At 38.6% G+C, this 72,089-nt stretch overlaps 1 protein-coding gene across 1 annotated transcript; it reads right to left on the reverse strand.

Moving 5' to 3' along the window:
* Positions 1-22,372: 22,372 nt before the first annotated feature.
* LOC127800118 (uncharacterized) lies at positions 22,373-24,201 on the reverse strand. The gene is made up of 2 exons (XM_052334555.1): positions 23,352-24,201; positions 22,373-23,091 (listed from the first exon to the last, which is right to left on the reverse strand). The coding sequence occupies exons 1-2, from the start codon at positions 24,176-24,178 to the stop codon at positions 23,034-23,036; spliced, it is 885 nt and encodes a 294-aa protein (XP_052190515.1). The 5' UTR covers positions 24,179-24,201; the 3' UTR covers positions 22,373-23,033.
* Positions 24,202-72,089: the final 47,888 nt, after the last annotated feature.

Consider the following 72,089-nt stretch of genomic DNA (forward strand, 5'->3'; position numbering starts at 1 on the left):
AAACAATAACCGAAAATTGTTTTACACAAGGTTCTACTAATTATAACAAATTAAAACTTAACAAATGACAAGATATTAACAGGAGAATCTTTACAAAGGGGAAAAGAGGATCATAATAAAGTAAAACTTGTGTGCTTCAATATTATTATATGTTTTGTATAGTAGGATGCTCCTTCATGATCAAAAGAGGACGATTAGAGATGGGATAGCAACGGCAGGGCGTAGGCTCCAACGATGAGTTTGTCCGGGGGGCGGCTGGCACCTGGATGCTCAAGTGAGTAAGAGAGTAACGAAAGGGCACTGTGTCAGTAGGTCAGAGGTTAGAACATACCTTGACTCTGAAAAGAGCTGGCTGATATAGGAGGAAGAAACGTCCTCCTACATACATGCGTCGTGCATTTGCAGATGATGGGATCGATTATCCAACGTTAATAGAGGTTCCCAGGTGGTAGCATGGTGGCGACGGGACCCTCATTAATGTGGATGGGATCAGCCATTAATAAGGATGGGATCTGAGGTGACCGCGCGGATACCCAACGGGGGTTACAATGATGTCGTAGCAGGTTGGCGCTGAGCCGAGATTGGGCTCAAGGAGAGGGCTAAGATTGGGCCTAGAGGGAGGGCCGAGATTGGGCCCAAGGAGAGAGTCGAGATTGGGCCTAGACGGTTCATAGCCCCCCAGGTCAGATGCTTGAGTAGCGAGCGTTCAAGCTAGAAAAATGAGGCCTGGGCGATTTTTGCTGCATGTGTGTAGCACCCTAGGTGTGAGTATGAATTTAATTAAATAAATTATGAAATAGAGGCATGTGGCGTTCCAAAATTGTTCTAAGTTGGCTAATGGAAGTTTATAAATATGAAATGCCTCAAGAAGGGCAATGTGGTAATTTGGATATTATCCCATTAAAAGAGAATTATTATGGGTGAAAAATATGTAATAAATCCTATGTGAAGGATTTAATTTTGATTAATTTATTGAGAAATATTGGATGGCCAAGATTGTGGGTTGGGGCCAAATAGGTGTCAAATAGTGACACTTGGCAATTTCTCAATGAAGAAGATAAGGTATTAAAGAAATAAGAAATGGCTAAATTAAGTGTATGAGTGACACTTGACAATATCTCATTAAAAGAGAAAAAAGATTTAATTAAAAGAAAAATAAAAAGAAAATGGGTCATTTTTGCCTTTATTGAGAGCCATCATTATGTTGTATAAAGAAAATGCAAAAGAAAATAGGATGTGGCCATGCAATTATGGTTGAAAATGGAAGAATTAAAATGAATGGGAGAAAAATTAAAAGTTTAAGATGGATCCAATGGATGAGATATGGCCTTGGAATGGGAGTTGATCCAAGGGCCACAAATGAGTCTTAAAAATTGACATGGATTGCCAATATAATTAAAATTAATTTTTAAGGGATTAGAATGGATGGTTGGGATAACTCTTGGGTAGGAATCAAGGGCTAAGATGAAGTTCTCTTTAAGCACATGGATTGTGCTTCTTTGAAGGGTGGAGATTCAATCTCCATTTTAAATTCATGGTTAGGATTAAAACTTTTTTTACCAAGGATTGTGTTTCTTCTCAAGGGTAGAGATTGAGTCTTATGTGATCAAAGGATGAGATTAAAAGTTTATTAAGCACATGGATTGTGCTTGTAGTGAAGGGTGGAGATTAATTCTCTCAAACCAATAAAATCCAAGGGTTTAGATTAAATCTTGGAATGTAAATAATTAAAAGAAATTGGAAAAGTGAGGTAATATAAAGAGGAAGAAGGTATAGAAGGCCAAATTTCTTGGCCAAGAGTACAATTGGAAGAAGAAGAAGAAGAAGAAGAAGAAGAAGAAGAAGAATATGAGAAGAGAAAGGAAGGTAAGATTCTTGTATTTGGTTTTCTTAGAAAAGAAAAGAAGAAGTTTTCTTAATCCTTCTCATCTCTTAATTTTAGAAATCTTCTAATGTTTGAAAAAATTCTCTTTAGGTTGTTGGAACCAAAAGAGGTACTTGGAAGCAATCATTTGAAAAACATCTAAGAGTTAAGGTAAGGGATGACCCCATGGGCGGCGATCTTGCATGTATGCAAATGTTTGTTATGAGTTTCATGTATTTGCAAGAATATATGCATTTGTGTACTCTAGTGGGCCTTTGCCTATAATGAGGGCTAGGAGTTGGGGAAAATGGGGGTTGGTTGAAGTCTTCGCCTTGAAAGGTTGGGAAGGCTAGGAAGACTACCCATATTTGTATTACATCTCGCATTATATGTTTATTTATGCTCTCATTTGCTTAGCATTTCATCCTTACTGAGCAATAGCTCATAAGGTCATTTTGGATCTCTTTGTAGGTGGTGAAAGCTCAAAGGGAAATGGCATATTGGAAGGGGTAAGGGCTATAAGTATGGAAGACTAGATGTGTAGCTTTTATATTTTGTAAGTGTGTTTGAGAGTTTGATGGAGATTGAACTTGATTTTATGGGGTAAAAAAAAAAAAAAAAAGTTGGATGGTGGTCGGGCTAGGTGTAGTTGGCACACGGCTATGGCGCGACAGGCATGGCCGCGCGCAGCAGATGCGCCAGGTGGCCAGCGCCCGCACGTGCGAGGCCCCAGCGCGTGGCAGGCATGGCCTACGGTTGCTGGCTACCCTTTGTTGCTGTTTAAATATTTTTTTTTTGAAAATCTTTTTTTTATTTTATTTAAGATAAGTCTAAAATTTCTTTAACAAAAGCAAGTTTATTTAAATAAATAAATGTGAGTTTGAGCCTCCAAAATATTTATTAAATTAATATAAAATTTGAGGCATTTTTGGAAAAGTTTCCTATATGTTGGAAAATAAAATAAAGAGTATTTTCCTTGAATTTTGGGAAAATAGATGAGAAAAATTTGATGTTTGAATTTCAAAACTTACTCCTTAAATGACAGAATTTGGGGTATATTTTTGAAATAGTTAAAGGTAAAATAAATGGAGACTTAGCTAAGGGAAAAAATCCATTAAATTTTTCAATAGAAGTTTAACTCAAGTATTTTTCTAAGGCTGTTGAGAATGAGAAAATGGGTTAATAAGTAGGCCAAAATTCATTTTTTAATAATTAAGGCCTTGAAACATAGTTAAATTAAACAAATGTGGTTTGCTTATTTTGTCGAATCATGGGAAAGGTCATCCTTGACTCTTCATTAAGAGCTAGAGAAGGGTGACGCTTCACCAAGGTTCTAGGTTTATTTTTGCGAGATTTTTTCGATATGTCCCCGAACCTTTGAGTGAAGCGAAGGGAGGGCGAAGCTTAGTTTCCACCTAGGACTTTTCTTATTGAAACATAGCCTGTCTCTTCATTATTACCTTAGCGAGTGAATGGTTAATTGATTATTCACGAGTAACACCCGTAAGTGGGAGTGGGGCATTACAATGTGCTAGTTTTGGAGAATTGGATTAAAACGTTACTGAGGCGGTCGGTTGAGCTGACTTCGGCTTTGCTTAAATGGTGGCCCTGGAGTCGTTCGAGGTCGTCCTAACCTCGAAAGCAAAGTGGTTTTCTCCATGTGCTGACCCGTAATGAGTGTGGCTTCGGGATTTGAGGCGTTCCACCTAGGAGATAGGGGTGCATTTGGGTGTCGTTCGAGTGCGGAGTTCGGCTAGCTACCGTGAGTGTGCGTCGGTGGGGTCTTGTGCTATTGTTGGGACTTGTTCGGGGTATGACCAAGTTCTTGTCCGCATACGCTATCTAAACTTTGAAAGGAAAATATCACACTCTTCTCGATGAGGTTTCGAGTATGCTTATGGAGGGCAGGCACTCTGGCTATAGCCGACCTCTCAGTCCTTGCAAGGTGGGGATTGGTTCCGGTGGGGTTTTCCATCGTTTCTTCTTCATTGTGTCAAAGGTGCATTATTTTTTGAGTCTTTCTTCTTGCTCGTTCCTTACAAGTAGAGGTAGTTTCTTGTTTTAGTAGGAAAATGTCGAAGGCCATTTTTGAGGGATAGAGAGAGAACTTTAGCGGCGACGACGAAGGAGGTTCCACCTTTCCGACCGTCTACCCGATATCTTCTACCGTTGCACTAGTTCTTTCGACTGCTTCTGATGCTTGTTCGATGGTGCATTCAGAGGGACTTGCTGTCGAAAAAGGGCGATCGTTGGTTGGGAAGCGCCTGAGGGATGTTAGAGGGGTTGAGTTGTAATACCTAGTGTTAATATCAAAGGTATTTTTGAAAAATTATGGGGTTAAAATGGAATTTATCAAAGTTTTGGGCCAATGTGTAATATCCAAAACATGAACGAAAGGTGAGAGTCCATGTCAAAGCAGGTTAAGGAAGGTAAATTTCCCAAATAAGTAGGATTTGACAAAATCAAGGGATTCATGAAGGTTTGAGGTCGAAATTATGCGATTAGGGGCATTTGGGCCAAAGTGCAGAATCTAAAAATTGATGGAGGGTGGTCAAAATGAGGGTTTTTCTAGACTTTCAAGGGTTTGACACATCCTAAACTTGTGGGGTCTAATGGAATAAGTGGAAAGTCTAGGGTTTGAGAGATAGGGCAGAAACATGAAATATCAAAAGTTGAGGGGTGAAAGTGCAATTAATGAAAATCAGGTGTGAAACCTTCAAATCACCGGCCAACTTTGCGACGGCCGTCGTCGGGACTACCAAGGGGTACCAGAATGCTCTCCAGGCCATGATGGATTGATTGAACCTAGCAATTAGCTGAGATCTACAGTGTGTCGACGGGAATTAATTTTTAAAGAAAATCAAAATTTGGCCAGAAATTTCAAGGGCATTTGATTGCTATTTAGCTCGATTTGAGGCTTGATATGATGAGGATTTGAATCTTGGAGACTAGGAAAGCCTCTGTATGGTCGAAAATTTGGTGGAAATTGGGTATAAATAGGGTTCAAAGGGCCGAGGGTATCAAATCAAAATCGAAGGAAATCAGCCACGTTTTAGTAAGAGTCGAGCCTCAAGGATAGAAGGCTTTTGTTCCTTGAGTGCTAGGGAAGATTTTAGGAGAATTTAGAGGCATTTGGTATAGGTTTAGTGGGGTTTCAGTGCCTTGGCCGGAAAATTGGGCCTCGCCGGAGCCGGAACCTGCAACCGAGCTTTAAGAGCTTTTCGGCCATCTAAGGGCACCCCTAAGGTCGCCTCATTGAGTACTTCAAGTCCTTGAAATCGGTTTGGCGATTGGAGGTCGTCGCCGGTGGCCGTTATCGGAGAAGATGACCGGGGAAGACAAGGCGTGTGAGTGCACGCGCAGACTTTAGATGCAGCCCACTCGCTTGGTGCTTGAGGTACATTTTGGCTCCGAAATTAATTTTATTATTTTTGTAAAATTATTTTAAGGGTATTTATGCAAAAATATTTGGAGAAACTAGGTGTTTGGTATCTATTATGGATTTCCGTAAGAAAGAAAGGTTTGGAAAAATAGAGAAAAATAAGAAAAATTGAAGAAATTATAGAAAAAATAGGAATATTGATTTCTATAGATATAATGGTAAATAAGAGACGACTTGACTGTTAGAAGGAAGGATTGCACGATTTTCGAGGTGACATGTTTTTTGTGTTTTTTGAGGTAAAAATTAGCTTTTTTCTAGTTAAGATGATTGGTTCTATTCCAGTCTTTCCTATGTCTTGAAAGTATTTTGGTGTGTGTGTAGTGGGTTCAAGTGAGGGGTTCTACCCTCCCGAGCTTAGGATTGCATGTGTTGGGATATATCGTATAGGCGTTTTAGTTACGTATTTGTGGCATTGTATGCATATTGATCATGTGCAATATTTCATCAATTGTTTTACTTTTGAAAGAGTCGGTGCATGGTATGTGTTTTCTCATATCATCGAGGTGTTGATTTTGTGTCGTTGTTATCGGGATGGGGTTTTCTTGAGAATGGGGCAAGGTTAATCCTAGTGATCGGGTGACATGGATGGGGACCTGGGGACTAAGTATTGTTAGTGTAGGTGCTCTAGACCCAATCAGATTGGGCATGTTGTACACTGACAATTGTAATCATGTTATTATTTGAATAAAGAGTTATTCAAATTCACAAGAAGTCATTCTATTAGTTTCTTGTTATTATTGTAATAACCGAATGAAACTAGATAGAAGTCCATATGATGTATACTGTGAATAATCTATAAAGATGTGAGATGATGCATCACAGTTTATAGACATCATTAAACGTCCCAAGTCGTAGCAATGTCAAGAATGGACATTGACAATTGCGGTAAGACTTGTATGTGCTATGTTTTTTCTATGTGATAGCAATGGGGGTCTCACACCCATAGGCATGGGGATGCCTAGACAAGTACATAGGTGACCAATATTGGAGAACGTGTCACTGGACATGACTCGCCATGAGAATCCATTTTGGTTATATGTTGATGAAATTCTCATACGAGATGGGTGTAACTAATCCTTGGACTTGAGGTTGTCACGGTCATCTCATAAGAAGACTGGTATGCTTTGACATCGTTTCGATGGGCCTAGACAAAGGCTGCACGTGGGCGATCGTTGGGTATATCATGAGGCTTATGGAGATGGGTGCATAGCCAAGATGGGACTCGTCTATCCCTTGATAGAGGATGATGTATCTAAGGCGCCTTCGGTGGATATTCACTTTAAATCCATGGCCATGGTGAAAGAGATCAATAAGGAGTTATTGATTCACTTTCTATTAAGTGAAGATATTCGAAAGACCGAAGAAAACTCATGTGATCATTATCAAGCAACACATCGCCATACTTGAGATCACATAAGATGCATTGATGAGAGGATCGTATTACACGGTAACCATGCTCCTGAAAGGTTATTTGCGGATTATGAATCCTTCTGAATAATTGGGTAGGCATGACGCCTTGCTAGAGGCCAATCTTGTCTTATGTGTTCGTACCGACACATTGCCAACATATTCGGAAGCCTAATGAGTCATACGCAATAGGCACGGTCCCTGGCTTAAACCAGGAGAGTGGACGTATGGTTAAGTGGGACACTTCGGCAAGAAGTTGTGCCGTCGTAGGTTCTCACGGGAAAAGAACAAATAGACGTAATGACGTCGATATGACAAGGAGTCGTCATAATGGAAAGAGTTTCCTAAAAATGGCATTTGATTAAATTAGGAAGGAGTTTCTAATTTAATGATTTTCTATTTGTTGGAGTGGCAAATAGGAAATAAAATATTTTTGGGCTTAAGTTAATATTTGGACTAAATTAGATTTGGGCCAAATATTAAATTAAATATTATATTTGGACTAAATTGGATTTGGGCCAAATATTAAAATAAATATTATATTTAGACTAAATTAGATTTGGGCCAAATATTAAATATTATATTTGGACCAAATTAGATTTGGGCCAAATATTAAATAAAATATATTTGGGCTTGAATTAGATTTGGGCCATAATATTTTATTTAACCTATAAAAGGATTGAGCCATTTAATTATATTTCTAGTTGGACTAGAATAAGCCCACTTATGATTCTAATTAAATTAGAATTAATGGGCTAGCCCAATCCATTAGGGTTTTAGAAACCCTAGGATATTTCATTATAAATATCCTTTTATAGGTTGCCCATTATAGTGGTGATTTTTGGTGTCGTTTTTCAAGAGTTGAAAAACGCATTGCCGTTCACTCTTCCCCGTTTCTTTTGGTATCGATTTGAAACGTGGGTGTTCTTTTACCGTCCATATACAAGCCGCGCAAAGGAGAAGGAGCTAGCACTCCTATTCCGCTCTCCTTGCCAACGGACGCGTGTCGCGTATCACGAGTTAGAGGCCGGACGCTTGGACGGCTCGAATCCGCGAACGACTCGATAATCTAAAGGTTAGATTTATTTATTTGTTTGTGAATGATTTGATTTCGACGTTGATTCAATCGCCGAGATCGGGGTAAGGTTCAAAATTTTTGAACTACGCTGCTTGCCCCGTAGCGATCTTGCTTTACTTTCAAGTATGTCATGGCAAGGTCAACCCTAATGGTGTGTGGAATTGATTTTCACTGGAGATTGAGTATACCAGGGAGATTTCTCAAGTTAGACGTGTTGCCTGTTGTCGTTGTCTGTATATGCCATGTTCGTGTGTCATTCATACATTTAGTAAGTTGTATCATGCCATCACTTAAATGTTTTATCATTTAATCTGGGTTATGCCCTTGGAACATTCAACGTTCCAGCCAGAGACTGCTGCAAGGGTAAGGACGTGGCCAATTGAGGGCTAATGGCATTTAGTGTGATAGCTACTATATCATTTTGAGGCGGTAGTATTTATTGTTATATGTATGAATGGTCGCATGATAGTGTTGTTATTTTGTAATGTTGTAATACTTATTTTGTTGTGGAAACACTATGTATGAACCTCGTGGTAGACCACGACATGTTAAAGTTATTATATCCACTGCGTAATTTTGGTGACTTGTTTGGTTTGGGACTATTGATCTTGTTAATTAAACGAGCGAGACTGGGATTTCTGAGATTTCATCTGCATGTGAAGATTGTTCTTGATGCACCGTGCATGATGATCATGGGAAAAAAAAAAAGATTCTCAAAAATACCCTTATAATAACACACCTAGGTGAGGCGGGGTGTTACAATTGGTATCAGACCTCGATTAAGTTAGATTGTCAAACTTAGCCTGGTTAGAACTATTGGACGAAAACTTAGAGTAGGATTATGGATCCTAAGAAACACCTGAAACTTAGAAGAAACGATAAGGAAATTCTAGGACACATACGTTCGAGGTTTCTAAGTATAATTTATTTGTTATTAGCAACAATAGTGGATCAAGTGCTGTTGACACACTGGGCGTATAGGATTGAAGCTCAAGGAAACCCGCAAGAGGAAGAAGTTCTTGTGTTTCTGAATGTAATGGAGGAAATCATAGATGATGTACCCCTGAGCTACTAACAATTGGAAGATCTGGCAGAGTACCAGTTCGACTATCTCATCAACTTGTTGGTGGGGGAATGGAAGACTTATGCCCAGTGGATATGACAGGATTGGGAATTCGAAACCTTAAATGAATTCTGCACAAGGATCCGGGATTAGTACGCAGATCTGTACGGACAAGCTATGAAGGAGAAAGCTCAGAAAGATGCCGCTGCTGCGGAACTTGAAGAAGAAGAGGACGTCATCGACTTCAGTACTGACGAGGAGTCCCATGAGGATAAAGAAGGACCCCCAGTCGAGTTTGACGATGACATTGATATTAAGGAGCCATGGATCTTGAGGCCGAAGGATAAGCTGAAGTAAGGAAAAAAAATATAACACGATGCTATGTTTATTTTTTTGTCATGCCATGTTAGGATGTTATGTTTCGTGGTTTACTTTTAAGAAATAAGACTGTCCCTCTTTACAGAAACTATCTTGTCTTGAGTATAACTTATATCCGTTGTTCACTCCAAATGGTGAATACACGATGACCTCGAGATGTGGTCAACAATGATTGTGGGAGAAGAGAGGAAGATAACCTCGAGAGTCAGGGTGACCGTAGAAGTCACCTGGGAGGAAATAGGAGATACATCGGGGAATCAAGCTTTGGTGGAGATCAGTTCAAGTGGATGGAAAGATTTTTTGGATAATATGCTAACTTACATGAGTAAAAAGGAACCTACTCGGCATGTGACCACAGCGCTGGAACGATACCGACATCTAAGGCCCCTTGTGTTCAAGGGTAGAACTTGAGACGATCCTAGCTCAGCCGAGTACTAGCTTGAGCAAACGGAGAAGTTACTTCAACATCTCCAATACAGGGAGGAGGAAAAAGTAAGATGCACTATTTACACACTAAGAAGAAGCAGGATGATTGTGGCAGTCTATCGAACATTTAATACTAAGATCTCGTTGAGAGCTCGAGGACGAAGATGAGAATGCACCAATCTACACTTGGGTAGGAATGTGAGCCAATACTGCATTCTTTTTTTATAGTAGTGTAGGTTTTCAAGCGTTTTGTTGATAGCCTAGTTTCGTCAGGGCTTGTGATCTTGCGACCTGCTACTTTGTTGCCTTTCGTCTTGCCATTCGTGATGAAATGTCCAATTGATTTTCTTTTTCGTAAGATGCCATTTTTGTTTTCTTTCTAGTATGTCATGCATTCTCCCAGCCAAGCTAGGGCCCTTGAGTGCTGACGTAGTGGTTCCTGAGTTAAGTGTTATGGTTGGTGCCGATCTTAGAATTTGGGGGAAAATGTTTTTTTGAATGTAAACCCTAGAGTTTGGCAGAGGTTTGGGGGGAATGTGTGTGTAGCACGAGATTTGAGGTTATAGATGAGGTGATGTTTTGGCGGCGCCGAGCGTTACTTTGGCAAAACTCTTCTTCTTTTGGGTGTCTCTATCAGCACGTGGAAGGCGTTGATTGGTCATGGTGGGAGTGACCTTTCGTTTTTCGCGACCGGGGTATGACCGTATTGATGGAGTGATTTTTCAGAACTTGACCGTATTTAATTTTTAGAGGACGGTGAATATGTTCTAACTGTCGGGCGACTGCGGTTTATAAAAAGGGGAAGCAAAGCCCTTGGTTTCTTTCCATGATATTTTTGCTCATTTGTGTCTTGGTTCTAGGAGACTTAGGGAAATGGGTTCAGTGTTTCGTGGTGGGGTTTTTTTTATCTTGCTGGGCATTTCTGCTGGCGACCTCGGGGGTGGTGACTTCTCAGGTAGCGCGACAGGGGTCGAGAGGTTTGAGGCTAAGCGTGTTAGGATGAGAGTCGTACTAGGATGGGTGAGACATGTTATGTCTAGAATGGGTGATGTGGCTTTCTCGAAGTTTGTCTCTGGTAGAAGTATCGTGTTCCAGCGTCCAAGTGCTTGGGTCTTTAATGTCGACATCATTAGGGTGGAGGTGGGAGGTCGTTTGACAGCTCTAAGGTTGAAAGTGAAAAATGTTGGAGTCACCCAGGCGCCAGGTCGTCTTAGATTTGCTTCAGGAATAGTTGCCCCACTGGTGGAATCCGACCCCTTTGGGGATAGGATGTTAGGTGATACAAAAGAGTTTCAGCCCTTACCAATCGACTTATGGGGAAAATGGTTGCTGATGATTATAAGGGGAGCATATCTTGCAGTTGCTGCTGCTTGGCCTTGCTTTCACTTTGAGCGTGCTTTTAGGCGTTTGTGCCTTGTAGCATGATAGGCAAGTGTGACATAAAATTACTATAGATATGAAGCTTGTAATTAGATGTAAATTCCGTAATGAAATGTAAACGTCTTCTAGGTACCTTGTTTTCTGCTGTGTCTTGTACGCTATCTTTGGTTATAGCGTCTTTTAGCTTTTCTGGTTGTGTCTTGATATAAAGTACTTTAGGATAGGACGGGTGTAGTTTCGAAGTCTGGCTTGCCTATTTGTTACAAGGCACGACTTTGGGATCGGACCGAGGTAGGCTCGAGGTTCGGTGTGCCTGTTTGTTACAAGGCACGACTTTAGGATTGGTCTGAGGTAGCCATGAACATGGCTTAAAGGAGGACCGAGTTTGAGTCTGGCTCGAGGTCTTGTGTGCCTGTTTGATACAAAGTGTGGCTCGATAGGGCCGAGGCGGGCTTGAGGCGCCTAAAGTAATGACGAGGCTGTGCCTGAGGTCTGCGAGAGGCAGACTGACCATGTCGGTCTGGATCCCGATCACAGTTTAAAGGAGGATCGAGTCTGGCTCGAGGTCTTGTGCATCTGTCTGATACAAGGTGTGGCTAGATAGGGCCGAGGCGGGCTCGAGGCGACGACCGAGATTACCATGGGATCATCGAGGTTTTTGTCGATACCTTTGAAGTCCTCCTCAGTGTAGGATATTGCGGGGTGTCAAGCTATCCTCTTTGGCTCCCTCTTGGTGTTATCTATTGACATTACTGCCTGGAGGTGTCATTTCCTTGCTGAGCTTGATTCTCCTCCTCTTGCAAAGCCTTCAGAGATGGTGTCAATGACTCCGGCTATTGGATTTTCTGGGGCGGTCTGGTGTTTTACCTATTGCCTGCTTGGTGCTGTCTCTGAGGGCTGAGGCTCCTTTGCCTGTTCGGGTTACCTTATGGGGATCGCCTTCGATTCAGTCTATAAACATATTGGCGGAGATAGCCTTCCCTGACAAGTCGCTCTATTTGGTCCTTTAAGGCGGCGCATTCTTTAGTTATATGCCCAGACATACAGTGGTAATCACACCGCTTGCTAGTGTCAATGTTGCCATGAGGGGGTCGTTGCTCGCTGATATTCGGGAGAGGGATGACCCTGGATTTGTAGACCTCTCAGAAAATCCGATCCCGTCTTGTTATGAGGGGGTGTATGTGTTGTAGTGCAACTGAGGTGGCTCGAGGGCTCGAGGTGGTTCTCTCCGCCTTTTGCTGTGATCTCGACTTTTTTGGTTTCTGTAGGAGTCCCTCATATGGTTGTGTTGATGCCTGGTAGGAGGTCCCGATTCGGGGGCTGGTTGCGGTCGTGCTTGTAGCTCAACTTCGTTGCGCCGGGTAGCCGAAGCTTCTTCCATGTTGATGTATTCTACTGCGCAGTTTCTAAGATCAGCCAGTATGGCAGGGGGTTTTCAGGCCAGTGAATCAGCGAAGGGGCTTGCTCTTAGCCCAGCCATGATGGCTTGCAAGGATACTGTAGGGTTGAGATCTTTAATCCGGAGGGTGTCCTGAAAGAACCTTTTCATGAATGCCCGTAGTGGCTCGTGTTCGCCTTGTTTCAGGTTGATAAGACTGGCCGACGTCTTATGATGAGTTCTGCTAGTGGAGAAATGAGTGAGGAAGTGAGTGGCTAACTCGGAGAATTCGTGGATGGAGTTCGGCTCCAAGGACTAGAACCACAGCATGGTCGATTTCTTCAGGGTGCTAGGAAAGGATCGACACATGATCAGGTCCGAGCTTCCACTTATCAGCATGGCAGAGCTGAATGTAGTGAGATGGTCCTTAGGGTCGGTGGTGTCGTCATAAGGTTCCAAGGTGTAGGGGGCAAAATCCATCGGGTAAAGGAACGACCATGATAAACTCGAAAAATGGATGACTGTGGGAGTACAAGGATATGGAAGGCGGGGGAATAGGGGTGTGGGTAGCCTGGTGGTGTTGGTGATGACTGCCTTCTGCATCGCAATCGACCAGCTCGTTGGGTTGGTTGCGTTGCTGGTTTCGGGTCAATTCAGTAACTTGGTTCTGGAGTTACTGGACCGTTTGAAGAAGGACTTCTATGACAGCTGGGTTTTGTGGGAGTTGGTCGGCGTTATTCAGTTCTTGGGTGGGGGCGCTTCTGGTTTACACCATGGTATGGCAACGGGGAGGTTGCTTTGAAAGGCTCTAGTGAAATTATGGAGTAGGTAAGTTTTATCGAGCCCCACGGTGGGTGCCAGATGTTCCTTCATGATCAAAAGAGGATGATCAGAGGTGGGATTGCAACTGCAGGGCGCGGGCTCCAGTGACGGGTCTGTCTGGGGGGCAGTTGGCATCTACAAGCACTCCGACGCTCGAGTGAGTAAGAGAGTAAGGAAAGAGTAGTGTGTAAGTAGGTCAGAGATTAGAACATACCTTAGTTCTGAAAAGAGCTGGCTGATATAGGAGGAGGAGATGTCCTCCTACATGCATGTGTTGTGGGTTTGCAGATGATGGGATCGACTATCCGGCATCGGTGGAGCTTCCCAGGTGGTAGCATGGTGGCGACGGGACCTTCATTAATCTGGATGGGATCTGCCATTAATGAGAATGAGATTTGAGGCAGCTGCGCGGATATCTAGCGGGGGTTACAATGATGTCGTGGCAGGCTAGCGCTAGGTCAAGATTGGGCCCAAAGAGAGGGCTAAGATTAGGCCAAGATTGGGCCCAAAGGGAGGACCAAAATTGGGCCCAAGGAGAGGGCCAAGATTGGGCTCAAGGAGAGGGCCAAGATTGGGCCCAGAGGGAGGGCCGAGATTGGGCCCAAGGAAAGGGCCAAGATTGGGTCCTAACAGTCCATAGGATATGTCTGAGCTACACCTTATGGGCGAGGTGGTTAGAGTTAATCTAGGAATTGTTCTTCTCTCAATACTTCAATAGGCTAAGAAAAGAGCGGGCTTAATAAATTAGATTATCTTAAACTTAAGGCTATTTTGTAATTTTATCCCATTTAGAACTTTGCTTCAATTTGGTTATCAAACTTTAACATTGGTTTCAATTTTATCCTCAATCGACTAGGCATGTACTCCAACATATGTGGCGGTTGAGGTGGCATGCTGATGTGTCTAATAATTGACACATTAACAAAACAATAAATTGGACAAGATTTAGGTAGGATCTATGGGTAAATTGGGTCGAGTTGGGTTGGATTCGGGCTAAATCTGGGCAAGGTCCAGGTGCTTGGAATGGATACTTCAATGGTAGACATAGTTAGGGATGGACGGTGACGAGAAAGCTGGAAGCAACACCGATGGTGAGGGAGATCAGCGACGATGGTGAGTAGGTCAATCGGCGATAGCAAATAGGAGGAAGATGTCAGTCGGTGGCTACGGATCTGAGTGTTGTCGGCGATTGAGTTATAGGGAATGTGATGAAGAAGACAACTGGAGAACGGTGGCCGACGTAAGTGAAAGGACAATCTGTGGCGATCATCACCACCTTCTCTTTCTTGGTTCTCCAAAACACGACTTTCTCATCGTCCTCCCATGGATTTTTCCCTCTAACCTCTGAATTCTCACCATTCCCCATTTCCTCTAATGAAAAAAAATCAAAATCATGGGCTTTTGGATTCCTCATCGCCTCCTCTGAGTCACAAGCTTCTAGAAGTTTCTCAATGCCTTAAAAAATATTCTTCATTCCTTTCTTCTCTTTCCTGCTACTAACTTTACCCATCAACGACTAGTAACATTTCTTGTCTTCATAGATAGTAGATTTCTTCTTCTTTCTTGGCCTGGAGAGGTCCAAAACTTGGCTGGGTTGAAGAAGAATGAGAGCTTTCATCCACAGAGTTGTGGGCATCTTAACAATTGCGTCGGAGCACAAAAATTAGGGTTTTTCATTGCTATTGGTCCTAGGGTTTCTAGAAGAATAGGAGTTGAAGGACAGAGAAATGGCAAAGCAGGAATTCGAAATTGAAGTGGAGTGGCGAGGGAAATAGAGGTGGCTTGATAAGGAAAGAGACTGAGGAGGCAAAAGAGAGAGATTGGCAGCCATGGATGATAATGTTCAAAACTCTGGTAGATTGCTTAGTCAATGACTAACTCCTTGCCCTTCAAGGTTCATGCACCAGCTTTTTAGGGGAAGGGAAGAAATAGGATAGAAATAAACATGAGTATATTTAGCTTAGTAAGGCATACTATAGGTGCATAATTGCTGAAGATATGCAACATGAACACATTAGTGACATGGAAAAGATATTCTCTCAACCCTAATACCTGGTTGATCTAGCAATTACCTTACTTAGAACTAGCTATCAATCTTCTAACATTTTCGTTAGATGGGCATTCCAAACAATGCTAAACGACGGTTATCTGTCTCCATACAGTTTAGGACTTTTACAGAAGCATAGCCTTAGAGTTCATAATCTAGATTATCATTTTGTATGTCCATGAACCCATTTCAAACATAATCTTTATGCAAGCAACACAACAAATGCATGTTATAACCATTCAAATACACAAGCAACGCACAACACCAACCAATGCACATCCTAGGCAATTCGTACTTGTCTCCTTAGCCCCCTTCCTATTCGTGTTCCTTTGTCGTGGTGGTCTTCTGAAATAGAATATAACATACATATCAATGTTAATGAACCAAATCTCAACATTAATTATCTATCTTACCTATGCAAGTCTAGAAATATCCTAAGGTCTTGAAACCATGCAATATCAACATCAAAACCCAAGGAATTTCTAATTAACTATTATGCCATAATATTTCATAATCAAACCATTCAAAACATTTCACAAGATTCCCAAATCTATTAACAAGTTATGTTTTGACCCATTTGTTTCAAAAAATTGCACTAGTACCTGAATCTTTTAAGAATTTACAACTTTAGCATGTAATTTCACCAAGATCCCTAGGGTTAAATTTTACTTCATCTCCAACTACTAAAATTCAATTTATTAAGCCCACAACATTTTGGAAATTATAGTTTACCTCTTAATCGTAACACCTTTATCTTTAAACCTCAATTTCCTATTCGTTTTTACTTGGATCAACACATGCAAGACCTTCCTAGCATACTAAAGGTCATGTAAAATCAAATTATTAATTCAATAAAATCATGGAATAAGGCTTATTGAAGTCAATTTTGAAGGTGATAATATGCTGGCTTGAACAAGTTGTCTAGTTTCCCACTTCAATTTCCTTGACACCTCTTCCTCCTACGATACATGTAAAGCCATCCCTTGGTATTAGAGATTTGAAGAAAAGGATTATAGATTAGAATTGGAGGGAAAATAGATGTTAAGGGGTATTCCCGTCCTACTCCTTATGGGCTGGGTTCGACTTAGCAGGTCAGCTTAATCGCATGAAGCCCAGTAGACCCCGAGCTGAGTTCGTCGAAGTAAGCTTGCATGTTGTTAGAGCTTGAGCTTAGATCATGGGACCAAGTGGGCTTTACACGAGCGAGCTCCCAACTACGCTTCAAACGAGCTCCCAACGACTCTTGCAGCTCGCTAGCCTAATCGATCAGCGAGCATAGCGAGAAGGTCAAATGTCAGAGAATGTTAATGGGCTAGGAGCCGTCCCAGCTGGGCCAACCTAGCCCCAACCTCTCGGCCCATTTGATCAGCCCATGCCGGTCTCATCTTGACCCCTGACAACAACATCATTACAGCCACTTTTGAATTTTCGTGCGCCCACCTTAGATCCCATCCTCATTAATGACGGATCCCATCCACATTAATGAGGGTCCTATCGGCACCTTGCTACTGCGTGGGCGCCTCCGCTGACTTTGGCATTATCTCCCATCACCTGCAGACATACCACACATGCAGGAGGACATCTCCTCCTCCCATTTATCAGCCAGCTTTTCCTAGAGCCATGGTATGCTTTTCCTGCCAACTTGCTGATACTCTGCACTCTCTTACTCACTTACTTAATTGAGCATCAGAGTATTTTGTAGGGGGTGACCGGTAGGCGGATCAACAAACCGAACTAGATAACCTCTTTTTTCTCTCTCTCGGATCCATTACACCAGTGCGGGTTGATGAATCACAATTGACCAATTTCGAACGTCGACAATAAAGAAATCATAAGTTCAAACTCACCAAACATTGATTAACTAACTTTCTAATAACTTGTTACTCTTCTTTAATGTTGAGAAGAGTAGAAGACTCAAACACAACAAAACAATCTCAGAATCCAAAGAACACACACGACAGAAGGCAATCACACAACTTATGAAAATAAAAATGCAAGCATAAGAAAGAGAAATGAGACACAAAAGATTTTACTGTGGTTCAACCTAAAATAGGGCTACATCCACGTTGAGCTCTGGTAAGAAGAGGTCGCTGCACTATTTAGAGAAAATAGATACACCCTCAATACAAACAATTCCCTTACTCACTATACATCAATGGTTCTCTAACAAAACCGCATCTTAATCACAAAATACATATTAGAAGCTTACCCTAAGAGCCAGAGAATACATAAAGAAAAACAAACAGAGAGAGAACTGAGAAACCCTTACTCACCAAAACACCTTATGTCGATCGCTCTACCCTCATTTCTTTTCTTTCTTCTTTTTCCAATTTACACCAATCTCGAGACGCTGTAGCAATATAATGAATCTAAGCGGCTACGATCGTGTTTTTACCAAGATCAAATCAATCGATCGTGCGACTTGGTATTGAGATAAAGGATTTCAATTTGACAACCCCAAATCTAAACAACATTACAACCTCAAAAACATTGATGGTGATGCTTGATGAGTTTCTTGGCTTCATATGCCTAGTTGGTGTAAGCCCTTACTCCCACCCATTTTTCTTTTCTGTAGTCCTTAGGTTTATTTTTTTAGTTATTCTTGTAGTAGGTTTAGCCTTTCTCTGGGAGTGCTCTAAGCCTTGTTGGTCACCTTTGTCCCTATCTTGGGTCCACGTTCCTAGGATTACCAATGGGATGGACGATTGTAATAAATGGTATTTTCTTGTTAAGACATTATTTCCTTTATCTTTATTTTATCAAATCTTGAGCTTGTATGCAAATTTATGCATGTGTTTCACCCTTCATATAACTTTGTAGGAAATGGTTGGACTAGCAAGGTGTTATCACTTTTTTTGTGATCTTGTTGGAATGTTGATTTGGTTATCTATCGTTTATTTAGTTTTTCTTTTTGTTTTAGTTTTTCTTTTTGTATTAGGATTGGTCGTGGTCAGTTTATATTTTTGATTTTTATGTCTCATACTTTATTAGGTCCATTGATAGACCCCATGAATAAACTCTCTGTAAAAGCCATATGCTTCTTTGAAGAAGAGGTGTTTTTCTAGTAATGGCAAATTGTTTACAAGTTGTGTGCACAAAAATGTAAAAGTTTTTCTTTGGTGGCCATAGTTGTATGGTAAATTTGAAGCAATGGAGTCTTTAAGTTGTCTCCCATTTCAGTTGACTTTTGAATAGGTGTGTGCAAAGGTTCAAGTAAATTGAAATAATTGAATCGACTAAATTGTAATAAAATGGTGTTTTTTGAAACATAATATATATAAAGTTTGAAAGTTTGAAAATTGAAACCTTAATTCTAAAGTAAGCACACCTCCATGCCCTGTCACCTACCCATTCTTTGTGATTATGACTCACTATTGCTAGGTCTTTTCTCTTCATTCATTTGTCATCTTTGAGTCTTCATCGTTTTTGTTTCTTCTCTTGTTAGTCTAGTCTTCACACTTTTCATCATTTTCAAGTCTTCTCCCATTCATTGTTTCTTTGTTGTCTTCTAGCACTCCAATTAATTGAACTAGTCCTTTCGTCATCTTCATTGTAACACCCCATTTTTTTCAAGCACGCGTTAACCCGAGATTTTGGGAATATTTTTTTTTTTCAACATACACCCAACTTAAAGCATTTCCAACAATCCTATTCTACCTTCTCAACATATCAAACTTAAAATGAATAAACTAAGATAAGTATTATCATCATAAATGTGGAAGCAAGATCGAAACCTCAAACGATACATAACCGTGATGCTTTTATTTATAACATAGAAATCGTATCATCATTTAACATGACATCTTCAAAATAATATACATAGATTCTCAAGAACCTACATCTCAAAGATAACATCTAAACACCTTAAACATAACCAAAAGACCTACTAAAGATCTAACATGTAGATAATGGCTACATCTCGAGAACCTCTTTTCCTTTGACAACATTTGAATATTCCAGAGACATAGTCCAAATTAGATGCCAAATCATCTAAGTGAGAGTTTAAAAATATTTTCCTGAATATATGCAAGACCATGAAATAAATGACAAATTTCGACATGTTCCAGCCCAAGAGAATCCCACACAAGAGCAATCTCTCTAAAGGCAGCATAATCACATCGATGCATTGGCATAATATAATCCTAGCTTAAGAGGGGCAACATCAATGCATCTCTTCGACATCTCAGCAATAATCGTTACCACTCTTGACACGAGAGGGTCAACATCAACACAGGAACCCGACTCACCACAATCACGTCAGAGATTACGTTCCCACTCAAAAGCACCCCGAAAGCACTACCTATTTCCAACACACATGCCAATGCCATAACCACAATATGTAATGATGCATTACATAAAAATGAAATTTTAATGCACATGTAAATAAATATTTTTGGATGAACCATCCACATAAAATCAACTATTCACATGCCAAAACCATTCCATGAAACAAAATCAAGTATAGGGTCGAACCACCCACGATAAACCAAATTTGAAATAGAAACTTTCACAAATCAAAACCATTTGTATAAAACGAGCCAAGTTTTGATAGTAGAACCACTCACAATAAATCAAGTTTTTAAGTAAGAACACTCACATTGAAGGTTTATCTCTGAAAGTTACGATTTCATAGCAAACGACCTAGTTTTTGAAGAAAACACAAGTTTCAATAAACCTTCTAATATTTTTACGTGGGGTTGAAGGTCATTAAATTAGGGACAAAATTGAAAAATCTCAAGGAAAAAGGACCTCTTAGGCGCCCTGGGAAGGTGGCCTACTCGCCTTCACATGCAGCCTTTTCCCGGCGTGTGTATCTTATGCGCCACCGTGATAGCACTGCATCACTTTCGTATTTCGGCCATATCTCCCTTATTTTAACTTCGATTTGACCTCGTTTGAACCTACGGGTCCCTCTTTTCCCCCTCTATAGGAATATTACAAAAAATAGACTTACCTTGCCATTTTTCTGACTGTTTGGGACAAACTTTGGCGAAGGTCCAAAACTCCGGCAAGACTCATTTTCTTTCGCTTCTCCTCTGATTACTTCCATTCTTTTGTAGAATTTTCTCCCTTCTCTCAAGAATAGGATCCTCACCTTAGAATCCCTCACTTCTCAACTCTCTTATAATGATTTGAGAACAACCCATGGGCTTATTTATAGATTCCTCGAACCAATCACACATCGCTATTTGTCCCTAGATAAGCTTTGGACTCCAAAGATTCAAAGCTATATTGAAATGGATTTTCAAATCAAAAGCTAGAATGGAATCAATTTTGAAATCGAAAGTGATCCAAAACTAGAATGGAATAAATTTTGAAATTCAAAGCTAATACCTCAAGCTTCTTCCAAATGCCATTTTGACCCTTATTTCAAGTCCTCAAGTTTTGATATTTTATCATATTAACTCCTAATTTCATCTTTATTTCATTTGGGTAATTCCCCAATTGCAATTACACCCTCAAATATCAAATTAATTCTCATCGAGATACATAAAATTCAAAATTAATAATTCAAGGCTTACTCGATAAGGATGATTTCATCTCTACACCCTTTTAGGACATTTGTTTCATCCTGAAACCACTTCAGCATTGATTCTTACATAATAATGGAGCCCCCTTCGGGTTCCGTTGACTTCCCAGAGGTCCCTTACGATCATTCAATTTTTTAACCTAAATTACAACTATACCAAAAATTGTATCCAATTTGATTTCTCTCGGTGTTATAAATCTCGCATCGAGACGCTCGTCGTTGACATATCTTTTTCTTTAGACATCTAAGCTCCAGGGTATTCCCTGTAGTCAATTTGACGACTTATTTTTATTATCAAGTCAATTTTTAATATTTTAATCTCTCTTAAATTACATGGCATCCTTATGCTAAAATGGGGTATTACATTCATCGTCTCTGGTCTTCACTTTGCCAACTCTCTTTTCATCTTTTGTCTTTTTATCTGTAGTTATTTTCGTTGTCTTAGGTTCTCACTTTGTTGACTCTCTTCTCTTATCTTGTCTCTTAGTGTGTTCGTCTTCTTCATCTGCAATCTTCACATCATGGTTTTCTTCATTTAATTTATATGATTTTCAAGTTTTCATTTAGAATTGTTTAAACTTTAATTTGTTCTGTTAATCCATAAATCAAAGTTTTCTTCGATCGATTTAGTTGCCCAAAAATTTCGATCGATTAGGTTCGGTTATTAAGTTCATTTTGGTTTGTTCAAATTTTAAAATTTAGTTAATTTTAAAAATCGAACAAACCCATTACTCACTCCTAACTTTAAAGCTTTGGCGTTGTGGGTTAGTTATATCTCTCATGAATCTTGTTCTTGATCTATTAATAATATTTCTCACCTTATCTAAAAAAACTCTACAATAAAACTGTTATTAAACTAAAAAAAGGGTAAAATAATATTTTTATTTTTGGATATTAATAATATAGCTTTTTTATTGTTAATAAAATATTACTTTTACTTTTTTGGTATAATGAAATATTTTTTTATTTCACTGGGTGTTATAAAATATTATATTTATTTTTTGGATATTAATAATATAACTTTTTATTGTTAATAAAATATTACTCTTACTTTTTGGGAACAATGAAGTATTTTTTATTTCATTGGGTGTTATAAAATATTGTTTTATTTTCTGTAAAATTATGTTAACGGGTGTCTTAAAATACTTGTTAAGATTTAATACATTTATTTTTTAACAATTTATTACCATAACCCTAATATGTGTGTGTGTGTGTGTATGATAAAATAAGCATTTCCTAGTCCTACTAAATGAACAATTCAATTGGAAAATTTCAACTTTTCTCCTATCCATTTCATCCAACCAAATGGCAAGAAAGAAAAGAAAAAACAAGAAGGAAGAATCGCTAGAAGACAACAACATCTCAGCCAAACAATATTGATTGACCTTAACAAACTTAACCCCTGCCACGTTTGAGATATCTTCGACAATCTAAATCATTAATTTAACTTTTCTCTCTATAAACTATATATGTCAATTAATTGATTTAGTTTTAAGTAAGTCAATGCACGTCACAACCACAATATTTTACGAGTTTAAAGTTATGAGACCGAGTTTTATTGAATTTCTTTACTGTTTTGTTGATCTTATGTTGTCTCGTTACATTTTATAAGTTGATGTAAAAAAGATTGATAATGCTATGTACAAACAAAGGTCCTTAATACTATACTATTAAGGATGATCAAGATCCATTTAAAATAAACCACCCTAATAAGATAACATTAATTTCTTCCATACCCTTTTATTAATCAAAACAAAAAAGAAGAAAAAAGTCTCTATGAACATGACAAAGCGGTAAAACACTTGAAAGTTGAAGTGAGCATCGGAGGTTCGAATCCTTGTAGAGGTAGGGTCTTGGTGCGTTCTGTTGCCCTTTCGAAAGTTCTGTTCACATGACGTGAAGAGGGATCCACAAGGAGAGCAACCGCTTCTTGAAAGTTTGTCGCAAGTGTGTGTATATTGTGACCTTATTTAAATTTACCTAGATGATGAACCAAGGAGGAAGGCCGCTCTCGTTCACGATTACTTGGGCAAAGTTTGGAGTTGGGTTATAAAAAAAAAAAAAACTAGTAAAAGTAGATGCTAGAACTCGGAGCCTCGGGTTCCGAATCCCGTAAGCCTGAATTGCTTCTCTATTCAATTCTGAATAACCTAATTTTATTTGCTTAAAAGATAGAAATATAAAAATACGAACCACCCAAATGATCCACCCCTACTTTTCACATTTCTTCCTTCCACGAGAGTAAGAAGGTCCAGCAACCAGATGAACTACCACTCCTGCAAAAACAATCAACACCCACACTTAATCAAATTGATTACCATTTAATTTCCACACTAGCTAGCTGGCTAGCTACAAAATTAACAACGTACAAGCTGCCATAGAATTTGAATAATTGACAAAGAAAAGAAGAGAGGCTCAACATCATTATTATTATTATTCCCAAATCTTAGTTTAAGTAATTAAACCATGGAAAGTGATTCATAATCAGAGTCAAGTAATTGATTCAATCGTCATGAACTAATTTTGACTTAATTACCTTCTGAGGCTTTCTTCTCTCTCCCCCTCACTTGAAACTGAAAATGTTTTCTTCAACCTTTCCTCGCCTTTATTTGCAGCCTCAGAGTTCTTCTTCTTCTTATTCTTCTTCTTTGATCCCAAAGAAACTGGAAAAACCACCACTTTGAGAAACAGCCCTCCATTATCAATGCTTCCACTTCTCACGATCACCTTTCCTTTCTTCTCATCCCGCTTGCTTTTCTGTTCCTGATTCGAACTTTCCCTGGAAAAACTTTTCTTTCCATCCAAACAGTACTGTTCCCGATGATGAGAATATTCTTCCTCCACTCTAGGCTGCTGCTGATGAGAATGTTCTTCCTCCACTCTAGGCTGCTGCTCAACCAGATCTTTCATGGACAGCTCATAGCATGTTTCGGGCATGTTCTTGGCCATCTCCATGAGCTCCCGCCGGCCTCTGGCTATTGCCTGAGCTCTCGGACTCCCCGACACGAGCCGGCAATTGTTCCAGTGCTGCTGCATGTGCAAAGAGCTTGATGGACTTGTCTTCCACAAGGGTGGAAAAGACACACCATCAGGATGATCATCTTCCATGCCAATACTAGTCCGGTTTCTGTAATAGTTCTCGTGGTTTTGGGCTGTTTTTGGAGCGCCGGTGCCATAATTCAGAGTGTCCCAACTGCCATTTACATGGCTAGAAGGATCGAAGGTGTGATCATGGCTGTCATCAAGCTCAGTTGTTCTTGGATCAAGCATGGTGTTTGTTTGCTGGGACTGAGGGGGAAGAGGGGAATTATGATATGATATGGTTAGTGCAAAGGAGAGGTTTGGTGGTGTGTTAATTGTCATCGATGAGTTTACTCTATGGTCTATTCTCACATCACTTCTTCAGGTCAAATTTATTATTATTATTATTAGGGTTGAAGAGTTGTAATTTGATATACAATAACTTATTTGTATTGAATTACGTACCCATTTTTTCCGGTCGTGCCATACAAATAAAATAACAACTTTATAAGAATAAAATAAAATAATGGGAGAGGAGATGGTGCCCCTCTAGCTAATTATATTATCTATTTAATGAGATTAAGAAAAACTTATCCATCCATCGTAACGGTTCATATTTAACAATAGTTTTGTTACTTGACGACATTCATCTATTAAATTTTTATATTGGGGGGCAGATAGAGTGTCACACACAATAGTCAAGCCTTCTAGATGGCCGGAGATGTGGGGCCCATTTCTTCATCCACCATTTTTCCAACTTCTTGTCATGCTCGCGTCCCTGCCTACCTTGTGCTTCTTTAATTTTTCTATGAAATGGCAAAAAAAAAAAGGTAATATTTTAATACATCTAGTGTATAGGCGAGTCTATACTTAATTACGTTGTTGAACATTTTAAAATTTATCTTAGTAATTAAATAATGGGCTAATAGCTTAATTTACTTTGGATTATTTTTTAATTTTATTTTGTTTTAAAAATTATTTCAATTTGATTCTTCTATCTTAAGATTGATGTCAATTTTATCTTCGATCGATATAACATGTGGCTTAGCTAACGTGGCGATTGGAATAATGTGTTGATGTATGCAACAATTGACACATGAGCAAAACGGTGTCGTTTTGTCTTGCTCTCGTTACAAACTATATGGTAAAATGAGACCTAAATTGAAATAATTCTTAAAACATGATAAAATTGAAAAGTGACCCAAAATTGAGATGAATAAGGCTATTATCCCTTAGTTTAATTACCGATGTGTTAATTATTAAACAAATCAACAAGCAACCTTAGTTGCCACATCAATTGGACCACATGTTAGGTCGATTTAGGATAAAATAAACATTAATCTTAAAATACGAAGACCGAATTGAAACAATTCTTAAAATGAGATAAAATTAAAAAAAATGATCCAAAATTAAGGATAAATCAGACTATTACCCCTTAAATAAAAATGGGTTAAATTTAAAATAAATTTTAACTCTTAAATGTTCGAGTCTACTTACTTATATACTCCCGATCTACTTAAATATTTTTGAAGAAAAAGAGTCAAAAAGATTTAATTGTCCTATTTCAAATTTTAGTTTTATTTTTCATTCTTCCATTATTATTGATTTGGTTATACTAAGTGCTTCTCAAGCTCCAATCAGATCTTATCTCATGATGCATAGTTAATTTGGCCCACTCTCACCAACCCTAAGTAAGTTACATACCTACGATGTTTACAATTAGGAAGAGATGACAAAGACCCTCGTATCCTAGGATAGAGAATCCTAGGCACATGAGCCAATTAATTAAAACTGTCTTAGAAAATCCCTCTAGAGTGTTTGATTTGCCTAAATCTTTGTCACAGATCTGATTAGGTGTAGTAGGTGATACCAAATATCAACGTTTTGCTACAGTAAATTGGGGAAATCTTATCTTGTGAGTCTGGATGATTTGTACCTGATCAGGGGCGCGCGGAATTAATAAGGCAGCCCCAAAAGTTTTTACATAAAGTATTAATTATTTGTTAAAAGAGCCCCAACAAATTTCAAAATTTTAAATAAAATTGTTCTGTTTATTTGAGAGAAAATATTTCTCCGAGGAAAAATAGTTTTTCTGAAAAATAATTTTCTTGAAATATGTTTTCCGTTATTTAGTTGTAACTTGAAATCTTTTTTGAAAATTCATTTCTAGTGTTTGGTTAACACTTAGAAAAAGAAAAATCATTTCCAAACGGAGCTAAAGAGAGAGCTAGACGACGACTTAGAGACGAATGATAATGTAGAAGTGATGGTGAGATAGCAATAGCAAGACAGATAACGATAACAATGACAATGACAGCGACAACGATAATGACATCGATAACAATAAGATAAATGGCAATGTAAGAGAGAGAGGTGAAGAAAGAGATAGATGTTGTTGAGTAAAGGGTTTTGGAAAACTGACTTCTCCTTTTGCAAAGGGGAAGTCATTTTCTGCAATTTTGTATAGCCTAAGTAATGTGTTTTTCATTGGCTGAAATGTATTTTCAGTTAATTTCTAGTTTTTCTTACCCTTAATCATTGAAAAATGAGAAAAATGTTTTCTAAGAGAAAACTCTCTCTCAAACAAACGGAGGCTAAGTAAAAAATTTAAAATTGCCTAACAAGTGTACTGTACTATTTATCTCTCACACTTGTGCACGTGGCATCTTGTTTAAGGTTAGTGATTTCAAAATATTACTAAACAACAAAGTAAAAATGTGCAAAAATCTCAAAGATAGTCAATTACGTACCAAAGCACAAAAATCTCTAATCTTTTTGTGTTGATTCCTCCCCTTTCAACTACAATTACGTGGAGGTTTTTCTAACAATGAAGATTACCAAGATTTTTTGCCTCCAAAATTAGGTGGGTGATAATTTTCTTTTAAATAGTCTAATTGTCTACGTAGAAAAGAAGATGATAGAGACTTTTACGTACATTGGATATGATTATTGATGAATTTTATACCATAAAAAATAAGCGGGCACAATTTTCAGTGATGCTTTTAGCATTTTTATTTTAATATATATATATATATATATATATTACATGTTGTACTCATTTATTTAGTTGAAGAGCTAAGTTCTAATAATATTTTTGGATGGAGATACAATTTGTTACAATTTATATTACGTAGCTAAGTAAGGACACTAGTGCCTAAAAGAATGAGAGTTTGTTATGAATCAATTTTACATTATTAGTTTACTAAATAAATTTTAAATATTTTAATTGGATGTGAAGTTATAAAAAAGTTGGCCTCTTTATATACGTTGATAGGTCTACCTAAACCCATCTAAACCCATAGGTAGATAGTCTGTGTTATATAAAGAAATAAATGAAGTTTAATTATAATCATTAAATAGTTTTTTTTTTTTTTTTGTGTACACAAGAAATATATAGAACAAAACTAGCACAAAAGTGTCTACATGATGGAGCAGGGGCATACCCCCACACAAATAAAAAAAAAAAAAAACAACAACCCAACACTGCTTAAACAAAGGGCAGTAAACAACCACTAAGTAACGAATTGGGCAGCCAAAATAATTTCATATCGTGGACGTAAGCACAATATTGAACCACCAATCAAAATTCTCCTTAGCCGACATTTATGTTGCATGGAAACAGAAACGTGAGACATTTCTGATAGGAAACAAAAACGCAAAAATGACATTTTTCTAAAAAGATAGGAAACGAAAACGTGGGTAAACTGTAAATTTAAAAAATATAAAAATTTTTTGTAAATATAATTTTTACAAAAAAATTCATTATTGCTTCTGAGGCATTATTGCTCCTTCTCCCCTACATGAAAAGGCAAAAATTCAAAGAAAGAACACCTTGGAGAAGTAAGAGGCGCAAATCAAGACTGTTTGGGAGAGCCGATCATAGTGCTCCAAGAAACTCTCTCTAGAGGCTCATATTATAAGGGACCCAGTCATGAATATCATCCAAACATATGTTCTGAAACAAAGATATGTTCTGAAACATAAAGACAAACAGTTGGTGGGCACAAAGAAAATCCCCAAGGGTTTTTCCATTTGAGAATCATCTGATATTCCCTCAAGTATAATCCACTAGAAAACAAAATAATTGCAGAATTTTTTGTCTAGAAAAAGTCATAACTGGGTCACTGAGAAAGTAAGAACAAAGATTTACTTGTTTGTCTAGCAGGGGAGCTCTCTCACTTCCCGCCCATTGTTATTTCTATGTCTTATGAAGAGAACAACCCAAATTACAAGCCGTCCTTCCATCCTTAAATGATCCTTACTATATGTTGGAAGGAATGTACTATTCTGGTAGCTGCTAGGAAGTGAAAAGCTGCTTGACCAGGAGAGAGCCTTGATGCAGATGCCGACGAGGAAGAAGAAGAATAAAAAGAAGAAGAAAAAGAAGAGAGGGAAAGAGGTAGATCAGATTCAATTTTTTAGGGCTCCCTGTGCTGTAATCGTGCGTTGGAAACACGTTTCCAGCCACGTTGTTAAAATTATGAAATAGCCCAAGAGTTTTGAAAATTACACAAACGACTCGAAAAATGTTTCAAGCCGTTTTTCCCGTTTTTGAAATGGGAAACGGTTCAGAAACTTGGAAACGGCACCTCCGAGTTGTTTCCGTGCTTCATAGGCAGACATAGGTTGGCTTGCATCGAACCATGTTACCAAAATCTCGTGCAGACGTAGGCTGGTCTTTTTGCTGAATCGCAACAAACAAAACACCAAATTTGTAGATGTAGGGCAATCCGAATTGCAATAACAAAATCTTGGGACTTTGGCACCTTGAGGAGACCTCTTAAGGGCAATATCAATATGGGACCTGGGGTTTTCATCCACTTTGCTAGCATCCCAAGTGGATATAGGCTGGTTTTTATTAAACCACGACATCAAAACCTTACTGCAAATGTAGGCTAAGAAGGTTGAACCACGCACCAAAACCTCATTCCACATTAGAATTAACCTCTTTGCGGAAGTAGGCATCATAAACTGAGTCATGTCACCCAAAAATCTCTCGAATTGTAGAAGTAGATGCCACATGCTAAAAAAAAAATCTCTCCATCTGGTTATTAAAGTAGACACCACATGCCAAATCGTCGGAACAAAATGACTGACATACTCCTCGTGGATGTAGATCAGGTCAAATAGTAGAAACAAAATTTCTCCATGGTTTTCCTGTTGCGAAGGTAGGCACTAGGTGCTGAATTGCCTTGACAAAATCTTTCCTATAATTCTATTGCAAATGTAGGACAATCTAAATTGTAGAAACAAAATTGTTGAAGCTCTCGTAGCATTTGCCTCAAAGGTTTGCCTAGAAGAAATTAAGTATATTTTTTATTTTCTTTATATCATGGCAACTTACCCCCTTTTCGGCAAAGAGTCCATTGTCCTCCCTAGCTTATAGTAGGGGGAATCTGGGTATTTTTGTTATTTGTTGTCATAATAAGAAAAAGAAAGCGGACATATCCAAACATGAACTATAGCTTGTCATGCTTTGAGATAATGCATGTAATACCCATGATGAGTCATGATAGATTTTATCAATTAAGAGAATATTGGTATATGGAAAATTCCATAATTGCCCTTGAACTAAAGAGAAGGCCCATAATATGTAGGATGCCTTAGGAGGGGCAAAACGGTAATTTGGAGTCCCGTCCCATAAAAAGATAAATTATTTTTAGAGAAATTATTTATATTGGAGAATTGATTTTTGGAGAATTTAATTCTTGATTAAGTGTATGGATAATTAGGAAATTAAAATGGAAGCCAAGTATGGTTAGATTTGTGACACTTGGCAAAAATCTCATGGAATGAGATTTAATTTAATTTAGGAATAATAAATTTGTTGATTAAGTGTAATTGGTGACACTTGGAATGATCTTGTGAAGGAAGAGTGGGATTTAAAGAAATGCAAAAAGAAAAGAAATTAGTCTCTCAAGCATTAAATGAGAGCTATTATGGAGAGAATTAAAAGAAAATCCATATTAAATGGAAATTAGTCATATATTTATGTGGGAAAATGGTGGATTTAATTAAATGCCAAAGTAAAATGAATTATGTCTTTCAAGAGCAATTTAAATTAAATAAAAAAGAAAAGATAATAGTCTCCATTAATTGCTTGAAAAGTTATGGATTTAAATTAAATGAAAAATGGAGAAATTAGTCAATCTTGAAATTAGTCATTAATTATTAATTTTGAAAAGTGGAGAATTATGGGAATTAGAGATTGATCCAATGGTTGAGGATTTAATCTCCAAAGAAAATCAAAGGTTGAGATTTAAAGAGACTAAGTCTCTTGGATTGTGTTTCTTTAGAGACTAGAGATGAGTTCTCTTAAAATCAATGGCTAAGATTGAGGATTAGGAGAAGCACAAGGATTGTGCTTGTGTTGGAGAGTTGAGATTGAGTCTCTTGAATTAAAGAAAACCAATGGCTAAGATATAATCTTGAATTTTGGCATGGATTGTGTAGAAAAGCTCTATAAATAGGGAGTCGAGAATTTAGTTCAAGGTTTTCCCACTTGTGAAGAGAAAGAAAGCAAGAAGAGCTAAGGTTAGGAGAAGGAAGAAGAAATGCAAGCAAGAGGTAAGCCTTAATTTAAATCTCTTCAAGTGTGTAGGGAAGTTTTCATTCTCCATTCTTTCTTTAGTCTTAAAGATCTCTAATGCTTTAAGGATATTTTCTTAAGGTGATTAAAAGCCAAAGAGAGAGTCTTGGCAAGTGGAAGTATTGAAGCTTTAAGGAAAGAGGTAAGGGATAACCCCAAGTGGTGGGGGTTTTGCTTGCATTTGTACATGTTTTTAATGAGTTGCATGTAATGGTCTTATTGCATGTTTTGTGTTCTAGTGGACCTATGGCCATATGGAGGACTAGTGATGAGAGAGGGGTTGGTTGGTGCCTTAACCTAAGTGGTTATGAGGGCATGGAGGACTACCCATAATATGCATTGTATTTGCATTACATGTTTATATTCTCATGTTACATATACATTTGCATAGCACCCTTACTGAGCATTGGCTCATAAGGTCCTTTGACCTCTATGTAGGTGGAGAATCATCTAAGGGAAAAGGAGTTTTGCAAGGTTGAAGGTAATGGAGCAAGGGAAGTACATGTGTAGTTGTATGTATTTTGTGGTCTAGTGGATGAATGTTGTATTTATTTTGTTAAATATGTAATGAATGCTTAATGTGGGTGAAAAGTGGCAAACTTGAATGTTTTGGAAGCCATTTGAAGTGTAAAAGCATTCTGGAAATTTTGGGTTTTAAAAAAAAAAAAATATTTTTTTTAATTAAAAAGGAGAGGCAGTGTGCTGGGCGCGGCTGGCGCGACCGCGCGCAACAGGTGCGCGCGGGATGCCAGCGCGCGCGTGCGGCCTGCACGCATGGCACGCGTGACTTGCGTGAATGGCCCGCGCGGCCGGTGCGCGCGCCCGCGCGGCCTATGCGCAAGTGCGGCCCGCGAGGCCAGCGCTGGGGGCACAGCTGGTGCTGCCCCCCTTGCTGCTGTGATGTTTTTCTTTTTTTTTATTTTATTTCCTTTTTTTTGTTTAATTAATTATTTCTGATATTTTGTAAAATTCTGAAATAAATTATGTTTAAATAAATAAATAAAGGATTATTTTAGGCACCAAATTAATTATTAAATTAATATAAATTTGAGGCAATTGTGGGGAAAAATTTCTATATTTTGAGAAATTAAATAATGGAGTATTTTCCTTAAATTTTGAAATTGGATGAGGATGCCTTGAGGTTTGTATTTCAAAAATTAATTTCCTAATGGTTGGAAAATTATGGTATTTTTGAAATAATTAAAGGAAAAAAATCAATGGAGATTTAATAAGGAAAATTTTATTAAAATTTTCCAAAGAAATATTAATCCAAATATTTTTCAAAGGAATTGGAAGTGAGATAAATGGGTTAATGGTTGGGGCAAAGAAAAGAAAAATTATTTTCTTATAATTAAGGCGTTATGCCATAATTTATATGAAGCATGGGAGTTAGTTTAATTCTTTCGATCCTGGGAGGTCACCCTTAGCTCTTCATTAAGAGCTTGAGAAGGGGTGACACTTTGCGAGGTTTCGGGTTTTAATGGGTCGTTTTGATAATTCCCGGACCCTCGAGTAGAGCGAAGAGAGGGCAAAGCCTAGTTCCCACCTAGGTCGTTTCCCATTGAAACGTAGCCATCTTTTCATCTTTGCCCTAGCGTGTGAATAATAAGCTGATTATTCGTGAGTAACACCCGTAGGTGGGAGCGGGGCGTTACAATGCATTTTCCAACTTGGATTCTTCCATTCCCTTTTCCTAACATCCATGGTTTTACAAGATTAACTAAAATCAGATAAATATGCTAGGTACTTCTAACCTTGTCACTTGCATAACACATACATGCATACACAAATGATATATTATGAGCGATCTCTTAAATGTCCAAAAGAATTCTATTTGTTGTACTTCATTTTATATAGTTGATTAGTTTCTTCTACCTAAACCAAAAAGAAAAAAAACTACAAAGGGAATATATTCTAAAGGGCCAAGTTTGTAAAAAAAGTTGGAAGGTGCTTCTAGGAGGTCAAACTAATCTCCAAACTAGTCTGCTCCTAAAGGTCCTTGTAATTCTTGAGGGATCAGGATTTGGCAAGAATGAACTCCAAGGCCCTGACAAATTTGCCAGGTTATCTTGGGTATCCACTACCAATATTTGTTTCAAACTGCGAGGATTTAAACCATATTCCCTCTAGTCCAAAGTCTCCAACCTTGCCACTTGTTCTGAATAGATTAACTTGAGGAATGTCTCCCTGAGTCTCAGTATCTCCAAAATGCTCGGAGCTGCATAAAACCTTTTCCCATCGAAGCTCTAGGCATACCGTTCCTTCCTTTAGTGGCAGTCCTTGGAGAGTCGGTACTCCTTGATGGCTTGGGCGCGAGTTTTAGCCGTGTTCAATCCATAGGAGCGTGTTGTCCTTACACAACCATTCCCTTTCTTTCAAAATATGGCTATGATATGTGGTGAAGGCAAGTAGGCCACTTGGACGTTTCCTGCCAATGACTGTTGCGTCTCTTCAGCATCCTTCAATCTCCATAGCTCATCTTCCATGGAGGCCATCCTCACTCACAAATCATTATTTTTTATCCGTAGACCCTTAAGTTATGTTGCTTCTTTCCCCAAATCATGAACGTGGGTTTGGAGTCGATGGCTCTCATGCTGCTAGAACTCTACCTTATGCTTCTGCATTTGAATTATGAAGGCCCCTTCCTTAAGGATAGCTCAATTCATTGCATTTGCCTCCACCATCGCATGAGCCCCTTAAAAAAAAAAATAAAGACATTAAAAATAAGCCTTAAGAGATAAAAGCTAAAAAGTGGAAAGACCTTACCTCCACCAATAGGGGCTCTACCCGGTCCATATCCTTGAGAGCTTGCTTAAAAGACTTTGACTCATCCCCTAGCAGGATGGTCATGTAAATTAATCTTGCTCCTACCCTCGAGTCTATTACTGAATTAGTTTCCAAGACTTTAAGGCAAGTGTTAAAATTTTCACCGCGAAGTTGGTAGCCATCGTTCAAAATCATCTCTTCTTGAATGGAAGACATCTTTGGTAGAATCGATAATTGCTAGGGATCCTCCAACTCCAGTATTTTCTTGTTGTGATGTTCTAGTTGTCACAAAGGGTCCCTTATCATTCTTAGAAATCGACGCATCTTTGCAATTTCCATGCCTAGTCACGCCGATGATTCTGCTACCTTTACCTTGAGTTGTTACGTGAAGGTAACGATGCCATGTAAGGACCCTGAAGGCTCACAAGCCTCTTTTGCTTATTGTGGGATTGTTGGTGGAGGGATCGACGCCAATTGGTGCAAGGAGCCAGCCTATTATCGTGAATTTTTGCTTTAAGAAAGGCTTCCCGAACCCTCCTCTCTAGCAGCCCTTGTTCAATGTTCATGGGTGCACCTTTTCCCAACATGTTCCTTCTTTATTCAATCTAGTTTTTTCAAAATATAGCACAATATTTGGCAAAAATCCCTCTAGGAGAAAATCGTGCTAGGTAATCACGTCTCTAAGAAGTGCGATTCTCCGGGACAAGCCTTATGTGCTAATCTTTCCTAATGTGATGGGACAATAGGGACCCTCGGGGACAATTGACTATTTATAAACCCCTGCTTCAGGAAACCCAAACCACCAAGATGTCATTATGTGCCTCTTCGAGCCAAAAACTCTTTGTCTCCTTTCTTTCCTGAGCAATTGCCTCGTGTCCTTTTGTTAGTGTTAGTTCCTTAATGCTAGATTTAGATGACATCTAACAATTGTAATTATGAGACTAGTGATGTAATTCTTGCAAATGTAATAAAATAGGTCGTTATATTTTAAGATCATATCTTCATTTATATCTCTCCAATCAATATATAAATGAGTCCCTAGATTTCCTAATAAAGGTTTTATTCTTAAGTGTTAAGAATATGTGACAAAAGACCTTTGTATTAAGGATATCTTAAGGTTAATTCCTAGTTCTTACACTTCTCAGAAGGGGACTATGATTAATCGAGTATGGACTGACACATGGGATACTACCTTTGATTAATATGAGATGCTAATGATAAAGGATGGTGAGTTGCATGCCATAATCCATGCGATAGATATAGTAGATATATGGGTAAACGTTACTTGAACATCTACCAAATGTGACGCACATGATAGATCACATAGCTAAGAGGATCTATGATCTATCACAGACTTCGATTGTGTTACTGGTCCTTAAACTAGAGGTAACACAGTTATCTTATATGTGATGCTAGGGATTTGTTGTTATTGAAAATCATTCAGTTATTGTGTGGGATATGTATTGTGTGGTCTTTGTGTAGTGGCATATAGAGGTAGGTGATTGTTGATGGAATCTGTCGACCTCTGGCGTGAGGTAAACATCCTATGTAATCAGTAGTAGTTTTGATTATAGAAACCCCTGCCCATGGTACACTTGATTGGAAAGTGTTTTCGATGTCGGAAAGAGTTCCGATGTGTCATCTCAATCACAGCACACTGATTTTTGGCATATTTATCGAGTTAGTGAGTTTAATCAATTCATGACTCTCACTTGATTGGGATGTTATTCGATGGAAGGATTATAGTACATGGGAATCGGAAGCCTAAATAGGTTCTTTAAGAAGTTAGACTTCATTACTTGTAGGGTCACCCACACATAATGTTATTTGTGACTCACGATCTTTCAGGATACATTGAGGAGACGGATAGATCCTTGTTGTAGACTAAAGTGTTTAGTCAGCGTCAAAGAGTTTAACATGTCTCAATTACTACATAGTAGTGAACCTAGAAGGTCGCACGCATATTCAAGTGTAGTGGTTGACTAAGTGATGAAAGTTGTAATCATCATTAAGAGTTAATGATGTCACCACTAAGAATTGAAGGATTGGGTTCAATGATTAAACCAATAGGAGCAATTGCCAAGAGTTGACAGGCATGCTGTTAAGAGTTAACGGGGGTGGACCGTCCGGGCCTAATCTCGGCCCTCTCCTCAGGCCCAATCTCAGCCCAATCTGGTATCCATTCTGGACGCAGCCTTGGCCAAGCGCCAGCCTGCCAATTTATTTAACTCTTTTAATTTAATGTCTAAAAGCAATTAAAGGAGAATTGCTTTTAGACATGTTTTCTTATTTTAATCATTTATGTTTCAAAATCTTATATTTGAATTTTCAAATCTTAAATTAAAGGAGAATTATTTTCAGACATGTTTTCTCTTCCTCATGCAAAATGTAAATTTATTTTGAATTAAAAGAGAATTGCTTTTAGACATATTTTCTTATTTTAATCATTTATGTCTCAAAAGCTTATATTTGAATTTTCAAATCTTGATTTCTCATGCAAAAGCAAATTTATTTTGAATTAAAGGTGAGACATGAACAAACTTGATAGAGTATTCAAACAAGAGTGAGAAGGGTCGAAGTGCTGGAAGTGTGCTGACTGGTGGAATTCTCAACCGTTGGTGACTTGTTTGTAATTGCCTTTAGTTGTAAGTTTGTTATTTTTACTAACTTGTTGTGTGAGGGGATTGTATTTGCTAGTAGTGTGCTAGTGGTTCTTGCTTAGGTAAGGGATTGTATGTTGGTTCTAGCTCCAATTAAAAGCTAGTGTTGATTCTTCCTAGTAGAACCTCAAGCTAAGTCTTGAGAGAAAGGATTAGCTTCTTTAGAGCCAAATCTCTATAAATTTCCTTTCTTCCTTGTGGTTGTGTTATTTTATTGTTATTAAACTTACTGCAATCATCACATATTAAGATCATAAATTTAAGATTTTTCAAAATAGTTAAAATTATTAATTTCTTTGAAAAATCCAACTCACCCCCATCTTGGGTATTTTTCTGGGCAACAATTGGTATCAGAGTAGGTCTTAAAATATTCGTGTTTCAAATCTCAAATCTTAGGAAAAGATCATAAAATGGCCTCATATCTACCTCATGGTATAGTTGAGGAAACTTTTCCCTCCCATCCCCCAGTCTTTGATGGAACCAATTATAGCTATTGAAAAATGAGGATGGAATCCTACATCTTTTCAATTAGCTATATGTTGTGGAAACTTGTTAGGGATGATTTTACCTTATCTAAGAAAGAAGAAAAAGATTGGAGTGAAGAAGATATAAACAATCTTGAAATGGACCATAGGGTCAAATATATCTTGTTTTGTTCTATATTGCCTAGTGAGTATGAACAAATCTCTTTATGCTCCACATCTCATGAAATATGGAAAAAAATAGAAGTTATGTATAAAGGGACCGATCAAGTTAAGGATACTAGGATAAATCGTTTGATGTCCCAATATGAAGGGTTCAATTGTTAGCCAATGAGACAATTAGTGATATGAATGCTAGGTTTCAAAAATTGGTTAACTCTTTAAAAATGCTTGGCAAGGTTATCCCCGAAAGTGATCAAGTAAAGAAAATACTTAGGTCACTTAGCATAGATTTGCAACCTATGGTTATCGCTGTCACTCAAGCCAAAGATCTTGTAATTTTAAAATGGAAGAGCTCATTGGGAATCTCTTAACCCATGAGTTAGTTCTTAATTAATCAAATGAAAGAACCCATAAAGAAGATGAAGAATATAGCTTTAAAAGATAAATTTTCAACTAAAATTGAAAGCTAGTCTTCTAGTGAAAATGATAATGATGTAATTCCCCTAGAAAAGACTTTAAAGAGTTCAATGAAAAAGCAAGGTAAGGATAGCAAGCAATCACTTCCTACATGCTATAATTGTCAAGAAGTTGGGCATTATAAAAATGAGTGTCTAAAGAAAGAGGAAGAAAAGAAATATAAGAAGAAGAAGAAGAAGAAGAAGAAGAAGAAGAAGAAGAAGAAGAAGAAGAAGCATTTCTCATGAAACACCTCAAGAATCACATTTCTTAATAATCAATCTACCATGTTCAAGGACTATCTTGTCATACTAATAGTAGACCACATAAGACATTCATCTCATCAATAACAACGAGGGTGATAGATCCTATCCCTGAACACCTGCCTCCTTATAACAGCAATACGAAACCTCATAGATGAACATATCCACCTTACAGTTGGATGGTTTAGTATATTAGCAAATCCTACACACCAATACACAAGACAATTGTGTCAGTTCAAGTCTAAGGATCAACTACACTATTGCAACTTAGATGACGTGACCATTATTAACAAAGCCATGTGGTTAGTCATCAGTGTCAAATTCAATGCGTTATTCTCCAACAACCACCAACGAGTTTACTAGAGACATCCCCATGTCATATGGTATGTGACTCACCATTTTTACCATTAGTAACTCATAGTGATCAAGGTAGTAAACTACGTGTTAGTCCATACTCAACCAATTAGAGTTCCCATCGGATTAATCTAAGGACCAAGAATCATTTAAGAAGTTATATCACTAGAGAATCTTGTCACATAGTCTTAATACTTAAGAATAAGACTCTGAAACAGAAAATCTTGGGACTCATTCATATAACAACTAGAGAGTTTATGAATAAAGATAAACTTGTCTTTTATTAATATATATAAGGATATAACAAATGTATTTATTACAAGCTCGCTAGACATTATCCAAATCTAACATTAGAGCATATTACACTAACACTAGAGGTTAGAGCCTATCTCCCTTGGGAAAGCCTTTTATCACCCACTATTCACTCAGGACCAACTTCTTAGATTTGCATGATTCCCCCTAGTCAATTCTTGCTCCAATGAGGAATCTAGGGAAATATGTCCCCTACCTGTATTACCCTGTATTGTCCCACGACGATGAGGCTTAGTTGTTCTAGGCCCACCTCATTCTGAGGGAAGGGGGCATTCCCCAAGGGAGGGGGGTTTCTCTCGAAAGCCTTTCCATGCTTACAAGACAACATTGCAAATAAGGGGAATGCATCGCGCCTTCTCAAGAAAGAGCACTGCACGTTGGCACGTGCGTGTCACATGTCCCTAACCCTTATGTTGTCTATAAATACCCCATAAACTCCTTAGTTTTGGGATAAGGAAAAATAAGCAAGCATAAACGCAACACCATACTGCAAACGTAATCACTACAGTACTCTTACTCTTCATACATCATTCCCCACGCAACATTCATGTACTGCATTTCTATATCTTGTGTTGCATGAAGACCTCTTCTAACTTAAGCATTAGATTGCCTACATGAGAGAAATCCCAATGTGCGCCCTAACTACCTTTTATCTTGCAAACCCTCTCGAAAAATGAAGAGTCATCGGATTGCCGATGTGGGAGAAATGCCCATTTGCCTGCTAACCACATTCTACCTTACAGACCCTTTCGAAAGATGAAGAGTTCCCTGCCACCACTCAACAACCTCTCGAAAAATGAAGTCCCTTACCACCTGTCGACGTTCAATTTCAGCCGACTGTGATTCGTTTTGGGCCAAAGTGAGTGAGTCCAAAGTGCCAAGAAGAAGAAAACAAGGATCCTAGATATGAGTCAACACAAGAATTTTCACGTGGTTCGGCCAGAACGATGCCTACTCCACGACCGCACTCTGATTATTCTTTTAGAATGGCGGTGTCTGATTATTCTCCTTGTACCCCTAATGGTATCTCTCACTCCTATTTATAATGAGGGGCCTTTACAATTTGGATAACATATAGAAATATAAAGATGACATTTTGGGGGACAAACAACCCTTATCATCTACACAAAACTGGGAGTGAGATCCTCATTATGAGGAGCATGGGTTGTTGCAGGTAAAGTAAATGGACCCTGCCCCTGACTTCTCAGCAACTTTACCACTTATGCGAGCTGGAGGTTTTAGGCCAGCGATCTGGATGGTCCAGCGAACTGAGGGCTTTGTCGGGAGTTCATTAGTTGATCGCTGAGAGCTTGCTAGGGGCTTTACCAGGAGCTCACAAGGTGCTCGCTTTATGAGCTTCAGATTTCGATGGTGTATGGACTTTCTTTGGCGAGGCCGCCTGGGCCTTCTAGGCTTTGGGCTATTGGGCCGGCCCATTGGACTGAGTCTGGCCCATGAGAAATGATGCGGGAAATGCGTATAACATAAGCCCCCCAACTCGCGGTGCGATCTTCGCACTGGGAGTTGATTTGTGCTAGCTGTTAACCCACCTTTTCGACTTCTGCCCAATTACTTTAAATCTCGTCGTTCCACGCAGCACGCCTTGTCTGCAGTGCATTTAGTGGGCACGTTCTCCCATTACTAAACATGATTATGCCCATGGGACCCACAAGCTATCGTGCGGCCGCTGGATGTGGAGCATGCGGTAAGTCGTCTTTTCGATTCGACGACTGGGATCGATTGGGCCAGGGGTATAAATAGTAGGGGGTTTCCCCCATTTCCCTCTTTCACGCCATTTTAAAATCTCTCCTTGCTTCTACCTTCTTCTCTCGAGGCTTCCATTGCTGTCGTGCTTCCAAATGCTAATCGTTCCCGTTTGGTGTTTGCTTCCGAGTTTCCATATAGACGTTAGGCTCAGTGTTGGGTAAGTTTGCTGCGACTTTCTTTATTTTTCTTCTTCTTCTTTTTGTGAGGCCGTCCATCGTCGATTAGCTGTCGGTGGTTTCTTTGGTCTTGCCGATTCCGTTGGTGTCGCTTCCATTTACATGGGAAACGACTCGAATCAGTTGATTCGACATCTTCCGAGCCTTCAAGCACCATGAACTTAGGATTAGTTTCCTGTGGAATACCGGGTTTGCGGTTGCAACCCCTCTGCCTTAGGCGGCACCTTGTTGCAAAGCACTTGGCCTAGAAAATAAGGGATATTTTTAGGGCTTTTCTAGTTCTTTGAGGTCTGGCTCGCGACTTGCGACTTGACTGTCCTTTCTTTCTCTTTGTAGATGTCTGACCAATACTGCAAAAATTCAGGTCAAAAGCGCTGCAACCATATTGTAGGAGAAAACAATACCTCAAACTTCGAAGATTGCCTTGTGATGGGGGATCAAGATTTTGAGGGCACGAGCTCGCGATCTCAGGAGGTCGTTGGCGTGACTTCTTCTGAAGCCAACCTGGAGGTTCAAGATCAGGTCGCTGAGGGAAGTTCGGGGCGCGAGGTTTTCAAAAGATTTCCATCTAAGGCCAAACATCACGAGGTGGCGTCTTGTATTTGGGACTTTCGCCTCCCGGGAAATGTCTTATATACGTTCCTGCTTCGAGCTCCCATGCGGCTTATCCACCGTCCAACTTTATAGCCATTACCCCCCAGCACCTTAAGTCTGGCCTTAGGTTCCCCGTAGCCCCATACCTTATTGCCCTTCTGAACGATGTCAAACTCGCACCCTTCCAATTAACATCGAATTTATACGCCCAACTAACCTCACTAACCATTTTGTTTCTTGGGAACGGTCTTCCCCCACCATCGTTGAAATTAATTAGATTTCTTTTTTCCTTCAAGAATGCTAAGGATGGGCTGTATTACTTGGCAGCTCGTCCTTCGCAATATAAATCCGTCCTTCCTCAAGGTAGGGCAAAGGGGAAATCCAACGTGGGCGACTACAAGTCCAGTTGGTTCTTCATGTCCTACCCTTCGCTTTTTTTGCTCAACAACTTTAGCTTCGTGCTTACCCCAAGTAAAGGCACGCTAGTTGGCTTAGGTCGCTTTGTTTCGCATAATGTTTTTAATATTTAGCTTTGTCATGCAGACCTTGGAGGCGGAAAACCACTCCTATCGACCAAAGAGACCGAGGTTCTGGACAGGCTCGTTGCTGCGGGCTTGGACTCGGAGAGCTTCGAGATTACCGATGAGATGCTCAAGAATCACGGTCTCGCTCCTTCCCTCGACATCAAGGTTATAAAAGGGGACCGCGTCGGGGTCCTAGGTGTAAAGGTCCTCCCGTCCGCCTTCCAAGTGCCTGAGCCCAACAGCCAAGCTGGCAGTATGGTGGATTTAGACCTCGTCCAACCAAAAAGGTTTAGGGCCCGACCTAGTGCCACATCATCTGCGACCCCGAGCTCGAGTTCGCAGGGAGGGAGGTTGGAGTAGTCACAGCCGCCGTCGTAATCTCAACAGCAACAACACCCACAACAACCCCAACAGCAACAACACAGCCAAAGATAGCGAGAACCAAAGCAATGCCTTCTCCTTTCGCAGACGCAACAGCAGTGCCCCCTACAACAACCAGGGCAGCGAGCCTCTGCCTCTCAGGATCGCTATCTGAACGGAGGTCGCGGGAAGGAGTTCACGACTGAGGTTCAAAAGGTCCCTACTGTGGGCTCAAAAAGGAGACTTGACCAGCCTCGCAGCAGGAGGACGATAGGAGGAAAAAGGCTAGGGTCCCCGAAGGGGAGCCAGCCTTGGAAGATCTGCTAGGAGGGACCTGCATTGGCCCTCTCTTGGACTCCATACCTACCCTCCTAGGTACGGTCGCGAAGCCCCTAGATGATTCGAGGCTGAAAGGGGCCGCTCTCTACGAGTATATTGCCCGTCACAGCTTGGTGGTAAGTTACTCTTTTTTGCATCTCAATTTCCCAGCTTGCCCTTTTTCTTGAGCTAACTCTCCTTTTTTCCACAACTTTCTCTCGCCTCCATGAAGCTCAAGCAGTAGCACCTGGATTTTGACGCACAGTTAGACGCGGTGAACACATCTTTCCAGGCTGACTTCGCAAAGCTCGAGCGGGAAAAGAAGGCTTTAGAGATCGAGCTCCTTTCAGCCCGGAAGGAGGCCGAGGGCTCTGAGGCGCGTTTGAGGGAGACCACGAAGAAAAATAAAGACCTCAACGAGGAGCTCCGCCGGTCGAAGAATAAGTGGGAGACTGCTAACTTAAAGCTCACTGGCGAGCTGAATAAAGCCAAAGAACGTTTACGGGAAGCTCAAGACAAGATGAAAGCGGCCGAGGTGGAGGGAAAGCTGGTTGGTGAACGGGCCGTGTGGTGCGAGGAGATCGCAAAAAGGACCATCGATGATATCAAGGCGGAGGTGGGGGCTTGGATGGACTCAGTACGCAAAGAAGTTAAGTCTGACACCTGTTCGGGGTTCTTGTACACTCTCCGGCTGAACCATCTCGAGATGGATTTCTCCTTCTTTGGTGCGCAGGCCGTCGAAGAGGTGAAATGGTACGCAACCGAAGCTCCTGAGGACGCCGAAGCCACCACCTCGCTTGATTCATCGGAGGTCGCGACGCCGGTTGCTGAGGCCGAGCAATCTGGGGTTGTTGAGGTTCAGCCCGGTAAGACTGCCGAGGCACAACCTTTGAAGGTTGCTGAGGTTCATCCTACAGGAGCTGCCGACCCTCAGCCGGCCCAGTCTGCCGGCATCCCTCATCCCGTTGACGCCCAGCCAGTCAAAGCAACCGCACCTCCTAGCTAGGACTCCCGCACATTTTTTTTTTTTTTGGTAACACGAGCTTTATTCAATGAAAAGGAACATTTTCTGTACTTGTGTATCTTGCTTTAAATTTCTTCGTGAACTCAAGCCAATCAAACTTAAATTCTAATGAAGTCCTGACAAAATAATTTTTGAACCAACCTTCATGGTATAACTTGAAAAGAACTTCAGCAAACTTCTGTATACCAGGATTATCTTGAAAGATTAACTCAAAAGAAGTATTCGAGAATATAACTTGAGAATGAATCATCCGAACATAAGTCTAGATAGACCCAGAGTATTCCCAGCAAGCTTGAAGTAGCTCATCAACGATAGTCGTAATAATCAACATGAACGGTTTTACTTAGGCAAATTAAGGAAACCCTCAGCCAGCATGTCTTGACAAAATAATGAAAACCTTACCGAGATATATGTAAAAGCAGATCGCCTTACGATCTCAGCTAACATATCGTGACTGAGCAACTCGTGATAGATGATTAGGACTCGTGTCCGGTAGGTCGCGAATAGTCTTATTTAGACGAATTAAGACGGACCTCAGCTAACACGTTTTAATATGAAAAATTTGTTAGGATATGAGATTGTGTCGCAGCCTTGGCCAGCATATTGTGGCTTTTGACAAGTTTTAACAAATTGGGAGCGAATATTCAGGTAGGTAGCAGACCATGGCTTAAGCCAAGATAAAGGGACCCTAGCCAGTGAAACTCTAACTTGTACTGCTAAGTTATATGTTCAGACGGATCATAGGATGACCCCAACTAACATATCATGGCTTGTTATTTCATTGACTTGGCCGAGCTATGTGTCCAGGCAGGTTGTATTGTGACCTCAGCTAACACACAGTGGCTTTTACACGTTTTAATTGAACCGAGAGGGAACACCCAGGTGTGTCACGGACCATGATCTGAGTCAAGATGAAAGGACCTCGGCTAGTGAACCTTGGCTTGGAGTTACTTATGGAAGTGGTTGCTCAGTAGGTTCCAAACCATGAAATTAAATCAAGATGAATAGTTCTCAGCTCGCAATCCACGACCTGAGGGGGGACTAAGATGAATGCTCAGTTAGGCCACAGTGGTTAAGTTACTTAGGCCCCCAACTTGCAAACCATGGTTTCTCGACCCCTTACTTCATGGGTATTTAATTGAATACCGATAAGAATAAAGTACAATGAAAATTCATAAATTCCAATCAGAACTATGGAAATTACTTGCAATAAAAAGAAGAAGCATAGGCAAGAATAGTTACATTCATTTGAAGTAAGGACGAAGGTGTTCCGCATTCCAAGCTTGCGGGAGATGAATCCCGTCCATGTTTTCCTGATGATATGCTCCGTTACCCAGATTTTCCTTGATGATAAATGGACCTTCCTAGTTAGGGCCCGTGGTGCCATCGCTCGTCGTTCAAGCTCCTGGGAGTACCAAGCGTAATATCGGGTCTCCGACGTTGTAATGTCAGATTCAAACCTTCCTGTTGTAATATCGTGCCACCCTTTGTTGATAGACGGCGACCCTTACACGAGCTACATCCCTTGATTCCTCGAGTAGGTCCAGATTTGTCGCTAGCAGCTCGTCATTGCGATATGAGCTGAAGGTGGCCCTTTGGTGGCTGACCACTTCATTCTCGGCAGGGATCATGGCCTCCGATCCATACGCCATTGAGAATAGGGTTTCTCTAGTGCTTCTCTGAGCTGTTATTCGATGGGACCAGAGTACTGTTTGCAGTTCATCCACCCAAGCCCCCTTTCTAGCTTCAAGCTTTGTTTTCAGGGTCTTCTTGATTATTTTGTTGACAGCTTCAACCTGTCTATTGGCCTGAGGGTGGTCCACAGCGGTGAAACTTTTTCGGATCCCTATTGATTCGCAGAATTGGATGAATTACTCGCTGGTGAATTGGGTCCCGTTGTCCGTTATTATTTGCTGTGGCACTCCGAACCTACAAATTATGTCATCCCATGTAAATGCTTGTACCTTCGCATTAGTAATCTGTGCGAGCTCTTTTGCTTCTTCCCATTTGGTGAAGTAGTCAATTGCCACTATGGCATGCTTGCACCCTCCGCGAGCCATTGGGAGTGGTCCGATCAGATCCATGCCCCAAATGGCAAAGGGTCACGGGCTGCTCATTTGCTGTAGATAAGCTGGTGAAGCTCGCAGAACCTTGGCAAATCTTTGGCACTTTTCGCATTTCTTGACTGCCTTTATGGCATCTTACTTTATGGTGGGCCAAGAAAACCCTTGTCGGAGGGCCTTCTGTGCCAGTGAGAGTGCCCCCGTATGATTACCACAGTGTCCTGCGTGAATTTCTTCCAGCACGGTCTGCCAGTCGGTGCCATCAATGCACCTTAGGAGTGGGGCTGAGAACCCCCTCCTGTACAGTCTATCATCATAGATGTAATATTGAGCTGCTTGAGCTCGCAGCCGACGTGCTTCCAATTTATCGTCCGACAGTTTCCCGTCTTGCAGATACTCTAGAATGGGAATCATCCATGAGTTTCGAGACACTGTGATCACCAGCGTTTCAGCTCATTGTTCTGTGCTCGAGGTAGCTAAGAAATCGACAGGTATGTCCCCTAAGAATTTCGCATCCTGGGCAGTTGCTAAGCGAGCTAATGCGTCCACATGAGAGTTCTGGGAACGAGGGATTTGGTGCATTTCATATTTTTCGAAAGTGGCTAAGAGTTCGTGTACCTTTTGTAAGTATGCCACCATCTTTGTCTCTGGCCTGGTATTCTTCTCGTACTTGATTGACAACCAGCTGAGAGTCACTGAAGATCTCCAAGGATTCAGCTCGTATTTCCTTTGCCAGGCGAAGCTATGCTAATAAGGCTTCGTACTCGGATTCATTATTGGTGGCCGAAAACCTGAACCTTAGGGCGTAGAGGATTTTGTAACCCTCAGGGCTTATTAGCATAACCCTGGCTCTCGCTCCTTGTTCGCTTGATGACCCATCGACATATAATTCCCAGGATGATCCTTTCAAGTTCTTCGTTTCTTCGTCAATCGGTCCAATGAACTCGGCAATGAAGTCTGCCAACGTTTGACCCTTTATCGCCGTCCTTGGTTTATACTTTATGTCGAACTAAGCGAGCTCGATAGACCATTTTAGTAAGCGACCCAAGGTGTCTGCCTTTTTCAAGATTTTCTTCAGCGGGTACTTGGTCAGGACGTCAATCTCATGAGCTTGAAAATAAAGTCGTAGCTTCCTTGATGCCATTATTAAACAGTAAGCCAATTTTTCGATCAGTGCGTACCTTGTTTCTACATTGATCAAGCTTTTGGAGACGTAATATATGGGGTGTTACACCCCTTCTTCCCCCCGGATGAGGGCTACACTGAGATCTTGTTGGGGTACTCCCAAGTACAAGGTCAACTTCTCTCCTTCCTTGGGTTTGGTGAGCATTGGGGCCCGTTCCATGTATTCCTTCAGCTGTTGGAATGCGGACTCACATTCTTCTGTCCATATGAAGTCTTGCGCCTTTTTCAGAAGCTCGAAGAATGGGGCACACTTATCGGTTATCTTAGAAATGAAACGGCTCAAGGCCGCGACATGTCCATTGAGGCTCTGTACCTCCTTCTTCCTTACAGGCGACGTCATGTCGAGCAAAGCCTTTATTTTGTCCGGATTGGCTTCGATGCCTCTGTTATTTACCATGAACCCAAGAAATTTTTCGGAGGCTACCCCAAAGGCGCACTTGAGTGGATTGAGCTTCATCTGATAGCTCTTGAGGACTCTAAATATTTCTCTCAGATCGGAAACATGGTCCTTACTTGCTCATATTTTACCAGATGTCTTCAATGTACACTTCCATGGTTCTGCCGATTAGCGCTTCGAACATCGTATTGACTAGCTTTTGGTAGGTCATGCCAGCATTCTTTAACCCAAAAGACATGACCTTATAACAATAAAGCCCTTGGTCGGTGATGAACGAGGTGTGCTCTTGGTCGGTGGGGTTCATGGGGATCTGGTTGTAGCTCGAATAAGCATCCATGAAACTGAGGAGCTGGTGACCAACTGTTGCATCCATGAGTTGATCAATTTTGGGGAGAGGAAAACTGTTCTTAGGACAAGCCTTGTTCAGGTCGATGAAGTCGATGTAGGCCCTCCAATTCCTATTTTTCTTTTTCACCAGGATTGGGTTAGCCACCCAGACTGAATAGTGGGCCTCATCTTCTGGCGCACTGGCTTGTAGCTCAGATCTACGTTAAGACTGTGCGACATGACCTCTGTGGCGATTCCTACCATATCCTTGTGGTTCCATGTGAATACATCGAGGTTAGCTTTAAGGAAATTGGTAAGTTGGGATTTTACCTCGGGGGCTAGGTTTTTACCTAGCTTGAGGTGTCTTTCTTCATCTGCCTCGTTGACTGAGATATCTTTGAACTCTTCCACCGGATCGGTGGATTTGTCACAGTCAACCTTGCGGGGATCCAAGTCGTGATTAACCCCCCATTGGCTGGTCGGTCGCGGGCCATCTTTTGCGATGACATTTACTTTCTTTCCTTTGGCTCCCATTTTCAGGGCATCTTCATAGCAACGTCTTGCGAGGTGCTGTTCGCCCCGTACACATCCCACTCCATTGGGGGTCGGGAATTTTACTGTTAGCGATCTGGTTGAAGTGACCAGATCCAGGTCGTTCATTGTTGGCCTTCTGAGCATGACGTTGTATGCTAAGGGGTAGTCTATAATTAGGAACTCCACCAAAGTGGTGGCTTGGCAATTCGCATCCTTGATGGTAAAGGGAAGGCTAATCCGACCGACAGGGATCACTGCGTCCCTCGTGAATCCATAGAGTGGTTCTGGGGACAAGCTCAACTGTTTTGGTCCCAAACCCATCTGATCGAAGCACGCTTTGTACATTACATTTACCAAGCTGCCTGTGTCCACCATTATCCTTCGCACTTCGGAGTTGCCGATCTGGGCTCATATAACGAGCGCATCGTTGTGTGGCTAATGGACGCCTATGGCCTCTTCTTCCGAGAAAACCATCTTTTTCGAAATTGGGTTACCCCTAGGTCACTTCGCAGGAACCGACTGTTCGTTCGATCTCGCCGGTAAGACATGGTTAGCTTCACGCACGTACTTGTCGCAAGATTTGTGGGAGGATCCCCCCAAGGTGAGGTCCACCATGAATCGTGTAGATAGTTCGCACAGCCTGTGACCGCTCATCATCGGAGGGGGGCAGTTATTGTGCTGATGGCTGGCTTGGTTGATTAGTTGGTTGCACCACATAATCTTTCAAGCGACATCTTCTTATTAGATCCTCAATGGCATCCCTTAGGGCCTAACATTCGGAGGTGTTGTGACCCGCCTCATTGTGATATGCGCAGAATTTTTCCTTATTTCTGAATTTATTGGGAGTTCTCAACGGGTTGTGCTTCCCGAACTCCTCTTTGTTCCTTTCCATGGCGAAGATCCTTTCTTGGGGGTCAGACGGGACACAGTAGCTATCAAAGCGCTGCGACTGCGGAGGTCGCTCATCTCTCTTTGCCTTGCGAGCTTGCTTGAAGACTTCATTGTTTGAGCGTTCCCCCCGAGCTTCCCTTCCGGCGTCCCCGTTATTCCTTCTCTTATTCTGGTTGGAGCCCCCAACTTCTTCTTTTGACCCAATGGCTTTCTTTGACCCGAAGGCATCTTCCCATCAGATCTCCTTGGAAGCTCGTTCATAGAATTCCCCCAGGTCTTTAACTGGGGTCCTGTAGATGCTCTCATAGAGCTTCCCGTCTTTTCGAAGGCCGGCGGAGATCGCCGTCAGGATACTTTCGTCGGAGGGATCCTCGATGTTGCTCACCTCGTGTCTGAACTTGGCGATGTAATCCCTCAGGGGCTCGTTTGCTTTCTGGAACACTGTGGCGAGGTGACAAGGTGGTGCGAGCTACCTCCTTAAAGCCTTGTATTGGTTAAGGAACCTCTGTTGGCACTCCTCCCAGCTGTTGATGCTGCGAGGCGGAAGACTCCTGAACCAAGCTAAGGGAATATCACCCAAGATTGCCGAGAAGATGCGACATTTAGCCAGCGAGCTAGTTGTCTGCAAATCCATTTGTACGTTGTACTCATCCAGGTAATCATAGGGGTCGCTGTCGCTGTCCCCATTGTATTGTGGCATGCTTGGGACTTTAAATCTCCGGGGGAGAGGTTCGAGCTCAATCCCTTTGGTGAACAGCATCCTGTCCCCATGGCCATTATTCTGGCTGCGGACTCCTTGTCGTTCTTCCAGCTGCCATACTCTTTGATATAGCTCCTCCACGGTTGAGTCCGAGCCTGCTGATTGCTGGGCCTGCGATTGCCTACTTCTTTCTCGGACCGGGGAGTGGTGATTTGGGAATGGATAGTTATCCCCGATATCCTCTTCTACAGGCGGAGGTCTCTCTTCCCGTGGTTGGCGGATCATTCGAGGTGAAGTCGGTGGATCGTGGGCAGCCCATACTTGAGTTTGGGCCAGAATTCTAACCGCGTCAGCGAGCTGCATCACTGTATTCTCTAATGCCTTTTAGCGCTGCTGCCAGTCCCGGATCGTCCCTGTTCCAGCGATTTGAATAGTGGGTTGAATAGGAAATCGTGGTGGTATGCCGGTGGCGTCTCCGGTTGGTGGTGGTAAAGGGATATCTGCCGTCGAGGCAACAGGCCCTCCATTTGGTGGATAGTCTTGCGATCGATCGCGGTGATTTTCTGGTGGGTCGACCGTCGCCTTGGAACTTCGTTCCTTCCTCTTGCCATGGCTATCGATCAGAGCGGGCCGCTTCCTCTAGCCCCAAAATTTCAACGTTCAATTTCAGCCGACCGTGATTCATTTTGGGCCATGGTGAGTGAGTCCAAAGTGCCAAGAAGAAGAAAACAAGGATCCCAGATATGAGTCAACACAAGAATTTTTACGTGGTTCGGCCAGAACGATACCTACTCCACGACCACACTCTCATTATTCTTTCAGAATGGCGGTGTCTGATTATTCTCCTTGTACCCCTCATGGTATCTCTCACTCCTATTTATAATGAGGGGCCTTTACAATTTGGATAACATATAGAAATATAAAGATGACATTTTGGGAGACAAACAACCCTTATCATCTACATAAAATCGGGAGTGGGATTCTCATTACGAGGAGCATGGGCTGTTGCAGGTAAAGTAAATAGACCCTGCCCCTGACTTCTCAGCAGCTTTGCCACTTATGCGAGCTAGAGGTTTTAGGTTAGCGATCTGGATGGTCCAGCGAACTGAGGGCTTTACTGGGAGCTCGTTAGTCGATCGCTGAGAGCTCGCTAGGGGCTTTATCGAGAGCTCGCGAGGTGCTCGCTTTACGAGTTTCGGATTTCGATGGTGTATGGACTTTCTTTGGCGAGGCCGTCTAGGCCTTCTAGGCTTCGGGCGATTGGGCCGGCCCATTGGACTGAGTCTGGCCCATGAGGAATGATGCGGGAAATGCGTATAACACCATCACTCAACAATCTTGACTTCCCCGATTCCATAGCTCTCTCAGCCAATGGATCGAGCCTCCCACGAGCGAATGAGTAGAGTCATTCCCGGACGATCACCTCTTCTCTTAGCTCTCAGGGATTGAGTAGGGAGGCAAATGAGTGCCTCGTGTTCTTTTGGTTGCTTGCTGAGTTTCCCCACAACAAACAAATTTTAATTATTGTACCCTAGTAATAACAATAAATGCCTTTGTAAAGAAGCCTTGACCCCTCGTATAATTGTTTAGATAATGTATTGTTGTGTCATAAGAAAGGCACATTAAAAGCTCAAGAGCCCAAAACGATATTTTGGGCTGAAAGGCATAAACTTCTCGTACACAGGGTGAGGTGATCTCACACAAACGTGCAAACTAGATAACTCCGACATCCAAATTTTTTTTCGAAAAGATAATCAATTATCCATAAATAATTCTAATTCTAAAAAGATTTTGGAATACTAGGATAAACAATTATCCATAAAAAATTTCACCTACAGGAAGGGCAAGATAAACATCATCTATAAGAGTAGATGTCATCTATAACAATCTAATTCCAATCAGACTAAGATTAATCAATATAAATGTTATCTACAACAATCATAATCCCGAATTAATTAAGACTACTTCATATTTCTCTATAATTAAGCAGACACTCATTCTTGAAAATTGACGCCTCTGATATTAGTTTCAATATAACTTATATCATTTTCAGTGTCTGACTTAAGCATCGGAATGTTTGCGCAGGGACCTTCTCGCGCCCTCTGATTGTTTTCTTATTTTTATAAATTCAAGCGGTTTGACAACGACATTTTCAATTGAATAAATTCATTGTTACATTCAAGTAACAACAAATTGTTGTGTCATAAGTAAAGACTCATTAAAAGTCCAAGAGCCCAAAACGATATTTTGGGCTGAAAGGCATAAATTTTACGTATGCAAGGCAAGGGGGTCCTACATAAATGCACAAACTAGATAACTCCGACATCCAAAAATTTCTCCGAGAAAATAATTAATTATCTATAAAAAGTTCTAATTCTAAAAGAATTTCAAAATATTGGGATAAACAATCATCCACAAAAAATTCCATCTGCAATAGAGTCAAGATAAACATCATCTATAAAATATAGATGTCATCTATAACAATTATGATTCCACTCAGATTAGGATTAATAAAAATAAACGTTATCTATAATAATCTTAATCCCGAATTAATTAAGACTACTCCATATTTCTCTATGAATAAACAAACACTTTTTTCTAAAAAGGGATGCGTTCGATACTAGTTTCAATACAGTTTATACTATGTTTAGTATCTGACTCATAAGTATCGGAGTGTTTATACGGGGACCTTCCCATATTCTCTGATTATTTTTTTATTTTTACAAATTTAAGTGATTTGACGATGACGTTTCTATTTAAATAAATGCATTATTGTATTCAAACAACAACAATTATAAATGGGAGGGGACAAATTCTGTTGTTTGGGAGACAGTTTCATAATGGATTGGGAAGGGAGGGGTCGCACCCATATTTTCCTAACATCCCAATTTGGAGTTTAAGAAAAATTCCTTTCAAATATTTTCCTAACATCCCAATTTTTATTGTAAATATCCAGACTATTTTTCGACCATCCACCAATCTCGCTACCAAAAGGACTTTTCATATTCGTTGCAGTCGTCTTTGGAGATACTCACCATCTATCCATCTGAAGCCTTGGGGGCAAACTACATAGTCCACCCCAACCAATGATTAATTGATGAGTTTCTTAGAAATGTGAAGGACTACCTCAGTTCTCGACAACACATCAAATAAGAGCCCTTGCGAAAAGAATCCAGATTGGACTTTCCTTGTTGATATGCGAATAAAGAGAGCAAAAGCTAAAAAGCAACCGGCACTCTGCCATATCACCATTTTTACCTGTTTGGAGGCCTTCTATTTTGCTTGAAAGAAGGCTTTTAATATAGGTGTGGTTGTGGTTTACAGTAGTCCCTACCTCATCTCTATTAATTTTAGTCTCTTTAACTCCAGCAATGACAAGTATTTTTGTCTCCAAAAGTTCAAGTGATATTTCATATATAGGGCGTTACACTCTATCCCCTTAATTGTATTATGACTTAAAAATCCTTCCCGACTTGTATTCAAATTTCAAAATCAAAACCACAAGGCCTTAAAAACTTCCTTTCACTTAGTTCAAGCAATGTATTTAAGTGAATTGGTGGCTTATTGGCTAGCTAGCTAGCTAACTTCATGCTAATGATTTCGTGGGATTGCTTTTCTAAATACAAATATTACTATATTTAAAGGTTAACTTGTTGAGTGTCTACTGTTGCACAATTACTAATTTTGAGTAGTACTTGGTTGTTATATCTCAAGGTATGGTCGTTGCCTCCATGTCAATATCCACATATCATTACATATTGCGACAACTAATGTTCTCCTTTCACAACATCAGAATGTTGGGTATTTATAATAGTGGCTTGCTACAACAAATCGAGGCACTAGCGATGGTGATATCAAAATCACTAGTAAAGGCTGATGGGTGGGTGCCCATCACCATAGAAATTGGGTTAACTTTTGTCTACTGTTCGTTTTGGTTTTGGGGATAGTTTTAGGAACTTATGGAACAGGAAGCAAAAAGAACATCATTTTGCTTTAATCCCGTGATTTCCCAAACCCCTTTTCATTGTCCCACGCGTCTCATTTACTTTCTCTCCCTTTCCCTTTTGACTTTTAGCCTTTCTTTCTTCTTTGATTTCCCTTTCACTTTTAGTCTTACTTTCAATCACTTTTCCAATCTATTTTTAGGTAACCAAATCTCCATTTGCTTGATAATTATCTTGTAGGGTAGACCTTAATATATATGGTACCATACACCCAAAAGGAAGTGATGAATTGAGTGAGTAAAAATTTAGATGATCCTATAAATATTTTCGAAATGATAAGCAATATATGATTTTATTCAAAATAGTTTTTCAAGATACACAATGCTTGAAAAGAGTAAATACATAAGAAACAAAAGAATTTATAGTGATTTGACCATGTCTGCCCTACATCTATTACTTTAGCACCTAAGTAGAGATTTTTAAATTCATTAAATAAAATTCCAACTGCAAATCACAAGCCAATACGACTGCTAGCTATCTTGCTAGCCTGCTAGCACTTCATGTTAGAGAACTCTTACAAAGAAGAATAAGAAATGCAACACTTAACACAAGAATCCTAATATGAAATTTTGTTCCAAAAAAAGAACAAGCATTGAAGAAGAAAATATTAAAACAATTAAACTCAAAAGTAATTTGAAGATTTGATCTCTAACATGTACAAGCCCGGGGAGATTTCTAGTCATTGGAGATCAAAATGGCAAATAATCAGTTTGTAGAAAACTAAACATTAGTAATTTTTCAAATAAAAATTGTCAATAGTTTCAAATAGGGACTCAACAATTTATTTTGAAATTTGAGAAACTAGTCAACAATTTTTCCAAGTTTAAAAAGTAGTTGATTGTTTAATCATAAAACATTGATTCAAAATGTATGTACTAAAACCGGCTAGCTTAATTTTAGAAGCAATCAATTATTTATCTTAACTAGTTGATAATAATGAAAAGCAAATCGACAGTTTATGTTAATTTTAAAGAATTAGGCAATAATTTTAGAAAACAGGTAGTTTTATCATTGAATTCAATATCTAAATGATTTTTCTTCTATTTTAAAGTTACTTTCTTTGCCTTTTAAATACTTTGATAATATTTCATAATTCACAAAATTTCATTGATCTAAAAGACAAGTTCAAAACTATTTCCAAGAATTGTTCAAAATAATTTAAGTTCAAGACCATTAGATTCAAATCACTTATTTCAGTATCATTAAATCAACACTCGTTAAATTTTTTGTTAAAAATATTCATCATCAAAATCAAACCAACATATCACCCTTTCACTTTCTCATTTCTTCAATCAATTTTCAACCTTCATCTCTTTAGGTAACGGCTTGCTTAGTTGTATTTTTCATATTTTTCTGTTCTACAGGTAAGCCATTATTGAAACCAAAATCTCTAAGTAGATAATTGCCTATCTTCTGTATTTTGCTTGTCTTCTTTTTATTTTTTTAATTGTTAAGCCCTCCATTGGCACTAATTAATTCTATTACTTTCGTTGGCACATAATGCTTCTTTATTTGTAATTGTTTCCCTCGTATATTTTCAAGGAGAGAAATATGTCCAAAAAAATGAATATGAACAATAGATCAAAAAAAGTATTCCAAATCCACAGGGATCCCACTTGACAAATATTAGGGTAAAGTTATTGTTTTATGTTACTTTACTTGGTAAGGAAGTTGCTTTAATTTCAATTATAAAGGAAAAAAAAGCCTTCTTCTATGAAAGCTTTATCAAATTAGCCTTTGTATTTTAGCATAGGGCTTAAACTAGCCCTCATATTTTTAAAATGGTCAAATAAGTTCTCATACTTTTAGACTTTGTGTTGAACTTACAATGGATGCCATTTAAATGTCATCCAACAATATTTATGTTTTACTATCGGAGTTGAATTTATACCAAATCAAATTCTATATCCAAAATCATACTTAAATCAGACTTTCAATCACATCATACATATTCTATTACTAGGGTTTTTGTCTTCGATTTGAGTGAGTTACGGTTTTAGAATTGTGATGACTTTCTAAATGCTATTGTGAGGTGAGATTATAACTAAGAGTTTGATTATGTATTAAGTTTGGGTTCAATTTCCGTTGCTAGGGTCATTATTTTTGTATTTTAATTACTTTTAGCTTCAATTTTAAAAGTATGCAAACTTATTTAGATTTTTTAAAAATAAAAGAGTTAATTTTTCCATGAGTTTAATTAAAAGCACGAAGCAAGAGTTTGAAAGAGTTAATCTTTCATAAGTCCAAGAATAATTTGTCTTTTAAACTAAAATATAAAGACTAATTTGATACCACCCCAAATAAAAAGTTGAAAGAAAATTGGTAAAATCCAGAACTCTTGTAGTCCAATATCAATGATCCATACCCAGGCCCAATTCCAGCTATATGTGGAAAGTATGTTGATGGGCTTGGATCATTTACATAATGGGCTGGGCTTGGTCACTACCTTTGGGCCCAAAGTTGTCCTTTTCAGTTTTGAACCTCAAATATATCATGATTTCATAATATAAGGCACGCACGCACGCACGCACGCACGCACATGAAGAAAGCCTTAACTTTTTTGTTTCTTTGCAGTTATTGAATTCAGAAAAATGCAATCTTTGTATGGGTTGATATAACGACAAGACAAGATTGAAGCATCCCTTTCACAACATCCTACAGCTCATTTGATTGTAGTTTTAAAAATTGCTTTTCCGATTTCAAAAATCAGAAAATTCAAGAGATTTTTTTTATTCATATAATGCATATTTCTAAAGTAGATCAAACTGAATCAATCATTAAATTAAAAAAATTACAAAATAAATAAATCTTATAAAAAATTCTAAAAATATTTGAATATAATACTAAAAACTTAAGTTGCAAAAAAACAGATACGATATGAAATGAATCGAAAATGAAAAATGACAATTTTCAAAAAATAGAAAACATAAATATGGATAAATGCATAAATAAAAATATAATTTTTTATATAAAAAATTATATATTAAGAATTAATATATAATATATAATATTTATATTATATATTAATTCTTCTATATTTTTATATTATATACTAGTGTTAAGCCAGTGCGATGCAAGCGAGGTATAATCGCAATAGATGATTTTGATAGTCATCTATGAAAGTTAATTAATTATAATCAAATCAAATACTAAAACATTATATAAATAATATTTTATTAAAAATTGTTACTGAAACTTTCAAAAACAACCTACTTAATCCAAATTTGAGAAATTTTATTTGAAGACTACATTTGTTGTTGAATTAGTTGGTTTTCCATCTTTATCACAAATTAATATCTTTAATTCTTTTTTATTTGTACATCTAGAGACTGCAACATAAAACTGTTTATGACTAAAAACTAGATTTTTCATATAAAGTCCAATATGCGAAAGATATTAACTTTTGACTCTTATTAATAAACATAGCATATGATACAACCAAAGGATATTTATTGCTTTCGTTGAAGTTTGAAAGGTAATCTTGGATATGATGGAATTAAAGTCATTATTGGAATGAAAATTTTATGCCTTGCATTACTTCTCGAAATAACGTTGGCTTTCAAAACATGATTTCCAAGCCTTGTAATGACTAATTTAGTCCCATTACACAATCCAACAAAATGATCAATATTTCTTAATAACGTAATAGAAATACCGACTTTCAATTTCAACTCATGATTAGGCACCCCATAACAGTTGATACCATTTAAAAATTTTGGAGTATGAAGATCTTTTAGTAAATCAATATTAGAATTTGATATGCAAGTTGCATTAGAACTTAAATATGCCTTTCCCTCAATTGGATTAAGGGAAACCACGTGTTCATTTACTGATTCAACAACTTCAAGAGTTGAGCAAGTATGACTATTTCTTGCAAATATGAAGGGTCATTAATTGTAACGGCCTGCGTTCTAGAGCCCCCATTAGCATAGAGGATCCGTGAAAAGGTCATTAATAAGATGATATAGAACAATTCCCATCAAGCATCTTGCAAAAGAAATTACAACACACATCGCTTCATAGCCATCTTTACATAGACAATCTCACGGTTACACAAATTAGGTCCCCATGCAACCACATACAACATATGAAAAACTAGGACCATACAACACCCATCATTCTCAAAAGCAAGAGTGTATTAACTTGATAAACAAAAACTACACCTAAGACCCTATCTTCAAGAGATATTTGCACACGATACTATGATCCAAAGGACAAGTCCCAACACCACTGAGAGCACCTACCAACTCAAGCGTTCCTCTTTATCTGGAATGAAGGAAAGCAATGGTGAGTCATAAGACTCAACAAATGTATATAAGAAATAAGGGCTAGAAAGGCTTTGGGAGAATATCCCAGTACAAACCGTACACTGCGTGCCCAAGACACAAACATCCACAGCATGAACCATATAACAAGAAAAGAAATAGACATGCATATAATGGTCCTTGGGGCCCACATAAAAGACTCCGGCACCCAAGTCCTTAACAAACTTGCTACTGCCATGAACTGGAAAGCATAAATACTTTGAATTGCAGGGCTGAAGCCCTTGCCACGTACACCAACCTCAATCAACACCACCTCTATCGTAGGCCCAGGCTTTCTCAGGTCAGTCCTCTCGCCCATGAATCATGTGCACATAACCTCATACCAAGTCAATTCTTCCCTCGGGCCCTTCTCGAGCTAATCTAAGTCTTCCCTCGGGCACTTCCAGAGCTAGTCTAAGTCTTCCCTCAGGCTTTCCCCGAGCTAGTATAAAAATCAAGTTGAAGCTCCCTGGGTTGGTACTCCCGTCACTTGACCCTACACTGTCTTCCCGCCAAGCATAAAAGTAATAATAGTAATAATAATAACCGTGTAACGCCACGCTCCCACTTACGGGTGTTACTTGTGAACAATTATCTAAATTATCCACTTGCCCGGCCTTTAGTGAAGGGTGGACCATGTTTCAAGGTGAAACGCCCTAGGTGGGAACTAAGCTCGTCCTTCCCTTCCCTCAACCCTAGGATTCACTAGCAGAATTGGGCTTCAACCACACTGCATTCGGCTATAAGAAATCACTTTAAGATGCCCAACCGCCATTTTCATACTTGTTTTAATTTTTCTTCTTTACAAGAAGTTCACCAGGCTCCTTGAATCACCATTAAAATCAATCCATTGATTGATTACCAATTTTGGAGGAAAAACTCAAATTTTTAATTTTCCAAAATTTCGGCATTTTCTCAAAAAATGCCCGAAAAATCCCTTTATTTTGAAAATTCCTCTGGGCCCAAAATCAAATTAGAAAAGCCCCAAAATCCCCAATTTTTTAGATTTTTTTTAAAAAATTGGCTAACGGGGCCCGCTGGCGCTCCCGGGGCCCCGTTGGGCGCTGGTCACATGGGCTGGCCACGCATGCCCGCACCCGGCCGCCCACGCGGCCCCGCCTGTGCGCGCGGGGCTGCTGCTTGCAGCTTCCAAAATCCTTTTTTTTTTTTTTTTTCTTTGGGCCTTCCTAACCCAAATTTTTCAAGAAATTAAATTAATTAAATGAACTTCACATTCATTCAATTTTTGCCTTTATTTTCCAAAATTAAGGCTTGAACAAATCTCTTGATGCTTCTACAACATACATCAAACACCCACTATTTTTTCAACAAAAAATCATGAGGTTTAACTTCTTGGTGCTTCTCACAACACACACCAAAATGAGATTTTCACCCAACCTAGGCTTCAACATACCATAAGCCAATATCTCATTGCTTAAATACCACATACACTTCAACTAACAAACAAATTACATTACATAAAATAAACACAACACATAAGCTTCCATAAGCCATAATATACACTTGAATCTTCATTTCCATGCCTCCACATGCCATTCCACCTTGACTTGATTTTTCTCATGCTTCCACAACCTATATGTGAGGGTAAAACCTCATGAGCTATTAAGCTCAATAAGGGTGCAATGCCAAATAAATATGAACATAACAAGATTATATGATGCCAAATGCATGCAAGTGTGGCTAGGTTTCTTTGCCCTCACAACCCTCCAAGGTTAGAGGCATCAACCCACCATTTCAACCATGTTCCCAAACTAACCTATGGTCATAAGTCTCATGAACATAAAAGAACATGCCAAATGCAACATATATATTTGTGAAACATACTTACAACACATTGCAAGGCCACCCTCCCATGGGGCCATCCCTTACCTCATTCTTCTCTTTGAATCTTTAAATCCTCTTTTCAAGAGAGCTTCCATCTTCATCTTCTCCCAGCTAAGATGTCATTCAAACTAGAACTCACTTTACATTCAAGCATACTAAATAAAGAGAAGAAGGAACAAAGCTTACCTTGAATCCCTTACTTCTTCTTCTTCACTTTTCTTCCATGGGAGACTTCCTTATCTCTTTTTCTTTCTTTCTTTCCTTCTTCATTTCTTTCTCCAAATGGCCAAAGGAAACCAAGACTTCCTCACTTGCCATTATATACTAGTTTTCCATATTTCAAGAATAAATCATAGCCATTGGATTTATTTGGTGAGAATAAATCCTCACCCTCCAAACTACCACAATCCATGACATTAAGTCTTGCTTATAATCCACCATTGGATCTTTTCTCACTTTACAAGACAAAATCTTAGCCATCCAAAGGAAGCACAATCCATGTGCTTTGCTGGGTTTTAATCCTAGCCTTTGATTTAATTTGGAGATTAAATCTCAACCTTCCAATCATCTCTCTTTAAAATCTCTCCACCCATTTGGCAATCCATGCCAACTTCTAAGATTTAATGGTGGCCCTTTGATCACTTTCCAAATCAAAGAATTAATCTCATCCCTTGAATTTTTATTTCTTTCCCATTTAAATTAATAGGACTATTTTCATATCCATCGCATTTGAGAGATATAAATATTTTTTTATGTATTTAAATAAATCTCATATTTTTCAAGGCATTAATGGTGACCATTTAACATTTTCTTTTGGATTTTCTTTAATCCATATAATCATGCCTCTCATTAAATGCTTGAAAGACCAATTATCATTTCTTTTGCATTTAATTAAATCACCCCATTTATACTTGAACCACAAAATGCCAAGTGTCACAACAAGACACTAACCTTGGCTTCCAAGTTTTTAATCTCATCCCTCCACGTGGCATTACCACATTAATTCACCAATTTAGGGAAAACATAATTATTTTATCAAATAATAGAACATCCACCATTTTTCCAATATTCCATAATTAAATTCCTTTATGGAATTAAATTCCAAAATTCCCAAAATACCCTTTGTGAATTTATTAATCCAATATATCTCCACATAAATACCAAATTGGGATTTTATTCACTTACACACCTAATTCCACATGGGAATTATTTTTAATTTATCAAAATACCCTTTATTGGACTTCTATATCCAAATTACCAAAATACCCTTCTCATGGGCACTCTCAATCTCAAGGGTCCATCACCTTCTCAAGGGTATTTTTTGAAAGTTTTCTTACTTCCTTTCCTATTCTCTTAACACCGGTTACATTGGGTGTTACAAACCGCGCGTAATAGAATGATGTAATGTAAAAATAAGAATGCAATGACGTAGTAAGCATAAACATGGCACAAGGCCCCCAGAAGCCAGGCATCAGACCACGTTTCGCCCACATAGTAATACACAGTCAATGCAATGCTCGTGCAAGACACACCTTAGACACCCTAAGAAGCATGTGCTTAAGCACTCACAGGATATTGCCCTCCATTGATGTGATTCCCAAATCCTGACACACACTATCAACATTATACTGTAATTAAATAAAATTTAAATTCATATACAAGAGATCCATCTGGAACCTAACCCAACCAGGTGCGACCTCATTCCCAAGGAAATGGGGTGATACAAACCCCCGTATTGGTTAGTAAGAAATATCGCAAAAGGTCTTTTATTTGACTTAAAACCACTGTCAATAATTCAACCAACAACTCACAAGTTTAATATTCAGAATCGAATCAAGGTAAGAGAGGGAATAAAATGTGTAAAACGATAAGGACTTGTGTAGGGATTAAAGAGCACAAAGAGAAGGTTGGAACTTGCCTTTAAATGGCCAATTCTCATTTTTCCTGCACTCTCGCTGTAAAGTATTACATTTATAGAAAATAATGAAACCACAGGTCAAAATAATTAAATTTAACCATGTGAAACTTATAATTTAAGCATACGAAATTCCCAATAATTTATCCCACTTAGCTGGCTGCTTTAAAGACTAATTAGTCCCAAAATTTCCTAATTTTCCTATTTCATGCGGTTGTTGGCACCATTGCTTCTTCCCAAATCTTCCTTCCTCACTTTTTCTCTCTTTTGCTTTTGGAATGGTCGAATTTGGCCTGAAAAAGAACAGAATGGAAACTACTTGGCCAAGGCAAAAAGGAATGGCCCAGCACGTGCCACTAGGTGCCACCAGCAGCCGCGCAAGGCTACCATCGCCTTGGGCCAAAATGATGTTGTTTTGACCCTCTTTTAACGAAATAAAATCAACCATTTTTTTCTCCTCTTGTGTGCACACCCACGGGTTTGATCTCGTGTCACCAGCCCAGCCCCCCTTGCGCACAGTCACTTGCTCTAAACTCACATTCACTCATATAATGCTCTAATTTAATTTTAAAGTGACCCCCCCAACCCATTTCTAGAATTTACACTCAACACCCACAACTTCCAAGAATTAACACATACACCCCACTTAATAATAACTCTTGTATCCCAAATTTCCAATAATTACTTGCCCATCTCTTTAATACAAAATAAATTAATATATCCCTTAAATCCTCAAATATTCAATAACCACCTCAAATATCAAAATTAATAATTATTATTTATTCTCCAATGTTTCGGGATAATACATTAAAATTATTTGACAAAGAAGAGTATGTACTATTTATAATTGATGAAACTGAGTCCTTTGACTCCTTTATCAAAGATCATTAGGTTTATGGTTATATAATTCCAATTGGCAAGAAAGTTATCTTTACCGCACTATCTCTCAAAATTGTTAGTAGTCTTACCAAGTACCAGCAAACACTCACGGTCCCACAACAAAAAAGAAGCACTACCAATCCCATCAATAACCTTTACTTGGACCTTGAACATAGTCAATCCATCACACAATTGACAAAGATGACAAATGAAAATGCAATTAATAAATAAACATAAACATATAATAAAAAAAGTATGATAGTCATTCTACTTAAGAGTTCTTGTGAAATCAAACTTGTCACATTTTTCACAATAAAATCTTTTGCTAATAGGACTAACTTTATTTGCACATCTTTTATAGGATAAGTACCACCGGTCGTCATCACTCTTAATTGCAATAATAATAGCAAGAACCCAAGAACAACCAACCTAGGATAAAAAATTATAAAAGTATGGTCAGAATAATAGTAGTAAAAATAACAAAAAAATATGGGTTTATTAAAGAAAAAAGCACAAAACATGAGTGCTAAAATATATGTAGTCATGATTTATTTGTACTACTTTTTTACCTCTACAGATTCCACCAATTTTTCAGTAGTTTTTACACCAGTTCCTCCACTTACTAGGTCATTAGAAATGGAGTAAGTAGATGAAAAAGAGATTTGACTTATCCTTTGAGAGCTACAATCTCCTCCACCCAACAATCTTCACAAGAATTAATAGTTCGATTAGAGTAAAAGAAAATCATAATACTAATAATCATACTGGTGGCAAAAAAAATTAGCCATACTTGTTTCAAAATTCAAGAACTCCCTTGATAAGGGTATTCACTAGTAGCTTTGTAATATAAAAAGTATTAGATATTTTAACCTCACGTACAATGTAGTAGTTTCTAATTCAAGCATCTATATTAGACAAATAAAGTTTTAAATTGGAATGTATGTACATTTTAAAAATTATAAATATAACCTTTGAATCTTTTGGCACAACACATTTGGAGTATGATAATTATAGGTTCTGGTTTTTTAGCTTCTAGATAACCATTAATCTCATATATGAAGTCACCCCACAAAGTACACACGAAAACTCGTACAATAGTATGAAGCATACTAAAAATTATCATAGTATGCAAATAAGATTATGGATGAAGCATACTCTAGGTCTTCAAGCACAATATCAATGAGCTTGTTTGTCTTTCCACAAGATTCTTGGCACTTAGCATTGTCTTTGCCAACGACCTCTCCAATTATATTTTCAACAAAATTGAAAAAATAAAGTGTCAATTATAATGGCATAAATCATTGCACAATCAACTTTACACTTACCAAACAATTCAATTTCGTCAAGTTCATCTGAATTCAAAATATCAACAAACGATCTTAAGATAAAATTTTGTATTGGAAAACTTTCGTCCATAACATCTATAACATTAGTCTTTGACATAAAGTTTAGCTTGTACTTGTGGCTTGTAGTCTTGTATTTCACATTGTTGTATCCAACTACAAAATTGTGCAAAAAATACAGTTGTCCTTCACGAATTAATATTTTGAAAGACCGAACCAATGAATGCTTGATTGTTGCATGAATTCTTCCACCCTATGGATTTGGTGACAAAATTTTAAATAATTTATACAAAAACAAAAGATATTATATTAACAATTAACATTAAATTTATAAGGAAAAAAAAACTTATTCATCCATGAAAACCATCTCAATGCTATAGATTTCTAACTTATCTTCAAACCATGGAATCTCCCAAAGCCTCACGACTTGAACCTTTAATTTCCATTGTGTCTTGCTAGCATTGATTTGATTGACAAAATTAACTCTTTCATTCATATTTTGAAATTTTATTCTAAAAGGATATTAATCTCAAAAATTGTAGTGGTAAAATGTTATAGAAAATAGAAAACTTTGACATAAACTTTTTATTTATACACAAAATCTATTACATTGGAACAACAATCATTAAATATATTAAATATCATGTGCTAGCATGTATATGAGCATAGCATTGCATTATGCGCGCTAAGCGGCTTGTCCGCGGGGATCCCACCAGTTTTAGTTTCAACTCAGTTTATGAGTTTCCCATTTGGTGGCCACCAGGGGTCTAGGGGCATATTGCCAATAGTATGTCCTTACAATTTTTCTATTTATAGGATTCAGATCAGTTAGGTATGTTTTTGCAGTTATATAGGCCTATGAGCCAAAATTGCATACCTGCATTTAGTTTATAGTTTATGTGCATTACATTTTTGTGAATGCAAACAGACAATGATTATACTCAGTACAAGTTTAGTAAGTAATTTATCAATATTGATGTTCTTTGATTCAGCTTCAGTTGTTCTTTCTAACTTATTACTTGTTGAGCTTTGTAGCTCATCTTGTACTCTTCACCCTTCCAGGTCCTAGCAGGGGAGTACCAAAAGTGAGGCCTAGCAGTAGTGGTCTATAGTGTGTATATGTGAAGCCGCTCAAGATCATAGATGTCTAGGAGTTTATAGTGTTTTGTCAGTTAGGATTATTTTATATTTTAGTTGAGAGATTTTCCCTTAGACAGAGTTTATGGTTTTTAGTTTATTTCGATTCAGAGTTTTTATTTTAGTTGATTGAGATGTTCAGTTATGGTATTTGATTTCAGTTTATCAGAGAGTTTTTATTTTATTTTATCTAATTTTTCTAGTAGCACCTCTTCTCGAGCAGTTTTAGGAAATGGGGTGTTACATGCATCATATCCTAATTTAATATTGTTGTTGTTAAGATACAACAATAGATTTGTATGGTGGAAAAAAAAAAATAGTCTTAACTTTCTTCGACAAGAATGATCAAAGGACCTTGAGGAAAATGTTTAGGAGGCCAAAAGTAATCAGGTGGCCTTGAGAGATGGTGACATGCTGATGCGGATGAGTGGTTACTTGCTGATGAATGAGAGGTCTAAAATAACCGCGAGACCTCAAATAACTGAAAGGTTCAAAGAATCGAGTGGCCTACCAAAACGAACTAACGATGAGAGGTGCAAGAGACTATTCCCACGAAAACCCTCTGTAACATTCCTGACTTTGGAAATAATTAATTTAAGGTGATTTATTGAGTATGTGCAATTTTGAGGAAATTAATGAAAAAACAGTAAGATATTGACAAGTGTCTTGAAACGAGATTTATGACACTGAAAGAAATTAAAATAGGGACAGTTTTTGGTCCTGTAAGGACATTGGTGGTAAAAACGTACTTATCGAGTGAACCTTAAGTTATTAATATTAGAATTTTGGTATTTTAATCCAAATGAAATTGATATTTGAGGATGTAATTGCAATGTGAAAATGTTGAAGTGAGAGTAAGAATATAACTTATGGATTTATATGTAATTTTCATTATATAATAAATTATATAAATTATATATGTATAAAATATATATGTGTGTGTGTGTAGTGAGGCATATATAATTATATGGGAATGCAGATAAGCTTTATAATATGTATACATACGCGTGGCCAAGTCTGTGGGTGAAATTAGTGGGTGCACTTGAGGAGTATTATGTAATATACTATATAATGTATAGATATACATAAAATTTTGTGCGTGTTAGCCAAGCTTCTGAGAAGCTTCATGGCCAAGAATTGTTACAAATATAATATGTATATGTAAGAAGTGGCGGCCAAGGAAATTGTGGTTATAAATAGGATGGAGAGGGGAAATGAAATCGAAGAATCAAGAAAATGGAGGAAGAGATTTGACAAAGAATTTGGAAAAGAAAGAAAGCAGAGAGCTTCGCGAGAGAAAGAGAGAGAGAGAGGGGTGGCTAATGGTGATCGGCCGGCGTCAGGAGCAACGACAAGCAATGGCTTGAAGCAGCGAAAGTAGCGGCGCAGCGGCAACTGGTGTAATACCCAATATTTAATACCAAGAGTATTTTCAGAAATTACGGGTCAAAATGGAATTTACTATAGTTTCGAGCCAAAGTGTAATATTCAAAACATAGACAAAAGGAAAGGGTCTATGTCAAAGCAAGTCAACGAAGGTAAAATTTTCCAAAGAAGTGATATTTGACAAAACCAAGAGATTCGCGAAGGTTTGAGATTGAAAACACGCGATTAAGGGCATTCTGGTAAAAGTGCAGATTTCGTAAACTGCCCGAAAGAGGTCGAAATGACAAATTTTTCAGAAGTTCTTGAGGGAAATGGATAAATTAGAACTTGAGGGCAGTAGGGGAATTAACGAGAAGTTTAGGGGCATCAAGGATAGGGTGGAAATGTAATTGGAAGGATGTAACGCTATGCTTTTTCGAGCGTTAAATAACTTAGGAATTTCGAGAATATATATTTTTTTAACTATAAACATTTCCTGATAATCCCGTTCTACCTTCTCAGCATTCCAAAATAAGAATCAATAGGTTGAGACAAGTAATCATCATAAATGCGGAAGCAATAATCGAAACCTGATATGGTAGGTATATGAATTCACTTAATCACATCATAAGAATCTGTATCATCATATCATTGAATACTTAAATACATGGAGACTTAACATCAAGAGATAACAATTGAGAACCTTAGGTACAATTTGACTCCTCATAAATACATCAAACCATGATGATTATACATGATTTCCAATATAGTACAATCTTTTAACCATGACTAAGTACATGTCCTGAATCCTCATGAATGAGCATATACCCGAACAACTCGCCGAACCCATCGGCCATGTCATCAATCATTCCCTTGCCATAGCTGCAAATCCCAACTAGGATGTTTGAATGTTCTAGGGGTATAACCCAATTAGAAGATGAAACTTCTAGTGAGGGTCCAAAAACATATATATAGATGCATGATATAATAACATGAACAAACATTTGTTCTAGTGTAACTTTCTTAGCCCACAAGCCTGACACGGAATCCTAGGTAGTATCTTGGCACATCCGACAAGATAATCCTAACATTATTCCATCAATTGCCCTTGAGAAATTATAGCTACACTCTTAGGGTGACATTCCATTCCCATGCACAAATATCAATATGCCAAAAATATTGTGCCATGCAACATCACAACCTTCCATGCAATATGACAAAATGATCATAACATTTATAAATATCATGCATATATAATCAATCATATCATAAATATAAGTTCTTGGGATAAAACCACTCATCCTTAACATGAGTTCGAAATACCTCAAAAAACGTGTACCACCTCGATTTGCTTATCAACCTCGAAAATAACACAAATCGTCAAGATCCTTGGCCAAATCACTTTCTGACCAATTATTTTCAAGGAAAAATCAATAATCTAATTTTTCAGACTTTTTCTTATTTTTTCTCTATTTTTCATAGTCATGATTTTTTTTCAAAATTCAAAATAAATACCTAATCAATTAATTTATTGAATTTTTCTTCATGAAAATTCCTAAAATAATATTTCTAATCTCTATACATTTTCTGGGAATTTTTCAAAATCTCTTCCTATTTTTTTCTAATTAAGATTCCTTTCAAAAATTCCAAATAATTATTGTCTCATGAAATTTCCCAAATAAAAATTCATAAACGTAAACTATTCATTTGTACTATATTTATGGATATTTTTCCAAAATTTTATCCCTCTTATTTCTATTCTTACTCTATTTTCTTTTATTTTCAATATTTAAAAATAAGAAAAATTACCTCCGATCATCTTCTCCGGCACTAGCAAACTGGAAAATCAAACTGACTATACTAGAAGTTATCCCACCTTGATTTTATCACTTTGGCCAAATTTGAGTTTGAAAAAACACCCGAAAGACATCTCTCCGAGCAAAAATCAGTCCGGCTCCGGTAAGATTTGATTTTTCCGGCGAAACTCCGATCACCACTTAGATGAACTCCAAAATTCCTCAAAATTTTCAGAAATGATCCTTACCTCATGGGAAACAAAATTCCTATGGTTTGGTGCCTCAATTTGTTCAAAAATGAGGTCGATTTGAAGCTCAAATCTTGCAAAACCCTTGGCCACCATATCCTCTATTTATAGCCAAATTAAGTCACACATAGCTAAGCATCCAAGTATCATTGGCAATTTCATGATTAAGAAATAATCCCGTTAAATCTTCCAAGAATATATCCCGATATTTTCCATTTTTCTTACGGCTTTTCACTGATCGCAAGTGCTTATACCTCATATCAATAGACTCCTTATTTTCATAACTTGCTAACATTATTTTAATGATTATCCAGCTATACATCTCTCAATTTGCCTACTAGGGCTACCTAGACTAACTGTCTAGCCATATGAGAGTTTCATTCTCCAAAATTTTAAAAATCTTAGATCTCTTAATCAATTTAGGTCTGCAGCTTCCCTTACCGCGACCTGTCATCTTGTCACATCTGCCATAACTTGATTCTCTCAATCACATCAAAGATTCGCACAATCTTTAAGACGACAATTCATAACCATACTGCCAACTAGAGCAGGTAGGTACTTATGTCACCTACGGTACTCCAATTCTCACGGGATTTCTTCCTGAAAACTCTGAAGTTCCATTATAAATCCCTAGATCCTTAACCAATTCTTTCAAGAAATTCCTCAAGAATCTCAAACCAATTTATCCTTGAAAATCCTAAATTAGATCACGATATCTAGTTCCAATTATCTCCCGTGATTCAATTTCTTTGCAATCATGGCTCCCAATCCACTATTCATCATGGTGCTTTCAAGTTCACCTTGTCGGGTTGACCACCGATAACTTTACCTGATTTCACAGGTCCATCTGGTACACTGAACCGTAGTCAGAACCTATGTTGACTAAGTCTTCTCATCATTCCTTTAGGGTCGATACGACCTACCAAGCAACTCTTTCCTTTTTGGTACTCGAACTCTACCTTGAACCAAGGTTTCCATCTCATAACTCATCGTTAAGGTCTTGGACTAGCCATGCTCCACTACCTGAAATCTCAGTTATCGAGAATCTACTACTTCTTATACTTCGTTCTTCGGATCTAGTTGACTACCGGCACACAACCATCAAATTAGTTCTTCCTAGACCGTCAGCCAGAACACAAGCTGTCATCATCACCCCGATCACATAGTAAGCTTACTCCTACCCCATACATCAACCCTCAAATGGGTACACCTTGGGTGAAAACTGCACGGTCTCGTCGTAGTCCTTTAAGAACTATCATTTGTTGTCGCTGCCACGAGTCTAGCTCTTTTTGCAAGAACATTCATTCTATGCCCTCATTTTTGCTGATGATTTCCTCACCTCATAGGTAGCGTCTAAACGAATCACGAGCATGCATCTTTCCTGTCCATTTCATACGTTGGGTAGCTTTTCCTTTGCAACCCAACTCTTTCTTTGAGGCAATTATAAACACGACCATTTCATGATCCCATTGCTATACTAGACACCGAGTTATTCTACTCCTCGTGCCTCGCACTATTCGTCATGTCACCAACTCCCAAGATGACCATGAATCCTCGATGCAATTCTTTAAATAGGACTTTTAGTCCATATTCAATCCAACTCATCTTAGGTTGATTCCCTAGGCTTCAGGCCTCTTTCATGTTGTTTTACTTTTGTATACTTAGTTTTGATGATGAAAAACAATATTTCATTTAATCCCTAAGTCATGAATCAAGGTTGTGGTTTTCAACATAAATCAATTTTAATATCAAGTATTACTTTGTGAGAATGAAAACCAAATGAATTTCAAATATCGAGATTTTCAAAGTCATATTTTTCTTAGTCTGGAAGTTTAGCACCTTATAAGGAGACATATATGAAAATATTTTCTTTTTAGAAAACTAACTCCCGGTATTTCAATAGCTAACATTCATTAATGATAAAATGATTTTTAATGAATTTTTCAAGAAATAAAAAGTGTATATCTTGGAGGTGGTAAAATCATAAAATTCTAAGTTTGTACTAAAACCTAAATTCTACTTTCTTATTCATATGGATTTTGATTTTCTAGATATTTTTATTGAATCCAAATGGGGGTACTTTCTTATTTACATTTATGTATTAAAGTAAATAAAAGGTAAAATATAAATTAAACAAAATGAGGACATTTACTTAAATTAAAGAAATATAAATATGTTGTGATGTTTTGTATCAATCAAGTGTTCTTTTATATGTTATGAGCTAAGTGTTCTGTTTTTCTAAGTAAATAGTCGACTGTGTGTATATGCTTTGTTGACTATGCCTATGAATAGTCGATTATGTGCCTAAGGATAATCGACTATGTTTGATGTTCTGTCGACTATATATGGCTTCTATCGACTATATTCTATTCTGTCGACTATTATGTAAGGATAATCGACTATAAATTTTGTTCTGTCGACTATGTATGTGCATGATGTTGTAAAATTTCTTTGTATTTTTATATCTGTTTACTATGTGAATGTATCTGTCGACTATCAGTTGATTTTGTTGAGCAATAATCGACTATGCTTTCTTGTCTGTCGACTATGTCTTAGTTTTACTTGAAAATATAGTCGACTATCCATTATCTTTTGTCGACAATCTCTTTTTGCAGAAAGCTTCCAACGGCTAGTTTTTTAAATCCCAACGATCACAAATGGCTAGTTTCGGGCAAAGCTTTTGGGATGCCTATTTATACAAGTCATGGATGAACTTGAGGAGGTTAATGGATGGAAACGAGTTGATATAGAGATTACAAATCAGTTTATTTAAGCTTTATAAGAGTCTGTGCTTTCATTGTTATATTTTTCTATGCAAGGCTTCGTTTTATCATTTGTAAATCTATTCTTAAGCCTAGTTTTCATTGTGAGAGAACTTGTAACTAAGAGTGTTAACTCTTAGCTTCTCTCTTTCATTTGTATCATTTTTATTTTTCTAGCTTATGTAGCTAGATGGCCCATTTGAGTGGGAGGTTGTAATTCCTAGTCTCGGATTAGAGGGCCTACTTGGTTTAAGTAGGGGGTTTTAGTGGATGGTTTGAAAAATCCTTAGTAAGGAGTTAAGGTAGTGGATTAGGCTTGGGTTAAGCCGAACCACTATAAATCCTTTGTATTCTTCTCTTATGCTTGTGTTATTTAGTTTGTTTATCATTGCTAGCATTTCCATCAAACAGATTTCAAAGTTCTATCAAGTTTTTAAAATAACTAGTTCACCCCCCTCTTGGTGTGTGCCATAGCTCCTCCCGGTCTAACATTTCATCCTTAACTAGTGGCACACCTCTCATCCGAGACCATTGGAACTTGGACCCCATACAAGGTACAGACTTTATTGGGTTATCCTAGATCTTCAGCATCTGATCGTCTCCCTGGCAATCTACTATAATGCTTTAGTCGACGAGTCTCCTGTACCTTACCACAAGCCATCCCTCAGCCTTTTGCTTGCGGGTCCTTAGATCTAGATCTATCACCACGAACACCAAACCAGTAGTTCCGTTATGCTACTACGGTTTCTTATCTCGTCTCTGCGAGTCATATCAGTCGCACCATTGTCACCTCATCAATTGACCCAACTCATATGCCATCTTTTGGACATCTTTGGTCCCTCATTTGATCCAATCTGTTGTATCCCTGATCTACTCATCTTATTTTTGAGTCACTAAATGATCCTCGAAAATCCTTATCATTCGATCCTAACTCATCAGCTAGGCCATGTCACATTAGACTAATTATCCATGATTCTATCATCCTCGATAACTACCAGTTATTCTATCTTTCATTGAAAGTATTTCGACTAATGACCTCCAATCAACAGTCTCTAAATCTCTCGGATCCATAATCATGGTTATCGAGTCAACCTTACCCCTGAATCATGTCATCGGATCCTAACTTCAATAGCTAGATCATTCTGCTTGTATGTACGTGAATAGTATACTAGGTAAGTTCCCAAGAAAGAGAGGTGGGTCACAAACAGACATAATTAAATACCAAGTATTTTCTTAGCCAGAACTTTCCTAGACATGTACTTCCACTACACAACACTTAAATCCAATAACCTTTAAGACTTCAACTGACAATCCTTAATCTCTAAGTAGGGATTCTGTTCTACGAACCATTAGTCTTTTTTCCCATAAGCCTCCACTTGGGGTTTCTACTAATTGACTCTAACACTATCGAATCCTTTTAAGTCTCCAAATTGCTTTTCCCCAAATCTCTAAATAGGGTTAAGCTCTGATATCAACTATAACGCCCCATTTTTTTAAGCATTAAATAACTTAGGAATTTCGGGAATATATATATATTTTTTAACTATAAACATTTCCCGACAATCCCGTTCTACCTTTTCAGCATACCAAAATAAGAATCAATAGGTTGAGACAGGTAATCATCATAAATGCGGAAGCAATAATCGAAACCTGTTATGGTAGATATATGAATTCACTTAATCACATCATAAGAATCTGTACCATCATATCATTAAATACTTAAATACATGGAGACTTAACATCAAGAGATA

This window comes from Diospyros lotus, chromosome 4 (genome assembly GCF_014633365.1).
Source record: "Diospyros lotus cultivar Yz01 chromosome 4, ASM1463336v1, whole genome shotgun sequence".
Taxonomy (NCBI): domain Eukaryota; kingdom Viridiplantae; phylum Streptophyta; class Magnoliopsida; order Ericales; family Ebenaceae; genus Diospyros; species Diospyros lotus.

What these genes read in the sequence shown, in the direction of transcription:
- LOC127800118 (XM_052334555.1), bottom strand. Translation starts at nt 24,178, where the DNA reads ATGACAATTAACACACCACCAAACCTCTCCTTTGCACTAACCATATCA. An exon ending in AGAGAAGAAAGCCTCAGAAG is followed by an intron (nt 23,092 to 23,351) that starts GTAATTAAGTCA and finishes TTGTTTTTGCAG; the next exon opens with GAGTGGTAGTTCATCTGGTT.